At 37.8% G+C, this 72,089-nt stretch overlaps 2 protein-coding genes and 1 long non-coding RNA gene across 7 annotated transcripts; 2 read left to right on the top strand and 1 right to left on the bottom strand.

The window, feature by feature from the left end:
* The first annotated feature begins 12,621 nt into the window (after positions 1-12,621).
* Positions 12,622-15,302, top strand: LOC307167339 (uncharacterized protein). Its single transcript, XM_079886363.1, has 6 exons — positions 12,622-12,709; positions 13,099-13,416; positions 13,513-13,866; positions 14,417-14,476; positions 14,622-14,702; positions 14,814-15,302. The coding sequence occupies exons 1-6, from the start codon at positions 12,649-12,651 to the stop codon at positions 14,870-14,872; spliced, it is 933 nt and encodes a 310-aa protein (XP_079742489.1). The 5' UTR covers positions 12,622-12,648; the 3' UTR covers positions 14,873-15,302.
* An 8,973-nt stretch (positions 15,303-24,275) lies between these two features.
* On the top strand, positions 24,276-43,962 carry LOC307156460 (uncharacterized protein). 5 transcript variants are annotated; one of them, XM_079867811.1, is made up of 9 exons: positions 24,276-24,561; positions 24,948-25,130; positions 26,948-27,087; positions 34,081-34,255; positions 34,645-34,959; positions 35,057-35,401; positions 35,865-35,984; positions 42,131-42,210; positions 43,459-43,962. In XM_079867811.1, the coding sequence occupies exons 4-8, from the start codon at positions 34,195-34,197 to the stop codon at positions 42,175-42,177; spliced, it is 888 nt and encodes a 295-aa protein (XP_079723937.1). In that variant the 5' UTR covers positions 24,276-24,561; positions 24,948-25,130; positions 26,948-27,087; positions 34,081-34,194; the 3' UTR covers positions 42,178-42,210; positions 43,459-43,962. The 5 variants fall into 5 exon arrangements, with proteins under 5 accessions (XP_079723937.1, XP_079723939.1, XP_079723940.1 ...); XM_079867812.1 differs by having other exon boundaries at positions 24,297-24,561; positions 26,903-27,087; XM_079867813.1 differs by lacking the exon at positions 26,948-27,087 and having other exon boundaries at positions 24,287-24,561.
* On the bottom strand, positions 24,986-28,454 carry LOC307156677. Its single transcript, XR_013820772.1, has 3 exons — positions 28,078-28,454; positions 26,296-26,447; positions 24,986-25,082 (listed from the first exon to the last, which is right to left on the bottom strand). It is a non-coding gene; the product is annotated as an uncharacterized lncRNA (long non-coding RNA).
* Positions 43,963-72,089: the final 28,127 nt, after the last annotated feature.

Genomic DNA, 72,089 nt, shown 5'->3' with positions numbered 1-72,089 from the left:
AAACCCTTATCTCAATATTGGTGTGCTTATGAACAGACTAAAATGACCACAACGTCTTGTAAGTGAAATAGAAACTAAGTACTTTTAAATAAAATAGTGACATTCGAATAGCAATTGAAAATAAAATAAAAGTCAAATCCACAGACACATACACTGTCAAGAGTTCAGGTGAGAAAACAGACAAAACTTTCAGAGATTAATTTTGACTCTGGCTTCATACATACTGTCATTGTGAAATAGTTCTGATCTAAGCCATTCAATTCCTAAAAGTGACTTCCAACATGGGCCATAATGGGCTAAAATAGACTGTTTTTTTTGTGAAACACAGTACAGGCTAGAAAAGGAGGACAGTTTTACTCTTTTAGATCATTCTCATTAAATCATCTATTTTCTTAAGCTGCTAATTACCTGTCAGCTTGCAGTAATTATGAGACTGCAGTCAGTTTTGCAGAAACAAAGGAGATAATGATCAGGGATGGGAACTGTAAAAACAATTATTTTGGGTTCCATTAACGATTATTTTAGTTCAGTTTAATTTTAAGAAAGGAATATTTGGCAAAATTCCTTTGCCAGATGATGAGAATGTTTATAATAAATAGATTTCTCTTTACAGCGAGGTGTCAGTGGGCTGTGCTCTAAGTGTGACATTACATGATTTCCTGAGTGTTTTCATAGCTGTGATCTCACTGTTGAGGTCTGGAAACATGTTACTGCTGAGTGTGAGAACTCACAGTTTGACCACAATAGAGCCGTGATCATCTCTGAACCCAGTTGATGAATTTAAAGACTGCCCTTCTGCTGGTTCTGGCATCGGTCCAGAGAGTTGGCGATCTGTCTTATCTGCTCTTTCAGTGGACGCATCGTGCCTCGAGTTTGGGCCTAATCTCCAGTCATCCTACCACCTGCCCTCTAGACCCCGTCCCCTCACACCTTCTACAAGCCGTCTCTCCCACACTTCTACCAGCACTCACACACATCATCAACTCATCCCTCCATACTGGCATTTCCCCTACAGCATTCAAGCAGGTCCCGTCCGATCCGGCAGAGAGCATGTTGTTGGCCCGGTCTATCTCTGAGGAGAGTTGAGACGATATTTTAAGTAAGCCTGTCTCCTCCCTCTCTCCAGCAGTTGGACATGATGACCCTTGCCATGGCCAGTGGAAAAGAGGAATCTCCTCCAGATAGATTAGAGGAGTGATTCCTTGCCAGGCATGTGTGGCAGTGGGCCCGGCTGGAGGCGATTCCTGTTGCACACCAAGGCGATGTTGCAAGCCGACTAAATGAAGGACCTCATCAAGGCGAGGGAGTGTCTCCAGATGCAGTCCTGGAGCTCCGGCGCTCCACAGACCTCCTGAAGTCCTGAGCCACCGGCCGCTCTCTTCCTGCAATAGTTGCCATTGAGTGGCATCTGTGGGTAAACCTTTTGGGGCTCAAGGAGGAATAAAAGTCTTCCGGGCTTTCAATAACACCATTGAGACAGTAGTCCAGAAGTTCAGGGAGGCGAAAGTTAAATCAGTGGTGCTTGAGAAATACATCCCAGATCTATCTTCCAGAACATCTGTAGTGTTGATAAAGGAGGCTGGATCTGATCTTTGTTCCTCAGAGTGAACAGCACATTATAATCCATGTGTAGAAACACTCCCTGAGACAGATTCATCTCTTCTTTAGAGACGCTCATGTAGTGTGTGCATATACTTTCTGTTTGACCAAACTGGAACTGATGCTAATAATTACTTTTAAAATACTTTTTCATAATTCAGGAGTCATGGATAGTGGATAACTTTTACGTAACAAAACAATTTTATCACTAATAATGTAATGATTTTATTTCTAGAATTTAACGGCATGCAGGAAACTGCTAAAATAAGAAAGAGAAACTAACAGTAATGCTCTCGTGTGCAAAAGAATATCCTTGTGTTCAGAGTAGATGTGTGTTGAGCCAGTGCGGTTCACAATATGCACTTCTCAGACATGTTTCACACACATGTAAAGACACTTAACTGTGGTATAGTGTCAATAAATATCAACTCTAGCATGATTTACACACTCAGATTGTCAGGAGTGTGACAGCGCCAACATGTGTATTACATGGTTCATGATACTTTAACATATACACATGTAGCGCCCTCTCCCTTAGATTTAAGCGGGAGGGGTCCTGGGTTAGTTTATTATTAGATCTCTCTAAGTAGCCTCTGAATATTATTAACTTTATTTCAATAAACCCTTATCTCAATATTGGTGTGCTTATGAACAGACTAAAATTACCACAAAGTCTTGTAAGTGAAATAGAAACTTTAAGTACTTTTAAATAAAATAGTGACATTTGAATAGCAGTTGAAAATAAAATAAAAGTCAAGACCACAGACACATACACTGTCAAGAGTTCAGGAGAGAAAACAGACAAAACTTTCAGAGATTAATTTTGACTCTGGCTTCATACATACTGTCATTGTGAAGTAGTTCTGATCTAAGCCATTCAATTCCTAAAAGTGACTTCCGACATGGGCCATAATGGGCTAAAATAGACTGTTGTTTGTGAAACACAGTGCAGGCTAGAAAAGGAGGACAGTTTTACTCTTTTAGATCATTCTCATTAAATCCTCTATTCTCTTAAGCTGCTAATTACCTGTCAGCTTGCAGTAATTATGAGACTGCAGTCAGTTTTGCAGAAACAAAGGAGATAATGATCAGGGATGGGAACTGTAAAAACAATTATTTTGGGTTCCATTAATGATTATTTTAGTTCAGTTTAATTTTAAGAAAGGAATATTTGTCAAAATTCCTTTGCCAGATGATGAGAATTTTTATAATAAATAGATTTCTCTCTACAGCGAGGTGTCTGTGGGCTGTGCTCTAAGTGTGACATTACATGATTTCCTGAGTGTTTTCATAGCTGTGATCTCACTGTTGAGGTCTGGAAACATGTTACTGCTGAGTGAGAGAACTCACAGTTTGACCACAATAGAGCCGTGATCATCTCTGAACCCAGTTGATGAATTTAAAGACGGCCCTTCTGCTGGTTCTGATATTGGTCCAGAGAGTTGGCGATCTGTCTTATCTGCTCTTTCAGTGGACGCATCGTGCCTCGAGTTTGGGTCTAATCTCCAGTCATCCTACCACCTGCCCTCTAGACCCCATCCCCTCACACCTTCTACAAGCCGTCTCTCCCACACTTCTACCAGCACTCACACACATCATCAACTCATCCCTCCATACTGGCATTTCCCCTACAGCATTCAAGCAGGCTCGGGTAAAACCCACATTAAACACATCACTCAGAGAGTTACAGACCTGTCTCTCTCCTACTATTCATAGCGAAAACACTTGAATGAGTTGCTTTCAACCAAGTATCATCTTTCCTGTCTCAGAATAACCAGCTGGATGTCAACCAATCCGGCTTCAAAAAAGGGCATTCAACTGAGACGGCATTACTGTCGGTCACAGAAGCCCTGCAGATTGCCAAAGCTGCTTCCAAATCATCAGTTCTCATTCTCCTGGATCTGTCAGCTGCCTTCGACACTGTGAATCATCAGATCCTTCTGTCCACCCTCTCATCCCTGAGTATCACAGGTACTCCTCTCGACTGGTTTGAGTCCTATCTCACAGGAAGATCCTTCAGGGTCGCATGGAGAGGCGAGGTATCCAGAGCACATCAACTGACCACAGGGGTTCCCCAGGGTTCAGTGCTTGGACCCCTCCTCTTCTCCATCTACACCACATCACTGGGACACATCATACAGGCTCACGGTTTCTCTTACTATTGCTATGCTGATGACACACAACTCTTTCTCACATTTTAACCAGATGATAAACCACAAAATTACTGTCTAGAACATTCTCGTTCACGGTTCCTTGCTGGTGGAATGATCTCCCCACCCTCATCCAGAATGCAGAATCCCTGACAACATTCAAAAGACAGCTGAAAACTCATCTCATCCGTGAGCAAAATAATTATTTTATTTATCCCTCCCTTGTCTGACTTATGCTACTCTAAGCAGTGCCTGAACTTTGTATTTTAAGCACTTCTTGCCTTGTTTTTGCCTCTTCATGATGACTCGCTTGCTTTATTCCTCATTTGTAAGTCGCTTTGGAGAAAGGCATTGTCACGGAATGCACACAAAAAGAGTAAGATCCATGTGCAGTTTAATGGGGTAATCCGTAATCATAAACCAGCCAGGCAAAGGGTCAAAATCCATACAAAGACAGTCCAAAAACAAGAAACAAAACAGGACTGGAACTCAGAAGTGCAGGAACAGCTGTGTGCAATGATCAGTGATGAGTTCAGGATTATGGGAAATGCAGTTCATGATGTGGTGGTGACGGTATGGGGAAGAGACCTCTAGTGGACACTCAGGGAACACCAACCAGACACTGTGACAGGCATCTGCTAAATGACTAAATGTAAATGACTGGCTCGCCATGTCCAAACCACAGACAGAACATCCACGGCAGGGACAGATCAGGATTCAATAGGGCAAAGCAAGAAAAACAAAACAAAAAAACAGCCTTGCAGAAACAAGGCCAAAAATAATCATTATTCAGCTGTTCAATAAACTGTTTAAATTAAATAAATTGTTAGTTTCATCACGTTTGATTTGGCCTTAATCCAGATAGTTTCATTCTTCTTTCATGTATTTTCATGTATCTGTGTATATTCAAACGCACATAACTATAGAACCCGTTCTAAATGCGCATGTGAACGCCATCAGCGTTTCTCACAGGTTCGCGTTTGAAGTCTGTGTAGAGGGAATGGTGTCGTCTTAGCGGCCCCTAATTTAATAACAAATTATCGTTGTGACGGAAGCAAATCAATCAAAACTAGCTTTAGATGGAAAATAACTTAACTCTGCTATAAAGCCAAAACAATCTCTGTTACCTTAAATTATACGCTTATCTCTGTAAAGCTGCTTTGAAACAATCTACATTGTTAAAAGCGCTATATAAATGAAGATGACTTGACTTGACTTGACATGTATATTTCTAACATTTCCCGTTCGTCTCAATCTCTCTTTCCGTCGGCTTCTATTACCCTTAAAGGAGAACTCCGGTCAATTTTAACATTGAGCTAATTTTTTTGTAAATTTGGATTGCTGTCAGTACAGAGAACAACGACAAAAATCGGTGTTGCCTACACCGTGTTATCCTCTTTTTAAAATTTGCACCCTGTTGACTTAAATGGGGCATGTTTTAAACCTGCTTTTAGCCTCTTAACATCCTTGATGTGTCTTTACAAGTGCCCAGCCATGTGAGTGATTCCTTCAGAGTGAACACGAGTGAATCTGACTGCAGTAGATGTGAAAGATATTAATAAAAGTGATGTTAATTCAGCCAGCGCTCATACCTGTATTTATTTCCTGTTTTCGGTCGAAGTCCACAGTAGTCGATTGTCGAGTTCACGCGCGTGATCATAGGTAACTAAACCTATGCGCGTGAACTCGACAATCGATTACTGATTACAAATTTTAAAAAGAGGATAACACGGTGTAGGCAACACCGATTTTTGTCGTTGTTCTCTGTACTGACAGCACTCCAAATTTACAAAAAAATGAGCTCAATGTTAAAATTGACCGGAGTTCTCCTTTAAAGCGTGACTTCTGAGGATATTTTTCTCTAAAATAATCTATTTTCAACATTACGTAGCATTGCCACCTAAAAGAATGACAGGTGACAGGTGAGCTGGAGTTGAGCCAAGCTTCCGCTCTGCCAAATATCTCCCAGGGGAGAGGTTCCCCTTATATAGTCACTCGTCTTACTATTGAGTCAGAGGAGGAAAAGAGCTCTTTTGATGAGGCACAGAATGTTTTATGTTATTGCAACAGAACACATCAGTTTCAATACAACACTTAAACATTCTCGAGGTTCTCCGCTGGCCGCCGAGGGAACTCTGAGCGAGAACACACTCTCTTTGAAGTGAAACTAACAGTAATGCTAAGAATAGCCTGTAAGGGTGGATCTCCTGCAGGGGTTCAGTCTGCAAGACTGCCGAATGACTAAAGAAACGCTGTCAGCAAGATGGTAGAAAACTGCACATTTCTTGTCTATTCCACCCACTGCCACTTATACCAACGACGGAAATAAGCGCAGTTACAATAGCTTAATATGTGGGAGAGCGTTGCTGTAGAGAGGGATGATATTGTATTGCAATATGAAGCACTTCAAAGTCAATACCAAATCAAAACTAGTTAGCACATTATTTGTAATCGAAAAGGTTTAATGACAAAATATGGTTATGGTTACACTTAAAATAGTTACAAAATAGATGTATGAGATGATTATAATTTATACCACTAATTGTACCCAGCATATATGAAATATGTTACCAGAGAGAGAGAGAGAGAGAGAGAGAGAGAGAGAGAGAGAGAGTGTGTAGAGAGTAAGAGGAAAGAGGAGGTAAAGAGAGAGAGAGAGTAGAGAGAGAGAAAGAGGTGAATATAGTAAGAGGAAAGAGGAGGTAAAGAGAGAGTGTAGAGAGAGAGAGAGAGAGAGAGAGAGAAGAGAGAGTGTGTAGAGAGAGAGAGAGTGAGTGTAGAGAGAGTCTGTAGAGAGAGAGAGAGAGAGAGAGAGTGTGTGTATAGACAGAGTGTGTGTAGAGAGTAAGAGGAGGTAAAGAGAGAGAGAGTGTGTAGAGAGAGAGAGAGAGAGACAGACAGAGAGAAAGTCAAGTCAAGTCATCTTCATTTATATAGCGCTTTTAACAATGTAGATTGCTTCAAAGCAGCTTCACAGAGATAAGCGTATAATTTAAGGTAACAGAGATTGTTTTGGCTTTATAGCAGAGTTAAGTTATTTCCATCTAAAGTTAGTTTTGATTGATTTGCTTCCGTCGCAACGATCATTTGTTATTAAATTAGGGGCCGCTAAGACGACACCATTCCCTCTACACAGACTTTAAACGCGAACCTGTGAGAAACGCTGATGGCGTTCACATGAGCATTTAGAATGGGTTCTATAGTTATGTGCGTTTGAATATACGCAGGTTTGGAATTCCCTACAAGCCAAGCCTAAACAAAGTACTTGTCTTTCCTTATAAATTTTGATAAAGAATTTTATTTTATTTTGTTGCTTTGGGGTAGGAACGCGAAACGAATTTTCCCGACAACGCCTTATCTGTATAGTGGTAGAGGGATCCTCCATAGGGAGAGACTAGTTGGCACTTCAGCACTGCGTTGTCATCGGTCCAGGCGAAGGTCCTTCATCAGATCTGGATACGGCCTGGATCCGGCAGGCTGCAGGAAAACCTTGGGATAAACACAGACACTAAAATTAGCGTAGATGCCATTCTTCTCATGATGTAACGAGTACATCAGGATTTTTGGGAAGTGTTCCCGGTTCCGGCTGACCTACTATATGCAGCCTAACATTGAATTATAGAAGTCTATAATGTATTATGTGAATGCTAGGTCAAAGAGATGTGTTTTTAGTCTAGCTTTGAACTGACAGAGTGTGTCTGCTTCCCGGACAATGGTAGGAAGGCTGTTCCAAAGTTTTGGTGGATCTACCGCCAGCAGTCGATTTTGATATTCTAGGTATTATCAACTGGCCGGAATTTTGAGATCGCAATAGACGTGAAGGATTATATAATGTGTTAAGAGCTCGCTCAAGTACTGCGGAGCTAAACCATTTAGTGCTTTGTAAGTGATCAGCAATATTTTAAAATTGATGCGATGTTTTATAGGGAGCCAGTGCAGTTTTGACAGAACTGGGCTAATATGGTCATACTTCCTGGTTCTGGTAAGAACTCAAGCTGCTGCGTTTTGAACCAGCTGTAGTTTGTTTATTAAGCGTGCAGGGCAACCACCCAGTAGAGCATTACAATAATCTAGCCTTGAGGTCATGAACGCATTAACTAATTGTTCCGCATTTGTCAATGAGAGCATATGGCGTAATTTAGATATATTTTTAAGATGGAAAAATGCGGTTTTACAGATACTAGACACGTGACTTTCAAATGAAAGATTGGTATCAAAGAGCACACCCAGGTTCCTAACCGACGACGAAGAAAGAGAGAGAGAGTGTGTGTAGAGAGAGAGAGAGAGTGTAGAGAGAGAGAGAGAGAGAGTGTGTGTATAGACAGAGTGTGTGTAGAGAGTAAGAGGAGGTAAAGAGAGAGAGAGTGTGTAGAGAGAGAGAGAGAGACAGACAGAGAGAGAGAGAGAGAGAGACCCATGAAAGGGACCCAGAGAAGAAGAGAGACAGAGCAACAGTTGCAATCTTGTTTTATCCTGTCCTGACCATGTGACTTTAACCCAAATGAGAGACGTTCAAACTGGCCAATCAGATAATTACATCTTCCCCCACCGCACTAAAGGTGTGACAGTTCATCGACCCCGAAGTACACACATCTCTGCCTACAGGCCTTGATCTCTATCAGCCGCTCTGTGCCTTTAGGAACTACAAATGCTCCTTGTGGGAGAAAGAGGGGTGGAAAACAGTAAAGCAAATGTCTTTGTTCGTTTCAAATATCTTGGATTATTTTCAATCCTACACTGAATATCTGATTCACTCACTCCGCAGAAGTAGCAGTGCTTCGCCTTCTGAGAATATAGTTCCCAGTGTGTGTACGGTTAGAAGAGGCTGTGTCTCATGTGACCTTGTTATTTGAACACGCTGTGACTATACAAATCACAAGATGGAAATAGGAAAATGTTGGCGTTATTTTGTCACTTATTGGGAGCAGTCGGGACATTTATTATTTATTTATTTTTACAGATCGGGCTCGGGTCGGACTCGGGCTCGTTTAGCTTCTCTCCTTTCATCATGCTCATAATATACGTGCAGAGCGCAGGCTACTGTATGAAATATTGTTATATTGATAATATTATAAATATGAAACACAATATGCGATTACGCGAGTGCAATGCATCAGGTGACAGTTGAGCATGCAGAGCATCAGGGAGAAGTTAGAGCGTGGGGAGTTACTAAAAGTTCCCAATGCTTCAGGAAAAGCTGCATTTTGAAAGAGTTTTGATCTGATTACCACAACAAACAATGAGCCTTACGCCTTCAACAGTGGATGCTGTTCTTCTTCTTCACAACACTCGCGAATAAACAGCCAATGATGACCAACGTACATGTAGCGACTCAGTTCAACAGAGTGTTTTATTTATTATATTTTTATTATTATTTAACGTTAGCCAGTTGGCGAAGAGTTCTTTGAAACGTTGTTCTTCAGTAAAGATACTTAACATCAAAGAAAGGTCGGCCGTAAATCTTTATTTACTGCTGGATCACATTTGGCTGTATAATATTCTCCACTGCATGCTTATGCTTCTCTGTAATGGACAGTCTGTATTAATATTTGTGGGCATAATTGTCGGTGGTGGTAGTTATGTTTGAGGCCTATAGTAACATTTTACCTCTTAGTAGCGTGTGTGTGTGTGCGTGTGTGTGTGTGCGTGTGTGCGCGTGTGTGTGTGTGTATGTGCGTGTAGCAGAAAGACCTTACAGTGATATTGATGTTGGTCTCGGGTCGGGTCGGGTTAGGGCTTGAGAAAACTGCATGAGTTGGATTGAGTTTGTGTGTGTGTGTGTGTGTGTGTGTGTGAGTGTTTGCCGCATTGAGAATGTTGTACAGGATCACCCCTTCATTTGTGTGTATGTATGATATGCATTGTTTTGGATCTATTGATTTTTTATTTTTATTTTTTTGACAAATAAATAAATAAAAATGCTCTGAATTACAGTTTTCCCATTCATTCCTATGGGTGCCCATTTCTGTCCAAAAATTAAGGAGTTTTTTTTCACCACTTAACATTGTAGAATCAAGTCAATTTTTCTTGTGTGTGTTCAGGTGGCAAACTTAGGAAAAGTAGCCAAGTCTTGTACCGCTCAGATTAAGGAAAGTATTTTTTTTTTTAAATAAATACAAATTATTTTGCCCACATTTGTGCCCAATACGGTTTTAATTGGACATTGGACATTTCAGTGAAACTTGAGGTGTGTGAAAACCCCGTACACGTCCACACACTTGAGATGCACAGAGATGATCAGATACAGGACATTTCTGATTACACACACTAGATGTGTTCAGAGACTATGAATGGAAATAATCGCATTGATCTAGTAAACTAGTTATCATGATTTAGTAACATTAATCAATGGAATATAAAAAAAAAAATAACATTATAAAATAAAAGTAAAAATTTAAAAAAATTCCAAATGTTACAAATGCATGAATGTTATATTTATATATATGTTATAATTATATGTTATTTTCATAAGTGTTTAAAACACATATAATAAATAAATGTTGCTTGCCCACTAGAGGGAGACACAACATAAGGATGGAAACTATGAATGGCATTAATCACATTGATCTAGTTCATTTTTATAACTTATGGTGTACTGACAGAATTGTTTTATACAATTAGTGTACATAGAATCTGTGAAATGCTTATGGATTATTAAATGTTATAACATATACACATATGTTATATTTCTAATATTTATACCATATATGGTGCACTTATTATAAATGTTGTAAACACTGATTTATTTTTTCACACGGGTAAAGGATTCACACAGGTAAAGTAATCAACAGGTTTATTTGCAGAAGTATGTGATCGCAGCGATGGAAGCAGGAGAGTAACTGATGAATACAGTGTTCAGGATAGATGTCTGTTCTGAAATGGAGATCGAGGCAATGACTGTAGACGGATGAAGGAAGCAGATGACTGAAGACAAGTTGTTCAGGTAGGTATCGTGCAGGTAAGGAGTCAGGTAAGTGCATGCAGGTGAGGGCCAGAGAGGATGATGGGAAATGTAGTGAGGAGGTGGTGACTAGCTGGTGACCGTGACAAAGTGCACCATAAGTGAGTAAAAACCCTCACCATTTATCCGGGCTTGGGACCGGCACTGACATCGCACTGCTTTGTGTAATGTCAGAGGCTGGGTTAAAAAATAGTGTTTTTTATTTTATTTTATTTTTTATGAACACGAGCCCATCATATTATCACTATATAAAAGTTTGGTAGTAAATTAAATATAAATAAATAAAAATGTAACTTTAAAAATAAATATTTTTGTAAAAATGAAACAAATCATCAATGAATACACATACTACCACTAAAACATTTAAAAAAAATACAAAACTACAAAATATGGGCTAACTTTACATCTAAAAGAGTGAAGTGAACTTTTGAACAAAAAAAATAGACTGGGGCGTTCTCGTCCAGCCACTCGAGATCTAATTCTAGTTCTTAATGCAGCAGTTAATGGCTGTTAAAAGGTACAATTTACATTTTAGTATGTTCTTGCCTTGAAAATAACTGAAAGGTTTTCTTACCGAAACCTTTGGGAGGACCACAATCTGTAATAGCAAGACCTGTCCAGGGGTGCGTTTCCCGAAAGCATCGTTGGCCAACTATGGTCGCAAGTTCCGTCGTTACCAATAGAGTTCAATGGACATTGCGATGAACTTGCGACCATAGTTGGCCAACGATGCTTTCGGGAAACGCACCCCAGGCCGGCTCAGCCACACAGTGCTGCACATGAGGGTCGGTTTCGACCTTCTGCTTGGTGGACGGCCTCCACATCTTGACTACCTCCTCTGCTTTGGGGCAATTGGTCGTCCACCCCTCCTGACCAATCAGCCTTGCCACTTTTGCGGCTGAAGGCCTCCGCAGACTGAAGTAACCTGAGAGACAGAATGACAAGACTTTACTCATGCAAGTCATTTGTCACAGTGAATCAATGTTGAATTAATGGGTGCCAATGCTGTATTGATAGATTTGGAGACTTACCGAGAAGATAGTCTTTCCTTTGAGCATATTGTGAAAGCCGCCTCTTATCATAGAACGCTCTGTCTCCAGAACAGCCAGATTCACTCTTAGATGGAGGCACACATTTTTAATTTCTTGTGATTTGAATCCGATTTTGACTGAATATCGATTAATTTCGATAAATATTAGGTACAAATACATGTTAATTTTTCTCAAGGAAAAAAATATATCTCACCTAATGCTGTAAATATAATGCCCTGTCAGCTTTTATTATTATTAAAGGTTAAAAATAACAACTCAAATTAAATATAATAGGGTTTTTATTATAATGTTATAATATTTTAATGATATATGTAAAAAATATGTTAAAAAAATAATACAAATAAATATGTAATATAGTGCTCATACTTAGCAAAATACTCCTCTAGCTAATTTGTCTAGCCAACTAGCGTGCTATGGTCATTAATGCTCCTGAGGTAAATGTACGTCACGTGTAGGTTATAGTGTTCTCCAGCTGTTATTGAGCTCTTCCACGGGTGAAAAACACTGACTGATCGATATTATGTATGAGGGATATACATTTCGGTAAGTTGTACTGTATCTTTCAACACACCTATTGTTCATTCGTGTTTATTTGCTATTAACTAGTAGTGAAGAGTAAGAGATGATCGGTTCAGGAGATACAGAGATCTGTCACGTCACATTTACAAGCGCCAAAACCGTATTTATTGTTGAATTTCGTGATAAAATGGACAGAATCTGAGAGCTGAGAGTGTGTTTCATATCAATAGTAACCTTGTCTGTCGGTGTCAGTCCTCTTTGCTTCATGATTTTGAGAGGAAGTTAATAACCACAGGAGGAGCTGATGATGTTTAAAGGAGGAGCTGTAACTATATATAATGAAGAGGAGGACTGACAGAAACAGAAAATGGCTGATAAGTGTGATCTGTGTCTGCTGGGACTGATCATTCTCTCTTCACTTCTCACTGGTAAAGAAATCTGTATTTTCTCTAAAGACATTTAGTGGAATTAGTCTGGAAAGAGTTCATTTGAACATGCTCAGTTTATTCTTGCACACATTCACGTTGTGATCTCAGAGTTGTGTATTGATACACACAGATCATACTGTATTATTCCTGATACTGGACATAGTGTCACTCAAACATCTGATGATGAAGAATTATCTTCATATTAAGAGTGTGTCAGTGATTTGAACAGCTCTCTGATAAAGACTAATAGTTTATTCTGGAGAGTGTGTTGTTTGCTTTAAGTCAGGAAAAATACTATGATTTAAAACTTCTGCTTTTTATGCTGGTGTGTTTTATGTTTCATTTATTAATATATATCATAATGATCACTGAGATATACTGTGTTTCAGGAACCAGTGGAGATGATGATGTGTACATCAGTTCTGGTGAAAATGTCCGTCTGTCCTGTAATAAAACTCTTTCTGACTGCAAATCAACTACATGGATCTACTATAAGAGATTCAGACAATCAGGGATAGTTGAACTGATTACTGGAGGAATAAAGAATAAAAACACAGAGAGACATGAGAGACTGAGTCTGGAGTCTGACTGCTCTCTGAACATCAAGAACGTCAAAAAAGAAGATTCTGGATTATACAGATGCAGACAATATGTGAATGGCAGACAACAAGGACCTGATGCTGATGTTTTGCTGCATGTTCTTCATGGTAAGTTTATGATTATGTGGTCAATTAAAAAGGGCAGATTCTCCCTTTAAACTCAGATGATGATTGAAGAGTCTGTGATTTGTGTCTTGTGTTCAGTTTCAGTGTCTCCATCATCTTCATCATCATCTTCATCTTCATCTTCATCCTCACAGACTGAGATCAGTCCAGGCCGCTCTGTGACTCTCTCCTGTCAGTTGTATACTCTATTCTCCTGTGATTATTTGGTCAGTTCTTCGGGAGTTGAGCTGTTGTGGGTGAATCAGGCTGGTGTTAATCTGAAGACAGACTCCAGATATCAGATATTATCATCATCATCAGCAGCTCAATATCCCTGTTTCATCAGTCTGACTACAACACTCCTGAATGAAGATGACAACAGAGAGTGGAGATGTCAGATTACTCTGGGAAATCAACTCTTGACCTCAGTCAGATACACTGTCAAGTATTCAGGTGAGAAAACTCTTTTCTGACAGATTTGTGAAAACTTCCACAGATTGGCTCTACTCTTTCTGATGGCTTCATACGTTTTGGAGTTGTAAAATATTAGTGGTCAAAGTCATAAACTGCATAACAATCCTTATAATTCCCAATATTGGCCTCCTACATGGGTCATACATGATATATTGCATAAATCAGACGAGTGTATTAAAGCCTAGTATGACCCATGTAGGAGGTCGGCTTTAGGAATTATAAGGCTTATGTCCTTCATTCAAGCTGAAGGTTTATTTGCAGAAGCTCAACTGTGTTTCACTCTCATATAAACCAGGAATAAATTATACAGTATCACAGTAATACAGTTATACAGTAATACAGTACAGTCTCTTCTCAACTACTGCCATTCTCCTCCTGACAGCTTGAGAGTGAAGTAAGAATATAATAGATGACAGACTCGTGCACATATTCATCATTTCTGTGATGTGAAGCTCCAGTATTATGTGATGATGATGTTGTGTATATGTGGCATTATGTGTTGAACTGAACTAACAGACGTGATCCACAGATCCAGCTGATCCAGCATCAGAAACTAAAGTCTGTGTGAATGCTCTATCATTATACAGAGGTACGACACGTTCATTTATACTGACAGCTTTATAACATTAAACTATCAGTCAGTCTGTAAATGCTTCATCAATAACTGTTGATAGTTGAATACCCTTGACTTCAGTCATGTACAGTTTCTCTTCTTCCTCTCATGTTTCCTGCAGTGATTGTGAGTATTGTTGGGATCGCAGTGTTTGCTGCTCCTACTGTGATTCTTCTTCAGATCATCTGTGCAAGAAGAGCTGGTGAGTTTTGAGCCGCACACAATCTGATGATTCACACTCATCTGATCTGGAACAATCTGCAATCATGATAAAAACACATACGAGAGGTCAGTCAATGCTTTTATTTTGCAGGAGGACTCGAAGCACCCAGAGGAAATAGAGATGCCGACAATATTAGAATAAAATACTGATGAGTTTAGAGCCAATCTGCAGCAATATTTACAATAGCAGAAACTTACAGAGGATTGTTCATTGTTTTATTTTCTTCTTCTCAGAAAACAGAGAAAAAACTCTGAGCACTTATAGTGACATAATCAAGTTTAGATTAAAATGTAAAATTTAAAAAGCCAGATTTATTTTCATTTATATGGATTTTATGGATATATTTGCCTACAGTGTTGAAAGTCATTCTCTTGCGCTTCATATGTAAACTGCTTTAAATATAATATTAATACAGTAATGGACAGACTCAGACTGTATAATCTCTCTCTGTTCTGTGTGATGGAGCTGATTTGAGGATTCTTGGATCTTGTCTGTTCATTCCTGTTTTTAGCATCTTTTTTCATTTTGAATGATTTGTATAATTTTCTTAATAAACCTCTGCAGTTGTGTTTAATAAGTCTCCTTTCCTGAGATGTTTGTTAGGAATATGTTAATTCCCCTTCATGAGCTGGTAATGTATCTGTAAGTCCACTGAAGCGAGTTGTAGTTGAGAAGCCGCTTCAATAACCGAGAGCTAGATATTGGGTCTTAAACACCTCACGACACCCTGAAGGACCCACTGAGAGGTCAGACTTGAAGCACTGTTCCTGAGATGCTCTTCTTGGTGGTTAACTGTAAGCAGCAGACAGATCCAGCAAGAGGAGAACTGAGGATTCGGAGGCTCCTCTTGCCAGTCTCAGAGCTTCAATAACCGAGAGCAGGGCCGTCTCAGTTTAGTGGCGCTTCTGAAGCCAGACTGGTTGTTGTCCAGGAGGATGTTCTGTGTGAGAAATGGAGATAGTTGGTCGAAAACGACTCGTTCAAGTGTTTTAGCAAAGTGGTCCAGAAGTTCAGGGAGGCGGAAGTTAAATCAGTGGTGCTTGAGAAATACATCCCAGATCTTCCAGAGCATTTGTAGTGTTGATAAAGGAGTCTGGATCTGATATATTTCTCAAGGCTGGAGAGAGTAAAGCAGAACGTTATAATCCATGTGTAGAAACTCCCTGAAGACAGTTAATATCTGCTTTACAGACGCTCATGTGCAAATACAGGTTTATTTTACCAAGCTGATGCTAATAATTACTTTACAATACTTTTAAAATCTGTTTTATAATTCAGGAGTCATGGATAGTGGAAACCTTTTCAGTAACAAACCAATTTTATCAGTAATAATTGCAAGATTTTACTTCTAGATTTTAATGGCATGCTGGAAACTGCTAAAATAAAGAAGTGAAACTAACAGTAATGCTAAGAATAGCCTGTAAGGGTGGATTTCCTGCAGGGGTTCAGTCTGCAAGACTGCCGAATGACTAAAGAAACGTTGTCAGCAAGATGGTAGAAAACTGCACATTTCTTGTCTATTCCACCCACTGCCACTTATACCAATGACGGAAATAAGCGCAGTTACAATAGCTTAATATTTGTGGGAGAGATTGCTGAAGAGAGTGATGAATATCACATACTTTCAATCTAATAAAAAAGTCTTACATCAACACTTCTGTAATGAACACAGCACATTATCACAGCACCACTCAATTTAAAAAATATTCAATGCACTCATTAGTTTACTTTATCTGCCATTCCTTCCCAGTTCTTCTGCATGAAAGCTTCATTGCCTAAGAAAACACCAAGATACTTTAACTCATCTTTTTTCCATAATAAGCCTCCTGGTAGAATGGGATTTCCTCCTTCCCATTTTCCAATCAATAAAGCATCACTTTTTCCCCAATTTACTATTGCTGATGAAATATCCTTAAAATCATTAACAATTTGTTGTAACGTTTCAACATCATCACTATCATTTATAAAAACAATAACGTCATCAGCATATGCAGATAAATGGAAAGCATTATTACACTGTGGCAATGTTAAACCCTTTAACTTGTTTCGTAACATGGACAACAGTGGTTCTATAGCCAGCACATATACTGTATGTCAAACCCTCTCTGTACATTAAAGGGGGCACACAAACTACCATTCATTTTAATCACACTCTCAATTTCATAATACATTGTTTTGATCATATCAATAAAACGTGAATTAAATTCAGGCTGGTAAAGTATGCCACAAATAAAGGTGTTCAACCTGATCAAATGCCTTCTCTTGGTCTAGAGAAATAAGGCCAGTATTTATACCAAACAGCTTTGAAACTGATTAAAGTTATATTATCAAAAATCGATCTATTTGGTACACAATATGTTTGATCGTAGTGAATCACCTTCCCTATTATTTTACTCAATCTTGTAGCTAATGTTTTAGACAGGATTTTACACTCTGAGCACAGCAGAGAAACAGGCCTCCAGTTTTTTTATGTTTTGAAGATCTCCTTTTTTGGGCAATAAAGTGATAACTGCTGTGGTAGATTTTTCCCTAAACCTTACTATCTGGGGCGTCTCCAAATCGACACCCAATTGATCTTATTACCTGAGGCGTCTCCAAATCGACACCAAAACCTTTATCTGGGGCGTCTACTAATCGACACCCAATACCTTTATACTCAAGCTCTTGCGTCTTCAGTCGACAACTGGCCGAGTTTTACTCTAACTAACTTGCTTCCCTAAACTAGCTTCCTTCCTAAACTAGCTTCCTGCGCGGGAATAAATCGACAAATAGACCTGCAAATGTCCTTTAAACGTACAGTATGGAATTTTTCGCCGCTAGGGGTCGCTAACCTCTTACAATAACAAAGGCGTAGTTTGATGACGCAACATTTGCTAAGAATTATGGATCTTGTCGTCAACGTCAAGCCAACCGATCTAATAATGTTTATGGATGAGTAAATACATCGATGTTTTTATCATGAGTGTGATATGAAGCAGTTCGGGATTGCTAAGAGACCGCTATCAGCTCCACACGCGACGCGAGTCCCGCGGATATAACAGTTAAAAGGAATATGGACATTTCATTCTACCGAACTACACGCAGAATTACAACTCACAGGTCAGTTTATTAGACAAATTAAACTTGTGAGGTAACGCAGCGCTGTTTCACTTGGTCTAACATTACACTATCACACTAAACTGCATTTGAGTGTGTTTAAATTTATGTGTTAGTTTGTCTGTATGAGACTAGCAGTGAGCTAGATCAACATTAGAATAACATACAGATCATATTATAACATTTTATCATTGTTGAACTATATAACATTGATTAGTTTTATATAAATGTGCTCACCTGTTTAATAAAGTACATGTAGAAGCGGTCGAAGTCTCGGACGTGGAGCTCTCTTTTATATACTGTCTATGGGAGCTCTAGGCATCTCGAAAACACCGTGCTGATATTGATTCTCGTTTTAGTTCTTCTTTTTTATCCAAAGTCTGCTTGCCATGGTCCATAATGTTTGAACGAAACCACAACAGCGTGCAGATAGACATTGCGAACTACACAGTTGTCTGCGTCTGTCGCTTTGGTTACTATCACAGGGCTCTGGTTCATAGCTCTGGTTGCTATGGTAGTATGAGTGGAAACCAGGGACAACGCGGATATGACGCCATTGACTGCGACAAAACGGAAATAAAGAAACGGGACGGTTATCGAATTAAATTACAAATTTCTCCTGGTTTGATAGTTGTTGGAAACAGTCGGGATAATGTAAGTACACAACTAAAAAAAATATGTAACATAGATATAGTGATTTTTGCTATTTTTTAAGCAAAAAAGTTACATATTGTGCCTTTAAATGCTTTAATCACGGCCAGGAGATCTTCCCGAGCAGTTCTCAGGGAATCTCTCCCAAGAAGCAAAGGCCGGAGGATCTCAGACAAATTCCATTGAGAATCCCACCAGAAAACACGGATACAACAGTTTTTATAGAATCTACTAACATGTCACCTTCAATATGATTGGTTCAATTGGTTCAAAAGCCCCAACCTTTTTCCTCTGTCACTGTCACAAGCAAACTCTGACTACTGACTACAAACTCTGACTACTGACTACAAACTCTGACTACTTATCACAAGGTTTGAGAACTAGTAATCTGTTTAGTTTCATTTCCCTAATTATTATTTATACACACACACACACACACACACACACACACACACTCAAAGTCACAAGTTTTCCCCAAATACTTTAGACACATTTAAAAGCATATGAATGTCATTCCTGCAAGAAAAACAAATGTTAGTTGATTAATTAAAATCCATCACACTGTCCTTCTGCAACTAAGGGGAAGAAACCCATTAATAAGGCTGTCATCAAACACTTCTAAGATATCTTCTCTTAAAACGGGCCAGAAAGTTTTATAGAATTCAATGGGTAACCCATCAATCCCGGGAGATTTCCCATTCTCCATGCCCATCATTGCTGTATAAAGTTCTTGTTCTGTCAGAGGTTTCTGCAAACTTTCATTGCTCTCTTCATCAAGTTTTGGCAGACCTTCAAAAAAACTACTAATAGTCATCTTTTCATTTATAAGATCAGCTGTATATAATGTTGTATACAACTGTACAGAAACTTCTCTTATCTCAGAAGATTTAGTTAATTCCTGTCCTGTATCAGAGACCAAGGAATGAATTATTCTGCTTTGACTATTTTTAGCGCAATTTTCCACCGGACAAAATTGCGATTGTTAACTCATGATTTCTGTTCTGTCTGTGCGCACCAATCTTGCACTTCTATCTACTCCTCAACCAGACCACCTAGAGACTTCGGGTTTTCGGCATTATGTTAAGGAAGGTCTAATCTCGGGAACGCACAAAAAAAAAATCCAGGAAAAGATTTACTATCTCTTAGTGTTGTGATCCCATGACGTGAGAAAATTGCGCTAAAACACTCACTGAGTTTTTATTACTTGTTTTCTCCACACTGAAGAAAAATTTGGAAGGTGCATCCATTTGTGTGATATTCTGGAAACGTGAGCGAACTAGTGCTCCCTGTGCCTTAATGTCCAACAGGTTTGCCAATAAAGTTTTCTTCGATGTCAGAGCTTCAATGTGTTCTTTTTTGCCTGTAGATGCAGACAAACTGTACAAATCAACTATCTCAGTCTCTAAAGTATTCAATGATCGAGTTTTTTCTTTTGTAACATTAAGAGTGTATTGCTGGCAGAAGTTTTTGATTTGTATTTTCCCGCAATCCCACCACTGTTGTAGAGAGCTACTGTATATAAATACTTTTGTTGTGTAAAAACATCCCAGAAAAAAAAAGTAAAAGAATCTTTAAAATGTTTGTCATCAAGCAAAGATGTATATGCCAATAGGCACTGCTTGACTTCACACAACTAACTAATACAGAACAAAGAACCGCACTGTGATCTGAAAATCCTACAGGATTAATTTGACAAGATTTAAAAATATTGAACTGGTGCTTAAAGCTGTAAAACCGATCAAGACGTGCCAAAGACAATGAATTATCTTTACAATGAACCCATGTGTATTGCCTTAATTTTTATGCATTTTTCTCCATATATCACAGAGATCAAAAGTTTGAACGAGTTGCTTAATAACTCTTTGAGATGCAACATTAAAGGATTTCGGTCTACTTTATCATTCTCGGTACAGTTAAAATCTCCCCCTAAAACTAAGAAATCATCTGTATTTAGGCTTTTCAGAGTACTGTTGACTAGATTTAAGAACAAAACTCTTTCCACTCCACTATTAGGAGCATAGATATTTAAAAAAAAAAAATTTTTTTTTTTTTTTTTAAATTTAACAATAACTTTTAAAAAACGACCTTTTTCAATTTCAACAGATTCATAGGATACTGGAGTCATTTTTTTAGAAAATAAAATTGCAACACTTCCACTTACAGAGGATTTTGTGACTAAGAAAAAGTTGACCTTCCCACTCTCTTTTCCAGTCCACCTCATTTCTTTGATCACTATGTGTTTCTTGTAAGTACATGACATCAACAGACTTCTGATTTATATATTTATATATTCATACAACATCATCCTTTTACGAACATCTCTAGCTCCACTTAAATTGAGAGTTCCAATTTTTAGCTGACTCATAGTTTTATTTAGGTTCAACAAGAAACTTAGATGGGAAAAGACAGAGATTATGCATATGGTAAAAAAAAAAAAAAAAAAAAAAAACAAGCTTAGGGATTTAAACCATGGCATTCTTATCATCTCTAGGATTTTGTTTTTTTTACTTGTTTACAAATTTCCATAAACGGTACACTTCGAGATCTGCGAAAGCCCCTTCTTTTAACAAATATCTGGTGTCCTTCACAAATTGTCCACTATTAGGAAAATAATCCTCAATTTGCACGCCTTTTAACCCTTTCATTTCCTGAAGAAAAACACTAATGTCTCCAGCTTTGTACAAAACATTTAGGCCTACTGCTTCATTTTGAGAACAAGCAGAAAACTCTGAACACACAGAAACGCAAGAATCATCATCGTCAGAAGCTGATTTCATCTTCAGCAGCGTCTTTTATTTTGATTTGTTTACTGACTTTATCGTTTCGACTCTTTCTTCTTTTAATTGGTGTTTTGAAGGTTCAACTTCCATGTCCAATCCACAGTCATTCAATCTCAGATCTTCCTTTACAAGTTCTCTGTCTTGTTCTACAAGCACAGAAGATAATGTACTCCGTACTTCGGATGAGACGTTAAACCGAGGTCCTGACTCTCTGTGGTCATTAAAAATCACGACGCCCGCGCCTCCGCGCTGTTCACTCCCTCGAGCGGCTCGATCGGTGTCTTCGCGGGATTCACCGCTGCACTAGTTTCGGACGCGCTAGATTCATCAACAGCGCTCCCCGCTTTACCTGCATCAATCTGCTCTGTGTTCGTGCTCATTTTATCAAGGCAATTACGACTAAGATGTCCGATTTTCGAACAACCAAAACATTTCATCGTTGTATCAGATGATGTGAAGACAGCATAATCAAAGCCTTCTATTTTAAATTTAAAAACCAGGTCAAGTTCATCCTCGCCATTCTTCAGAATCATAAACGCCTGTCTCCTAAAAGACACGAGATGTTTCACTAAAGGTGATTTACATCCAAGCAGAATTTTTATTGATGTTGGTCTCGGGTCGGGTCGGTTTCGGGCTGATAAATTGCAGACGTTGTCGGGCTGGGGCCGAGTTAGGGCTTGAACACCACGGGCCAGGGATGGGTTAGGGCTTGAGAAAACTGCACGAGTTTGAATTGAGTTTGTCTGTGTGTGTGTGTGTGTGTGTGTGTGTGTGTGAGTGTGAGTGTTGAGAATGTTGTACAGAATCACCCCTTCATTTGTGTGTATGTATGATATGCATTGATTGTGTAGGATCTATTGATTTTTTTTTTTTTTTTTTTTTTTTTTGACAAAAAAATAAAAATGATCTGAATTACAGTTTTTCCCATTCATTCCTATGGGTGCCCATTTCTGTCCACAGAGGCAAGATTAAGGAGTTTTTTTTTTTTTCACCCACTTAACATTGTAGAATCGAGTCAATTTTTCTTGTGTGTGTTCAGGTGGCAAACTTTGGAAAAGTAGCCAAGTCTTGTACCGTTCAGATTACGGAAAGTATTTTTTAAAAATAAATAATTATTATTTTGCGCACATTTGTCCCCAATACGGTTTTAATTGGACATTGGACATCTCAGTGAAACTTAAGGTGTGTCAAACCCCTGTATACGTCCATACACTTGAGATGCACAGAGATGATCATATACAGGACATTTCTGATTACACACACTAGATGTGTTCAGAGATTTCCAGTATACCAGCAATTGCTGATGTTGTAATGTTTAAATCCTGGTAAGCATGAGGCCAAGAAAGTTCTCAATTCTTATAGATTTATTAAAATCCTAAAGCAATCCAACAGTGCCAGATGTTACATAATGGTCAGCATGTACAACACACTTCAACTCTTACTCTACACCTTTTATAGGTGACAACATGTGGACTACAGCGCCATCTCCTGACTAATACACCAACACTACATTCCCCCATTACTTAAAGGATTAGTTCACATCAAAATGAAAGTTTCCTGATAATTTACTCACCCCAATGCCATCCAAGATGTTCATGTCTTTCTTTCTTCAGTGGATTTTTTTGAGGAAAACATTTCAGGATTTTTCTCCACACAATGGACTTCATCGGTCACCAAATTGTTGAAGTCCAAATCAATGCAGTTTCATAGGGCTCTGAAGTGCTTCAAAGGGCTCTGCACGATCCCAGCTGAGGAATAGGGTCTTATCTAGCGAAACGATCACTCATTTTCTAAAATAAATAAAACTGTATATACTTTTTAACCACAATTGTTGGTCTTGTGCTGGTGTGCGATGCGCCAGGCATTACGTAATCACGCTGGAAAGGTCACGCTGGACGTAGGCGGAAGTACCGCCCCATTGTTTACAAGCATGGAGAACACTTAGCGGGCGTTACCCTCGGTTTGGGACGGGACTGGAGTATTTTGCACCATACTCCCAAATTCCATGGCTTGGTGGAACAGGAAAAAACACTGGAGCAAGATGGGCTAACGCCGCCGATGTACCGAGTCACTCTTAGCCACCCGTGCTGCATACTTGGCCAGTGTTGCTATATTCATAGACGCGCACATTCCAGTCTTACGCACACACACTGCACACATTGCCGCATATTTAACAAGTGCCATTTTGTTTTTATTTTATTTTATTTCTTATGCTTTTAAAGTTGAATTGTGTTTCGGTAACACTTTATAATAACTGCACGCTATTAATCATTAGTTAAACATTAGTAAACAGTTAATTCATCATTTATAAAGCACTGATAGACATTAATAAGCAGTTTAAAATAGCTATAAATGCTTTATTTTTGTTTAATAAGCATATCTATAATGTGTTTAATAATTGTATTTTCTTACTTTTTAATGATCAATTTATCATTTCTAAATGAAGTATTGCATTATTTACAAACTGGTTATTTAGGAGTTGTTGTCAGTGGTTCATAAGATCACTTAGAAAGTGTAAGTAAACGATTAATAAACTATTTAAATGTACATTCATACATCTTAAATATTTCTATGTTCTGTATCACTGTGTTGTGTTTGTTTCCTTTTTCTGTTTAGAAGATAACTGTAAAATCTCCTTTGTAAAAGCTTTACAAGGCATAACTAGTCCTCACTTTAGATGAGCTCACAAAAACAGTTAACTGACCACAACTAAATGCTTTATAACTACCAGAATCAACCATTAATTATTGATACACTAAGCAACTATTACAATATGTCTGAATAATAAGATGTATGAATGTACATTTAAATAGTTGATTTATGTAACCCAGGTCATTAACTCGGGTCACTAATATTAATAATTAGTATAAATTTATTTATATCGCTATAAAACTATTAGTAAGAAAAGAACATGAAGTAATTTTTATTTTATATTATTATAAAAAGAAAAGATTCCTGAACTGATTCCTGATTGGTGGGGTGAAAGGTTAGCCCCGCCCCCTGTTGGAGAGTTCCAGAAGATCGCGCACAAGCAGAAATGTAGAGAGATTGCGAACGACACGAGAGTGAGAGCAGATGCGATTGAGTGATTTGAGGGAGAACAAACTGTTTAATAATGCAGCAATAGATTATTAACAAGTTGAGAAGTAGATTTATGAGGTATTAATTCTTTAAAAAGCTCACGCTTTGAGAAGAGTGCGATGTGAATCTGAACGCGACGAGAAGAAAAGACACTGACGTGATAGGATCTGAACTAAATCTTTTTCTCTGAGAAAATACTTTTTTTTGTCTCTGGTTTATATTTCTCCTTGGTGAGTACCAATTTCTTCATAAGAGATGTATTTAGGTAATGTGGATACTGTTTTTGGACTCTTAATGTGAAAAATACATTTGAAAAAGTGATGAGTGATATAAAAAATGTTTGAAAATGCTTTAAGTGTTTTCTAATATAATCTGTGAGTGCATATAGTTATGTTTAAATGACTGAAAGATTATATATTTTTTCTGTTGTGAAGTGTGTGCCATGCGCTGCTAGCTTTGCTAGCTCTGTACACAGACTCTAGTGTGTTAATCAAGCACATGGTGACTAGCGTGTATGTGTTGCCTATATCCAAATAATTGAAAGAGACATTTTGGTCATTAGAAACTGTTTATTTGAACGAGTTACTGATGATTGTTTTGGCTTTGTTTTTGCAAGGCCGGGTTTTGTTCTTGTGTTTTATTTTTCTCTTTTGTGAGTGTCTGAAAAATTGCTGCTGTGATCCTGAATCCTGTCCTGGCTGTGGACTCTTATCCCTGGTTTGGACTGGCGAGCCATCCCATCGTTTCGTACCTGGAAACAGAGGAAAAGGAGTTGTGAGAAAAGGAGTTTTCTGATTGGGTAGGACAGAACTGCATGTTTTTCAAGTTTTCCAGGATTTCCCTGAAGACAAAATTAATTCTCTTCATGGACTGAACTGCGTTAATTTTTGAACAACTTTCCTACTCAGTAATTTTTGGGAATTTGAAAACAAGACATTGAACTTGAAATTGAGAAACTTGAGGTTGAATTTCAGAAATTGATATTGGCAATGTTTTACGCCCGTTTCACACATCCTCCGTGTGCAGTGTGTGTGTGGTGCAGGAGCAGTGCGCTGTAGTGCTTTCACATATGCTGCGTTTGCAGTGACTGATCCACGGCTGTACCACAAACACAGACTCACTATTTTTATTTCAAATCCAGAAGTTATCTGCAACTTTTATTAAATAAAAAGTTTTTGTCAGCATTGAGATTCTCTTTGTACACATGTACACTCTTTAATGGACGTATGCACATTTAAACACAATTTAAACAACGTAGGCCTATTATTCCATGCATTAATTACATCTATTAAGTTGCTCAAGCAAGTGGTCAAATATTTAACCATGTACTTATATTAAAATCACAAACATTTTAAATTAAAACTTTTAATTGACAAAAACAGCCGACTCTCATGCTTTTTCTTTTGCATTTAAATTTTAATACTATTTAATAGGCTACAATGTCACAAAGAACTTGTTTTTCCACCTCCACGAATGAGACGAGTGTTGTTCATAATGTCGCCTTGTTGAGGTAAAGGTAGTTTTACCCCGGTCTTAAAGTAAGAAGATGAAAAATAGTAGTATTTAATTAAATACATTTATGGTGAATTTACTACATTTTCGGGTCAATCTGTGTTCATTTTGACCACGAAACATGCGCCGTCACTTTCATTTAGCGCGTGCAGCACAGCAGAAATAGACTCGGTGTGGAAATGATCTCTGCACTGCTGTATCCGCACCGCTCCTGGAACGGATCGCCGGACCGCATCTGCGTGCAGTGTCTATACAGGTACGGGAAAAAATAAGCACCGCCTACACACTGCACACGGCGTATGTGTGAAAGGGGTGTTACTCTGTGTTTATCATTTATTCGAAATACTGTGTTACTGTTATCTGTTTGTTTTTATTTAGTTTTTCTTTCATTCTTTCAATTTTAAAAGATACAATTCATGCAAAATAACAAACAAATAGAAAAACACACTTACCTTTTCATTAATTAGCTGCATTCCAGTGGTCTGAGTGGTTAATTGTTTTTATTCTTTTCTTACGATCGTCTTTGCTAATTTTTGCTTCAGTGAGTCGATCCAAATCTTCTGCTTCTGGTCCATAGTTTTGCTAAATAAATGTTGCTTGCCCACTAGAGGGAGACACAGGATAAGGATGGAAACTATGAATGGAAATAATCGCATTGATCTAGTAAACTAATTATCATGATTTAGTAACATTAATCAATGGAAAATAAAAATTTTTAATATTATAAAATAAAAGTAAAAATTTCTAAAAATTCCAAATGTTATAAATGCATGAATGTTATATTTATATATATTTTATAATGATATGTTATTTTAATAAGTGTTTAAAACACATATAATAAATAAATGTTGCTTGCCCACTAGAGGGAGACACAACATAAGGATGGAAACTATGAGTGGCATTAATCACATTGATCTAGTTCATTTTTATAACTTATGGTGTACTGACAGAATGGTTTTATACAATTAGTGTACATACATGTTATATTTATAAGTATTTATACTATATATGGTGCACTTATTATAAATGTTGTAAACCCTGATGTATTTTTTCACACAGGTAAAGGATTCACACAGGTAAAGTAATCAACAGGTTTATTTGCAGAAGTATGTGATCGCAGCGATGGAAGCAGGAGAGTAACTGATGAATACAGTGTTCAGGATAGATGTCTGTTCTGAAATGGAGATCGAGGCAATGACTGAAGACGGATGAAGGAAGCAGATGACTGAAGACAAGTTGTTCAGGTAGGTATCGTGCAGGTAAGGAGTCAGGTAAGTGCATGCAGGTGAGGGCCAGAGAGGATGATGGGAAATGTAGTGAGGAGGTGGTGACTAGCTGGTGACCGTGACAAAGTGCACCATAAGTGAGTAAAAACCCTCACCATTTATCCAGGCTTGGGACTGGCAGGGGCGCCAGAAATTTTGGGCCCCATGACAAAAAAATCAAATTGCGCCCCCGCAGCTGTTGTCACCACATCTCTAGGACCTAACTGTCCCATCAAAAGCTTTACATAACTCTAATTAAAGGCTTTACATAACTCTAATCAAAGGCTTGCAACTGTCTTGCTTCTTGTAGTTCAATACTAGTACTAGCACAATATTTACTGCTGGTGATTAGTAAATGCAAGTCTGCATACAGTATGTAGTTCACTATTTGATGCAAGATTAAAAGCCAGCATAAAAATGTCCTTAAGGCAATCCTTTACAGTCTCAATGTATTTTTATTCTAGAATTAATGACAGATTTTTAAAAAAACCCCGAAAAAAACTAAATATATATTAACTTTTTCATCAAAATAAATTTACATCATCATCTCAAAACAATGAAAACAGCAGATTTTTAATTATTTAATTATTACAGATTGAGATTATTATTCCCTGGAATGATGGGAATAATAAAGTCTGTATCTACAGATGTAACGCCATTTAACGGACAAAATTCAGTCTAAATAAACGCATCAAACTGGATTATTTTAATATTGTCTGTAACTTACATGCAGGTTGAGGTAAGCTACTCATTGTTTCTAACTGCATCCAGTACAGACAGGAGGTTGTTTTTTATTTTTATTTATGTCATAATGGTCATTATGTGAGAAAATCATTTGTGTTTGATTTCTGTCATTAATAAATATTTCATTTTCTTTTTAGTTATGGTAAAAAGAGCAAGAGAGACAGTCAGAGAACCCCACACAGACTCCCTGTAATGATGCTAAGTCATTAACACAGTGTTGCTCACCTTCTTCACTGGGACAGGGAGGGGTAATTATGGGGAGACTGGGGTGCTGCTGACTCATCTGTTGTTAAGTCTGCTAAAAGGGGCAGGGACAATGATTGAATATGAATATCTTGCTAAACGTTTCCCTGCACTGATTAAATGTTGATGAAATGTAGGCTAACACTAGCCTGCAGCTAGCTAGCTTATTTCACTATGGACAACAGGGTAATACCACTCACAGACTAAAGGCTACCCACCTTTCTTGGTGAAAAACTGGGTGACAGACTGACACCCTTTCTTTAGTCTTTCCTCTCTCTTTTTTCTCTTTCCTTTTTTGAAAACCAGATTTTCTTTTACTATGCAACATTGTGGTCTCTGTGTTTCTGGCGCATCGACTGACTGTCTGCAACTAAACACCGTCACTGATGAGTGTGCTAAGGCAGGACCAAACCATTTCATGCAGATACAGGGGGGTGGTCGATCAATATGGATGTTTACTTTTTGGTCAATGGGGATATTTAACTTAAATTGCCAAAATAAGTAAAATCAAAGACATCATTCATTTGAAATATACTGATAATGGTTTATATAGTGTATAATATAATAAAAAAAAACTATTTAGTTTTTACCCATTTGTTGGGGCCCGTCAGTCAGTTGGAATTGTCCTAACTTTTCCCCCCTATACGGCGCCCATGGCTTCCTCTGCCAAACTACACTAGTTTTAGCAATAGTTCTGTGATTATACAACATGCTTGTTGTATCAGATTTAGCTGCCGCTAGGGGTGTAAGCTTCCCCCAATAGATCCCATACAATTGTTAAATTGGCTACAACAACACGCTTGTTGCAGTGTGTCCTTGCTTGCTCCAGCTTGGGGTGATGCTTCCCCCATAAGATTGGATCTACAGTGCTCAACATATGACGCTAACATCAGGATGTAACCATTTTTCAACATCAGTCGTGGAGGGGGAGTGTGTAAAAAATAAATATTTTTCTTGGTTTCTACAGATGTAAACTACAACCAACTATAACAAGGTTATGACGTCATTGACAGGTGACAGTGTACGCAGTGCACGTCAACAAATAACTTGTCTAGTGATTGGAATTTATTAAAATCTACATATTTGTGACTAAATATATCCAAGCATCAGCATCACGCTTGTTACATTAAACCATCCAGCTGTATTAATGACATGAGTTACTAATTCTGTGTGAACCGGAAGTTTCCACCAGGATTACTTCAGGATTGTGTACTTCAGTACTTATTTCCAATGAAAAAGATAATTGAAAAGAAAATCTCCATCTCTCATCTCTAGCTCACAGGCGTCACTCAAAGAAACTGGAACTGGACTGCAGATATACAACAAGCAAGCAGCTGATTCATTTTGATATCTCAATTTTCACTTAATTTCAGGTGGTATGTCATTCATTGCAATATGCATATTTAGTGCTAAGCATTTTGGGTATTGACAACATGCTTGTTGGGTTTGGGGGGATATTGGCATATGGTTTTGTTTAGGGGGGTTATTGCTGCTCTCCCTGCTCTTATCCATGCTAGGCTGCATGGATGTGCAGGGAGTTCTCGCCCCGAACGGAACCATACCGCCAATCCAAACTGTATGCTAATTGTTAATTGTATTTGACGGAACTGATCCTGACAGAACATCTATTTTCTCAAGCAGCTAATTACCTGTCAGCTTGCAGTAATTATAAGACTACAATCAGTTTTACAGAAAAGAAAGCGTAAGCTTAAGTTCTACCAAAAAGACTGCCACATCATTAATTTATAATCCATCCATCCATCCATCTTCTTTCACTTATCCGGGGCCGGGTCGCGGGGCAGCACTCTAAGCTCTTCCAGTGGGACACCGAGGCATTCCCAAGCCAGCCGGGAGACATAGTCCCTCCAGCGTGTTCTAGGTCTTCCCCGGGGTCTCCTCCCAGTGGGACTCACCCGGAACACCTTCCCAGGAAGGCGTTTAGGAGGCATCCGGAAAAGATGCCCGAGCCACCTCAGCTGGCCCCTCTCGATGTGGAGGAGCAGCGGCTCTACTCTGAGCTCCTCACGAGTGACCGAGCTCCTCACCCTATCTCTAAGGGATCGCCCAGCCACCCTGCGGAGAAAGCTCATTTCGGCCATCCCATATCCGGGATCTTGTCCTTACGGTCATGTCCCACAGCTCATGACCATAGGTTAGAGTAGGAACGTAGATTGACCGGTAAATCGAGCACGACAGACCGGTACATTGACCGCATTAGTGCAGAAGCTGCACCGATCCGTCTGTCAATTTCCCGTTCCATCCTTCCCTCACTCGTGAACAAGACCCCAAGATACTTGAACTCCTCCACTTGAGGCAGGAACTCTCCACCAACCTGAAGTGGGCAAACCACCCTTTTCTGACTGAGAACCATGGCCTCGGATTTGGAGGCGCTGATTCTCATCCCAGATGCTTCGCACTCGGCTGCAAACCGTCCCAGCGCATGCTGAAGGCCCTGGTCTGATGGGACCAGCATGATAACATCATCCGCAAAGAGCAGAGATGAAATCGTGTGGTCCCCAAACCTGACATCCTCCGGCCCCTGGCTGCGCCTAGAAATTCTGTCCAAAAAAATTATGAACAGAACCGGCCACTTTCCATTTATAATCTTGCTCAGCCAATCACAGGTTGACATCAAATATAAAAAGACCAATCTTTTTTGCTGTCTAGTGAAGTTCCCCTCCATCCTCCCCACCACCACCAGGATGGCTCCCGTCCACTCGTCCGGGGGTAGGCTCCGACCCTGCCTCTATTATCAGGCAGGACCTACCAGTTAACTTCAAGACCTGGACGAGGGGACGGGGCCTACGCCAAAGAACTTTGAGACGGGGCTTTTCGAGGGTTTATTTATTTTGTCTGTAAATCATTTAACCCCCTGGGGTCGGCGGTATTGCCGGCGATACCAGCTCGCTTTTTTTTTTATCAGTTCAAAAGAGATTAATTTTGCTCTGTTAAATTTGATATTACAAACAAGTTTCATACATCAATCGATTCTGTTAAGTGTGTATTATTTTTGTGTATACTCACAATAAAAACAAAGTGTTGTGCTTTTTGCCAAATAAAGAAAAATAAACGTGATGCAAGTTCTGCCTTCTCTCTGTCAGTGTAGTCCGTTCTGAAACGCGTCCGAAAATGAACTGTAACTCAGCGAATACTCAGTCAAACAGGCATACAAGTATTTTATATAAAAAACAAATATTCTCAGTTCATGTAATCTGTAAGAAAAGAGCGAGATGTCAGTCGTTCTCATCTCATCTAATTATTTTTAATGTGACCCCGCCCAAGTAGAGCGTGCGCTATTCAAACGCAAATGACTGAGGCAACCCATGCAAACTGTGAACAGCCCATTTCAGCTCGAGAAAACACATTGTACTTGTTTACACCATCTCGAAGCGCTGTGAGGAATAATACTATCGTAATAATAATAATGGAAAATGTACCTCAGAAGTGCTGGTATTTCGAGGAGCAATGGATGCCGCTGAGCTGAGGAATACTGTAGTAAGTTTTTTCCTTCTCAAGCGAATTGCGTTTCTATGTGTGAATGAATGAACGGCAGAGATGCGCGCTGTTTACCACAGCTCGCAAAAAGACAGTTTAAATTTAAATCGCGTTTCTGTGTGTGAATGAATGATGATGTTTTAGCAAACTGTATTGCTATACTGAGATGAGTAAAAATCGACTGGAATATGTTGAAATAAAATGTAGGCTATTTGTATAAGCAACGTATTAAACTGCAAATTAACATTTATATGCCCTAATATTTCATAAAAACAACGTTACAGTCAGGCGAAATATGAAAGACAACATTTTGTTGACTAGATTTGGGTACAGTTTTTACTGTAGAATATACTGCCACATCAAATAAGCTTTTGTTTAGCAATTTCTGCTCATATGTTATATATATGTACATGTACATGTACATGTATATATATATATATATATATATATATATATATATATATATATAAATATAAAATACTATTTTTGTCAAAAATAAAGTCATCAACTAAGATGTTAGCTGTTCCAGTGTCCATTTTTTTACAAAGAAAGAGTACACTTGAAATGTTGTTGAAATTGTAATTATTGTTGTAATTGTAACCTTTTTAATAAAATAGCAAAACATATTTACAAGATAGATGTAAGCAAAATCTTAAATGGTTAATATAAGTCTTCTTCTAAATATATCTTTTGTCCTTACATTCATTCTTGTGGCTCAGTCAGTGTCACACCTGAATGAATGGCTCATTATGCAGAGTCATTACGCATAATGGGTGGGACATTGTATTCTCAGGTGTAAACCACTCCTCATTCACGCCCCCCTCGCATATTGGCTTTCCAAGCAAAACCTGTCTTACACAATTTAAATCAATGTATTGTTTTATGTGAACGATAAAGCAAGACTATTTTCACATAATTTTGAAGCCAGAACTCGAAGCGACAACATCCATTAGTCAAAAGTCTTGTGGACACATATTTAGTATGAGTTTTGTGGTCTTATTTCAGCAACTTTCATTTTTATTTATTTTTTCAATAACCACGCATAAACATTATTTTCTTAAAAATACAAACATCTACATACATGTTGCTCACATATTATGGTAGCCTTGTTTGTGCTATATAAATTTACACCTTTGCCATTATCATGTTTATAAATAACTGAAAAAAGCACAAATGTCAGGGCACGTCAAAACATCCCAAGGGCCCCAAAAACACCTTAGACCCCAGAGGGTTAACAAAATTAAATTAATTTATACGAGAATCCTCCCGAGTCTTTTTGGTGGAAACAAAGGAGATCATGATTAATTAATTATTAACGATAATTTTAGTTTAATTTTAAGGAAGGAATATTTGGCAAAATTCCATTGCCAGATGATGAGAATTTCTCTTTACAGCGAGGTGTCTGTGGGCTGTGCTCTAAGTGTGACATTACATGATTTCTGTAGTGTTTTCATAGCTGTGATCTCACTGTTGAGGTCTGGAAACATGTTACTACTGAGTGTGAGAACTCACAGTTTGACCACAATAGAGCCGTGATCATCTCTGAACCCAGTTGATGACTTTAAAGACTGCCCTTCTGCTGGTTCTGGCATCGGTCCAGAGAGTTGACGATCTGTCTTATCTGGTCTTTCAGTGGACGCATCGTGCCTCGAGTTTGGGCCTAATCTCCAGTCATCCTTAGATCAAGACGAGGCTATTTGCTGAAGGTGCTTTCCACACCCTTTAGAGAACAGGTCATCTCATTGTAAAGTGGACAAATTTAATTTTAACCCAAGTTTAATCCGTGTTATCTTGGGCTTGCAGTGCCCTATATGCTGAAAGGGTCCCAAAGCAGAGACCAGTGCCCTATAGGGGTGAGGGCCCACTCCACCAGGGGAATGGCCTCCTCTTCAGCCACAGCTTTAGATGAAATAGCTGGTGTTCGTCACTAATGCTCAGTCATCACTTGATTAATCACTTAATTATATAATTAACTTTAACACTGCTTCAGTGGAGTTTAATAATGCTAATAAGCTGTTATTACTGTAATAAGCACATATAAGCTTCTCTATTAATCACTTTCACCCTCTTTTATCCAGTCTAAAGAACTCCATCATTCCCCTCTGTTCAACAAAAGCACTGCCCACTTACAAGATTATGAAACAACAAAACTTCCAAGAACTAAATTATTTATTTATTTATACATGTGTGTATATGTTAATGTATCACAACCCATCTAACAAATATTGAGGATTTGTTCTGCATGATATTAGCATTGACCAGCAGGTGTCGCTGTGTGCATTCGAGACCTGGAGAAATCAACCACTTTTACACACATCAGGCTGGAAAGCTTCATGAAGCTTCATCTCACCATCACTACCTTCAGGTTCACTCAGCTCAACAGTTATACGCTATATTAGCAATAATGATTATTTTGGGAGACATGGATGAGCTTTGATTGGTGGTTCCCATCATGCACTGCAACATTAGGCTTTATGTTTATTTCACCAGTGATGGTTGGTCGGTCAGATGAGAGGAAGTTAATAACCACAGGAGGAGCTGATGATGTTTAAAGGAGGAGCTGTAACTATATATAATGAAGAGGAAGACTGACAGAAACAGAAAATGGCTGATAAGTGTGATCTGTGTCTGCTGGGACTGATCATTCTCTCTTCACTTCTCACAGGTAAAGAAATCTGTATTTTCTCTAAAGACATTTAGTGGAATTAGTCTGGAAAGAGTTCATTTGAACATGCTCAGTTTATTCTTGCACACATTCACGTTGTGATCTCAGAGTTGTGTATTGATACACACAGATCATACTGTATTATTCCTGATACTGGACATAGTGTCACTCAAACATCTGATGATGAAGAATTATCTTCATATTAAGAGTGTGTCAGTGATTTGAACAGCTCTCTGATAAAGACTAATAGTTTATTCTGGAGAGTGTGTTGTTTGCTTTAAGTAAGGAAAAATACTATGATTTAAAATTTCTGTTTTTTATGCTGGTGTGTTTTATGGTTCATTTATTAATATATATCATAATGATCACTGAGATATACTGTGTTTCAGGAACCAGTGGAGATGATGTGTTCATCAGTTCTGGTGAAAATGTGCGTCTGCCCTGTAATAAAGCTCTTTCTGACTGCAAATCTAAAACTACATGGATCTACTATAACAGATTCAGACATTCAGAAGTTAAACTGATTACTGGAGGGATAAAGAATAAAGACTCAGAGAGACATGAGAGACTGAGTCTGGAGTCTGACTGCTCTCTGAACATCAAGAACGTCACAGAAGAAGATTCTGGATTATACACCTGCAGACAATATGTGAATTATAGACCACAAGGACCTGATGCTTATGCTTCTCTGCATGTTCTTCATGGTAAGTTTATGATTATGTGATCAATTTAAAAAGGGCAGATTCTTCCTTTAAACTCAGATGATGATTGAAGAGTCTGTGATTTGTGTATTCTGTTCAGTTTCAGTGTCTCCATCTTCATCATCATCATCTTCATCCTCTCAGACTGAGATCAGTCCAGGCCGCTCTGTGACTCTCTCCTGTCAGTTGTATTCAGATACTGGATTCTCCTGTGATTATTGGGTCAGTTCTGAGGGATATGAGCTGTTGTGGGTGAATCAGGCTGGTGTTGATCTGAAGACAGACTCCAGATATCAGATATTATCATCATCAGATCCAGATCTCTGTATCATCCTCACTCTGACTACAACACTCCTGAATGAAGATGACAACAGAGAGTGCAGATGTCAGCTTACTCTGGGAAATCAACTCTTGACCTCAGTCAGATACACTGTCAAGTATTCAGGTGAGAAAATACTCTTTTCTGACAGATTTGTGAAAACTTCCACAGATTGGCTCTACTCTTTCTGATGGCTTCGTACGTTTTGGAGTTGTAAAATATTAGTGGTCAAAGTCATAAACTGCATAACAATCCTTATAATACCCAATATTGGCCTCCTACATGGGTCATACATGATATATTGCATAAATCAGACGAGTGTATTAAAGCCTAGTATGATCCATGTAGGAGGTCGGCTTTAGGAATTATAAGGCTTATGTCCTTCATTCAAGCTGAAGGTTTATTTGCAGAAGCTCAACTGTGTTTCACTCTTATATAAACCAGGAATAAATTATACAGTAACACAGTAATACAGTTATACAGTAATACAGTACAGTCTCTTCTCAACTACTGCCACTGTAAACTGTGATGATGGAACACAAACTGCATGTCATGATCGATATGAACATATGATGTTAATGTCCTACAGATGATGCGTCTGAACATTCATCTTCTGCAGATCCAGTCGCTTCACCAACACTGATTCCAGTCAGAAGCTCAAACTCTGAGAAGACATCAAGCCGAACTACAGCAACAGCTCCTACACAAGGTTCATGATCACATGATCACTGTATAAATAGATTTATTTTTGGTCAATGGCGATAGTCATTCTCCTCCTGACAGCTTTAGAGTGAAGTAAGAAGATAATAGATGACAGACTCGTGCACATATTCATCATTTCTGTGATGTGAAGCTCACGTTTTATGTGATGATGATGTTGTGTATATGTGGCATTATGTGTTGAACTGAACTAACATACGTGATCTACAGATCCAGCTGATACAGCATCAGAAACTGAAGTCAGTGTGACTGCTGGATCATTATACAGATGTACGACACGTTCATTTATACTGACAGCTTTATAACATTAAACTATCAGTCAGCAGGGACGGATTGGGGCTAAAAAACAGCCCTGGACTTTCTCCCAAATAGGCCCATCATCCGGCCATTCGCCTCTAGCCGTACGCGACAGACACTAGTCAGGATGTTCTGATACTATGCCACAATACTGTAGCCTATCAGACAAGGTATTCACAGTAAGTAACATCTCAAACCCAATGATGATAATTGGGGTTGTGTTTATTAAAGCGACGCTATGCAGTTTTGGTGCTTTTTGCTCGCAGGTTTCTCTATAGAGCTCCCCCTACAGCTTCAGAATAGATATTTGACAACACTGTCGTCAAAACTCAAAAATGATACACAGAAGGCTAGCATATAAATGTTTAGATAGTGTATGTATGCAGTGCCGTAAAGCAGTTCGTTACATCGTGAGACCTGATATCACGCGATACTTCCTGACGCTGAGGCCCGCCGGCCCAAAGTTGCAAGGGTGGTTTTTCGGCTCACAGGTGCTCGGGGGGTGCGAGACGACCACCATTCAACCCGAAAAAAGTAATATAACTATTCCAATGACTACGAAGCTGTTCAGTTGAGGTAAATTAAGCTAAACCCTCTGGGGTCTGGGGTGTTTTTGGGGTCCTTGAGATGTTCTGACATGCCCTGACATTTGTGCTTTTTTCAGTTGCTTATAAACATATTAATGGCAAAGGTGTAAATTCACTCTATATAGCACAAATAGGACTACCATAATATGTGAGCCACATGTACAGTGCTATGCATAAGTTTAGACAACCATGCTAAAGTTGACTAAAAAGAGGAATAAAAAATCATATTTTGCAAATTGAACTTAATGCCTTAATTTAAAAAATTAGGAAAAATCCAACCTTTAAGGACACCAATTTTCTTTGTGAATGAATAATGTATCGTAAATAAATAAATGTTCTTCCTTAAAAAACAGGGTGCATAAGTTTGGGCACCACTATGTTAAATTCCCATAGAGGCAGGCAGATTTTTATTTTTAAGTATTTTTAAAAAAACATTTTTTAGGATACTATGCATCCTGATAAAGTTCCCTTGGCCTTTGGAATTAAAATAGCCCCACATCATCACATAGCATTCACCATACCTAGAGATTGGCATGGTTTTATTTCAGTTAGCCTAAAAGCTAGTTTGATTTGCATTGAGAGCAAATCAAATCAAGACTAATGGATGTCGTCGTAGAGTTTTTTCTTCAAAATGATGTGAAAATCATCCTGCCTATTCATTCACATAAAACGATACATTGATTTAAGTTTTGTGAAACACTTTTAGTTTGGAAAGCCAATATGCGGATGGGGCGTAAACGATCATGCATATTTAGTAGTTCACACCTGATGAGACAATGTCCCTGCATACTTAATGAGCCATTCATTCAGGTGTGTCACCTATAGCTAACTTAAAGCTACACTGTGTGATTTTTACCCCCATCTAGCGGTGAAATTATATATGACTACCCAGTGAATATTTGTTTCTGTTCCTCTCAATTCCGAGGGCGTTTTAACTCCTACGGTGGCCGTATTCTTCCAAGATTAACATGGCTTCCAGTTATCGACTTCGTCCATGACAATAATAAACAATACGTCTAAAATGAATAAAACTACAGGACAGATGTCAGGAGGTAAACGTCACCCTTGGAATCGGCTATCCCAGCATAATCAGATTAGGCTAACGTTACAATGTGTACACAGTAAAAGCAATTAAAAATAACTAAAATTTACAGTGTCCTTTTTTATATATAGCTTAAAAAATTGCGCCTTTAAAACTATTCATCACCTGTGATCCGTCGCAGCACAGATTTATGTTACAAGGTAAATAAAACTTTTTCACCATTGACGCGAGGATGAAGTTATACTAGAGGTCGTTCTGGCGTTATGCACAACCATGCTATGGTTAGACAAGCAACTATAAAACTTCGAATTTACACAAATGAATTACAACAGGCTGAATTACCTGTCGAGAAGAAAGCAGGCAACCTCGGCGTCCGTTTTAAAATCTTTTCTCCTCATGAGCTCTTTCCATCTGGGAAAAGTTACTCCAATATTGACTATGGTCTTGCTGATTTGTCTGTCGCGTTGACGTTTTTTTTTATTCTCTCTTTCAAATGTGAGTACGCACACACACACACACACACACACACACACACACTATCTTTCAAATCTGCCGGCACTCGCGAGCTCGCGAGTAATCTCCCCCTCGCATTCGTCACGGTGTCACTGAGTGAAAAACGCAAAAGGCGAAGCTTGAATTTACAGGTATGTCCCTCTTTGGCTAATGTAGTTTCAAGATGGAGGGGCAACATGGCGACCGACATTCGAACCCCTCACCCGTATGTACTTTCAATGGCAGATTATAAACTTAAGAGAATACTTTATTACTTGAAATAAGTAAATATACATTAATGAGCACATATATTTTTGAAAGAACTAAGTGTTTTTTGCTAAGAATCAACTAAAAAAGTTACACAGTGTAGCTTTAAATATACAAGCTTCATAAAAATGATTATTCTGGAAGAAAATTTCAGATGGCATATATATATATATATATATATATATATATATATATATATATATATATATATATATATATATACACACACTACCAAATTGGTTCACAGTTGGAAGCATCCCAATTTTTTTTATTTTTCCACAAATTGTGCTTGCAAATTGTATAATATCCAAGGTAAACATGTCTAGTAATTGTGCAGTTAATTCTCATACTGTATTTTCAGGAATATTTATCCTCTCCCCAAATTTGTCACCAATAAAACACAATACAAATTATTTAAAGAAAAAATTTTTTTTTACCTTTTAATATTTTGTTTACATCTACCTTGTAAATATATATTTTTTATTAAAAAGGTTACAATTACAACAACAATTCAAGTGTAATCTTTCTTTGTAAAAACTAAAGTATACAAAACGTATTATTTGATGACTTTGTTTTTGACAAAACATACTATATTTAACATATGAGCAAAATTGGCAAACAAAAGTTTATTTGATGTGGCAGTCTATTGTACAGTAAAAACTTTATAATCTATTCAGAACTAGTCAACGTCTTTCAAAACTAAAGTATACATTTTATCATACGTATTTCAAAGTAAAGGATTTATTAGTTAGTTGATGACTTTATTTTTGACAAAACACATACAGTATATATTCCTCATTTCAGTATAGCAGTAGAGTTTGCTAAAAGCTGTTCATTCAATACAGCAGTATTTGAATATCGATAATATTTTGTAAAATTGCATTTATATTTGCATTTATGTCAAAACCTAGACACTTTTAAACATCAAAATGACATTTATTAATATGTATTCGTGTCAAAATGACATAAACAGATTTTCCTATTCAATTTTGCATGGAAACGCTTCCAAGTGTCACGTTTTGGTTTTGTTTATGTCTTGTTTCCATGTCTGTCATGTGATTCCCTGTTTGTCATGTGATCCTGCCATGTCTTGTCATTGGTTAATTGTCTGATCATTGTTCACAGGTGTCCCTTGTCTTGTCATTAGTCTGTGTATTTAAGCCCTCATGTTTGCTATGTGTCTTTGTCAAGTATTGTTTCCTGTAGTCTGCTGTTGTGCAAAGTTCATGTTCATGCTTTGGTTTTTGTTTTCATGCCACGCCATATTTTTGTTTCATGTTTTGTTTTAGTTATAATAAACTGCACTTGGGTTCTCATCTTTCAACTTGCCTCCAGTGGATCCTTATTACACCAAGGCGCTTGCGTGTCGCGTGAAATATATATATATATAGAACATATGAGCAGAAATTGCTAAACAAAAGCTTATTTGATGTGGCAGTATATTCTACAGTAAAAACTGTACCCAAATCTAGTCAACAAAATGTTGTCTTTCATATTTCGCCTGACTGTAACGTTGTTTTTATGAAATATTAGGCCATATAAATGTTAATTTGCAGTTTAAGACGTTGCTTATACAAATAGCCTACATTTTATTTCAACATATTTCAGTCGATTTTTACTCATCTCAGTATAGCAATACAGTTTGCTAAAACATCAGCATTCATCCACACACGCGATTTAAATTTAAACTGTCTTTTTGCGAGCTGTGGTAAACAGCGCGCATCTCTGCGGCTGCTGTTCATTCACAGAAACGCGATTCACTTGAGAAGGAAAAAAAAATTACTACTGTATTCCTCAGCTCAGTCGGATCCTTGCTCCTCGAAATACCCGCACTTCTGAGGGACATTTTCCATTATTATTATTCCTCACAGCGCTGCGAGACGGTGTAAACAAGTAATGATCTGAATAAACTTTTGTTTTCCCGAGCTGATATGGGGGCGTTCACAGGTTTGCGTGGATTGCCTCAGACATTTGCGTTTGAATAGCGCGCGCTCTCCATGGGCGGAGTCACATTACATTTGAATGAGCTGTAATGAGCTTGACTGGAATCGCTCTCTTTTAATACAGATTTCACAAGATGAGAATATTTGTTTTTTATATAAATTACTTCATTTAAAAGAAGAGAATTCAAGCTTCATGCCTGTGTAAAAAAGTATGTCTGTTAAGAAAAAAAGCGAGCTGGTATCGCCGGCGATACCGCCGACCCCAGGGGGTTAATGAAGCCTCAGCCTTCAAATAAAAACAAGAAATGTACAATGTCATTACATCTGCATTGAAAATGAAATACAAATAATGAAATGTCACTGGCTACAGAAACCCCAAATTACACAAACTTGTAATTATAAAATATATAGTTACTATAGACTATAACTTTCTATTCAAATATAATGTGAGCTAATTTAAAAGTGCAGTAGGTAAGCCTTATAAAACTAACTTTGTCATATTTGCTGAAACTACCCCGTGTTCAAGTAGAACTACATGAAGCAGGTAATAAAAAAAGAAAATCTGTCTCTTCAGCTAAAAGTAGCCCCCTTCCCTGTTTGTTAGTACGCTTAGAGTGGTAGCAATGCATGCCTGGTGTTTTCCCGTTTAATTAAAAACCATAGTCTTCATTCTAGCAGAAAAAGTGAGCTCACTAACCTCTCATATACAACGAAGTGAAATCGCGGTCAACCCGCGATAAATTTCTAATGCATTTAATGTTTCATATTACCCTAACAGAAATGATTAAACTCGTTGACAGCACTAAATGGCACGATAATTTTCATAATCATGATGCACACCCATGTTGATAGCTGACAATGCAATTCGCTAAGATAGGGATAAAGCCAGCCTATAATAATGTGTCCTGCTACTGGCACTTACCAGGACCTCTTGCTGATGTGAAGTTAACTCTGCTGTCTGTCCCTCATCATGACCAGGCTGTGGATGCTCAGGCTCAGCTTCCTCTTGCTGGTCCTCTACACTCTGGCTGTGAAGCAGTGATGCTGGCAGTTGCACTGCAACCAAAAAGCTCTGTGAGCTTTTTACATTTTGCTGCATCAGTATCGAGAGACTTGGCCCTCTTTTCTTTTAATTTTTCCCATCCACCTTTCTCCTTATGTTTTCTGCTAGCCATTCTGCCGGCGATTTGACACGATTTTGATGCGACTGTGCGGCCGGGGACCCATCACAAACTGGCTAGTAGGCCTACTCTTCTTCCTCAGTTTTTTTTTTTTTTTTTACACGTAGCATATAAGTGATCATATTAGTGCCCCTGCTGTTGGCTGTTCATATTGCTTTATTAGACTTTTTGTGCCGACGGCCCTTCTGGACTTTTCCCGAACGCACAGATTGTCAGTCCGTCCCTGTCAGTCAGTCTGTAAATGCTTCATCAATAACTGTTGATAGTTGAATACCCTTGACTTCAGTCATGTACAGTTTCTCTTCTTCCTCTCATGTTTCCTGCAGTGATTGTGATTATTGTTGAGATCGCAGTTTTGCTGCTCCTACTGTGATTCTTCTTCAGATCATCTGTGCAAGAAGAGCTGGTGAGTTTTGAGCCGCACACAATCTGATGATTCACACTCATCTGGGGTCTCATTTATAAAACTGTGCGTAGGATCCTTACTAAAAGTGTACGTGCGCCCGAAAGCCAAAAATGGCGTACGCAAAAAAATATTCGGATTTATAAAACTGTTCGTACGCCAGAACCTGCGCAGAATTCACTTTATAAATCCCAGTCAGCGGAAGATTGTGCGCACATGCGTCTCCTCCCCGAAATAACCATATATGGAGCTTACAACGCCTAGTTTTACTATGCAGATCCTCATCTGCATATCATTTGCATATGATTATTCATCCACGTGATAACGTTTAACGGTACAAGACACATTAGGCTACATTAATAAAAATCAAGTAGTTGCCTATCCTTGCCTTGTTTTTGAATACATAAATCAAATAGTGTAAAATACATTTCAGAGAAAGTTTTTCTCAATCTTTTCCACTGGCCGAATTTTATTTTTAATTGATTTATATTTTTAATGGAAACAGATAGGCCTTGGGTATTATTTGCACGAAACTATTTTCTCAGACAATCTGGTATTATCATGATAAGCAATTATCTCGGTGGTTAAAACATTAAAACACAGCATGCCAGAGGAAAAGTGTTCAAAAACACCGCACCCACAACAAATATTTCTATTGACTGAATTTGAATATAAAAATGTTGTAACTTCTCAGTAATGATTTCATGTTTAAGTGCTTAACTCCAATAATTTGAATGGCATACTTAATCTAAATGTTTATATCAGAAGTAAAACATAGTTTAAATCATTATTTTATTTATTTAAACTGTTATTTGCGTCAGTTTCACTAAACGGCCCAACGCGCTCGCTGGCTCGGACATTTAAGAAGGGATGGATATTTGCTTCAAGTGACAGGCTTGGTAAGTAAAATTATATTTGTATTATCTTTCGGTATATGTTTCATTTTCTTTAGATTTTCTGTCTAAAAGTGACCAAAAATACACTTAACTCCAGCTCACCATTGGTGTCGCCAATTCCCTTTGTCTCCAGAATGTGCGTACGCACGGCTCAAAGTTTGCTTAAAGGTGCGCACATTCTCCCGTCAGGTTTGTTTTTTATAGATCACAACCTTTGCGTGAGAACTGGCGTACGTACGTTTCCAGCCCCGTTTTGTGCGTACGCACTCTTTATAAATGAGACCCCAGATCTGGAACAATCTGCAATCATGATAAAAACACATACGAGAGGTCAGTCAATGCTTTTATTTTGCAGGGAGGAAGGACTCGAAGCACCCAGAGGAAATAGAGATGCCGACAATATTAGAATAAAATACTGATGAGTTTAGAGCCAATCTGCAGCAATATTTACAATAGCAAAAACTTACAGAGGATTGTTCATTGTTTTATTTTCTTCTTCTCAGAAAACAGAGAAAAAACTCTGAGCACTTATAGTGACATAATCATGTTTAGATTAAAATGTTTTTTTGTTTTTTTTTTACATATAAAAAGCCAGATTTATTTTCATTTATATGGATGTTATGGATATATTTGCCTACAGTGTTGAAAGTCATTGTCTTGCGCTTCATATGTAAACTGCTTTAAATATAATATTAATACAGTAATGGACAGACTCAGACTGTATAATCTCTCTCTGTTCTGTGTGATGGAGCTGATTTGAGGATTCTTGGATCTTGTCTGTTCATTCCTGTTTTTAGCATCTTTTTTCATTTTAAATGATTGCTATAATTTTCTTAATAAAACCTCTGCAGTTGTGTTTAATAAGTCTCCTTTCCCGAGATGTCTGTTCCCCTTCATGAGCTGGTAATGTATCTGTAAGTCCACTGAAGCGAGTTGTAGTTGAGAAGCCGCTTCAATAACCGAGAGCTAGATATTGGGTCTTAAACACCTCACGACACCCTGAAGGACCCACTGAGAGGTCAGACTTGAAGCACTGTTCCTGAGATGCTCTTCTTGGTGGTTAACTGTAAGCAGCAGACAGATCCAGCAAGAGGAGAACTGAGGATTCGGAGGCTCCTCTTGCCAGTCTCAGAGCTTCAATAACCGAGAGCAGGGCCGTCTCAGTTTAGTGGCGCTTCTGAAGCCAGACTGGTTGTTGTCCAGGAGGATGTTCTGTGTGAGAAATGTAGATAGTTGGTCGAAAACGACTCGTTCAAGTGTTTTAGCAAAGTGGTCCAGAAGTTCAGGGAGGTGGAAGTTAAATCAGTGGTTCTTGAGAAATACATCCCAGATCTTCCAGAGCATTTGTAGTGTTGATAAAGGAGTCTGGATCTGATATATTTCTCAAGGCTGGAGAGAGTAAAGCAGAACGTTATAATCCATGTGTAGAAACTCCCTGAAGACAGTTAATATCTGCTTTACAGACGCTCATGTGCAAATGCAGGTTTATTTTACCAAGCTGATGCTAATAATTACTTTACAATACTTTTAAAAACTGTTTTATAATTCAGGAGTCATGGATAGTGGAAACCTTTTCAGTAACAAACCAATTTTATCACTAATAATTTCAAGAGTTTACTTCTAGAGTTTAATGGCATGCTGGAAACTGCTAAAATAAAGAAGTGCAACTAGCAGTAATGCTAAGAATAGCCTGTAAGGGTGGATTTCCTGCAGGGGTTCAGTCTGCAAGACTGCCGAATGACTAAAGAAACGTTGTCAGCAAGATGGTAGAAAACTGCACATTTCTTGTCTATTCCACCCACTGCCACTTATTATCAGGGTTGAGGGTGAGGGAAGAAGCGAGGACTCAAGTGCAGAGTTGATGGGCTTTATTTTAATAATAAAAAATAAAACAGGAACGAACAAACAAAAACTACCCCGAAGGGGAAAACAAGACAGACTTTACTTGACTTGGCAACAGGATCTAGGCAGGACACAAGAGGTACATTCGACAACGAAACAGCACAGGACTGTAAACACAGGGAGAATAAATAGGGAGAACAAACAAAGGAGGTAACGAGGGAGGACAGGTGGGGCAAATAAATCAATAATCAGGTAACAAGGTGGGAGGGGTTAGACAATCGACAGGAGAGCACATGGCACAAGGAAACACGTCAAGCCATGTGCTCACACAAAACACAAGCACCTGGCCAGTAAAACTAATCACAAGCCATGTGCTTACAGAGAACGAGACATGAACACGCAGCCAATGAGGACACTCATAAGCAACGTGTTCACACAGAACATGACAACATGAAAGCACACAGCTGGTGTAAAACACAAGCTGTCTGCTAGACAACACAAGATAGAGAGCACAAGGATGAGCGTGAGCTCATCCCGTGTGCTCACAACAGAAGACAAACACGTTCGAATCATGTCCGAATCCCGACATAGAACCGAAACCAAACTAGACCGATGTGCCAGGATCCAAAGACCACGCCCCGCACATGTAACAAGGCACGTAGACAAGTGAGTGCACGGCTCGAGCACGCTCGAAACCATGCACTCAGACAAAGACAAGACCAAAAACGGGAGTGTCAGAGCTCTGTCACAAAATCAGGAATTTAACTAGACAGGAGTGACAGAACCCTGACACTTATACCAACGACGGAAATAAGCGCAGTTACAATAGCTTAATATGTGGGAGAGCGTTGCTGTAGAGAGTGATGATATTGTATTGCAATATGAAGCACTTCAAAGTCAATACCAAATCAAAACTAGTTAGCACATTATTTGTAATTGAAAAGGTTTAATGACAAAATATGGTTATGGTTACACTTAAAATAGATACAAAATAGATGATGATAACTTATACCATTAATCTTACCCAGCATATATGTAAAATGTTACCAGAAAGAGAGAGAGAGAGAGTAGAGAGACCCAAGAAAGGGACCAAGCGCAAAAGAGAGCAAGAGCACAAAAAGAGACAGAGCAACAGTTACAATCTTCTTTTATCCTTTCCTGGCCATGTAACTTTGTAATCCCACACTCGATCGGCCCAAAAATAGGCATCCGACCAGTGGGGAAACTACGTGTTACTGACTAAAACTTTAAATCAAATACATTTTCTCATATGTATTCTCTCGTTATTTCATCTGACTTTTTCAAGTGAAAAAGTTTTAATGATATCCGTGCATCATTAAATGTGAGCGAATGTTTGACTATTCTTTTTAACTCTTTAATGAAAACAATGTAAGAGTCCGTTGAGTCAAATCAAATGTAACAATTTATTATGTCAGGTAAATGTGTCATGCCAATTTCATAATCAGTTCAAAGATTATCAATACAAAACATCAAATGCTCTGGAATAAAGAGAAGAGATGCGAACCCGACATTAGGAAATACATGATGCTGAGAGTCGGGCTGATCTGAGGTACAGAATCGCGCTGATCCTCTAGTTGCATTCCATTATATAGACAGAACCTCTTTCACATGGAAACATCTGCTAACAATGGTAATTTACAATCAGAGGTTACACCTTTTAGGGTGTGAGACCATTTGTCTAGAGACCACCTTCCTTTGTGTGCCAGTTATCTCTAAACTCTTAAAAACCTTATTACCTTTTGTTTTACTTACTGTATTTTCCGGACTATAAGTCACACTTTTTTTCATAGTTTGGCTGGTCCTGCGACTTATAGTCAGGTGCGACTTATATATCAAAATGAATTCATACTGACTGACATGAACAGTAGTGAACGTGCCTGAGAGAAATTCACATTTCATGCGGATTACATAAGCAGAGAACAGTCTGTTTTCTTTCGTTTTGAATTGAATTGTTCTGTTTGAAAGCAGACATTTCAAACTTTCTATAGATATATGTCTCAGGTCTGTGAGGCAAGTAGGCTCCCTTATACGCTGAGTTTTGGTTCATTTATGAGACGAGCTCCAGTTCATTGTCTACTATATTTACTTCTTATTCACGAGTTCACACGTACATGAAATCAGATGTAGTATTTTAAGCGTATTTGGCATGCTGTCCGGGGCAGGGCTCCGAGCTCGGAATTTGGCCCGAAAATACTCCCCCTTTTTACTGGGATAGAAACCAGCCGAGAGTGAGGTGATGGGGTGGTGGAGGGATGCTGTGAAACTTGACATGAGACAGAGGTGAGGAAAGGCTTTATTTATACCGGCTTCCTCTTGTGCTGATTGGTTGATTACCTCCCGAACTTTGTTACATAAAACTTCTTTTTATTAAATCCAGGCAATTGGTTGATGAAACATTGATTAAAATTAAGATACAATTAATACAAAACGAAATTAACTTTAAAGACAGGCTTTGTGCTTTCTGTTTGAGGTCTCTGTGAAAGTTTTAAAGGAGAACTCCGGTCAATTTTAACATTGAGCTAATTTTTTTGTACATTTGGAGTGCTGTCAATACAGAGAACAACGAAATCAGACAGCCGCTCGACATCATCGTATCGCGGGACACGTCGCATTCTGGAAAACATCAGGCCTGCAACGTCTCAATGACAGAGACGATTTTGAAAACAATAGCTGCCAAACTCGATCTCCTAGCTGAGATTGTACATGCTCACTCCCAGGAATTGGAGAACTGTAAAACGCGGCTAGATGAGGCCAAGCGAAAAATCGTTGTGGCAGAGGAATTAGCGGATAGCATGCAGGCCCGCGTTTCAACTCTGGAAAACCAAATCTTGTCGCTTACCGAGCACGCTGATGATCTGGAGAAATGAGGACGGCGCAAAAATATACGTATTGTTGGCTTTCCAGAAGGGGCAGAGGGCTCTAATGCGGTTCCTTCAAAAATGGATTCCGGAGTTTCTTCAGCTGCAGACCGAGGGAGGCTATGTCAAGATGGAAAGGGCTCATCGCACCCTAGCACCCAGGCCAGGAGTCAAGGAGAGACCACGACCGCTGGTGGTGCATATGCATCATTTCGAGACAGACAGAGGATTATTGATGCAAGTAGAAAGTTGTCCACGCATGACAACCTGCGGTTTGAGGACAATAAAATCTCCTCCTTTCAAGATTTCTCCTCTTTGGTGATCCGAAAGCGTAAGGAATTTGACTCGGTCAAACGCCGCTTGCAGGAGATCGGAGCCCGCTATGCAATGTTATATCCAGCTAAGCTGCGAGTAACGATGGGGAATACCACCAAGATCTTCGCCATGCCGGCAGCGGCAGAGCTGCCAACTCTCACGCATTCACCGTGAGACACACGCAACTGACACTTTTCACACGCTCTCACGCCACACATCCATTTTCTCACGCACAGAAAAATCGCGAAGCAAAGAGGACACGGAGACCGACAGACTAGACAGAGCAGGTTACTTATGATATATAAAAAATCTCAGCTCTCAGATTCTGTCAATTATATTACGAAATTCAAACAATAAATACCGTTTTGGCGCTTGTAAATGTTACATGACAGATCCCTAGCGCACGTGAACCGATCATCTTTACTAGCTAATAGTAAAAAAACACGAATGAACACTGAAAGATACAGTACAACTTACCGAAATGTATATTCCTCATACATAATATCGATCAATCAGTGTTTTTCATCAGCGTGAAGAGGTCAATAACATTATTATATTACATATTTATTATATTTTTACTTATATCATTAAATAAAGTTGTTATTATAATAATAAAAAAAACGCATTATATTTAATTTGAGTAATTTTTAACCTTAAATAATAGCCTACTACCAGCTGATAGGGCTCTCTGTATGATTACAGCATTAGGTGAGTTGTTTTTTTCTTGAGAAAAAATAACGCCTATCTTGTGTAGCCTACCTAATATTTATCCAAATGAGTCAATATTAAATCAAATCAGAAGAATTGAATTGAATTGAAATAATAAAAAAGCGTAGCTTACCAGAAATTGTACCATGTAAACATTGTAAAATGTTGTCACTAAACCTAATAAAATTCAGTTTAGGTACTAATATGTTAGTGACAATCACAATACACTTATTGTGATGCATTTTTTTTTTTTTTTTTGCAAAAATTTAAAGATTTTTATTCCGTGCTGTTCGGAAAGTGTTGTTTTTTGGGGGGGTAAAGAGTTCCCTTTATGAGTAGGGAAAGCGCCTCTTCCTTTCTTATTTTTTATTTTTTTTATTCAATTGTTCTATTCAATGTTCTATTGCCCGGAAATGTTTGTACTTCTTCCTTTTGTACAATGCAAAACAAAAAAATTTTAGTGCAGGAGACCTATTTATTTTATTTATTATTATCATTTTATTTTTTATGCTTTTTCATTACATTAAAATAAATGTATAGATGGTTATTAATAATTTAAGAATTTCTACATGGAATGTAAGGGGTTTACATAGTAAAATTAAAATTCGGAAGGTTTCTGACTGTCTAAGTAAGGAGCGTGTTGTTCTGGCCCTGTTGCAGGAGACACATTTGAATGACAAGGAACATGCCAGTCTCAGACATAGATGGATTGGTCAAATTTATTTTTCTTCCTTTACAACGAGTAGTAGGGGGGTAGCGATCGTTGCTAATAGAAATCTACCCCTTAAGATTATAAATAGTACTAAGGATAAACGAGGCTGTTACGTTATTGTTAGAGGGCTACTGTATGGAGAGGAGATAACTTTTTTAAATATATACTGCCCACCAAACTTTTCTCCTGAGCTGATCACAAAGGCTTTTTCAGATGTGCTAGATACTGCTTCTGGTACTGTAATTGTAGGGGGAGATTTTAATTGTTTGTTGAATCCTTTACTGGATAGACTACCTCCAAAAAATTGCCCTCCATCCAAGCAATCAAAACATTATCTGCTTTATGCGAGTAATTAGGTTTTTCTGATGTTTGGCGTAACAGATTTTTTGACCCTTTGCAAACAGATTTTACCTTCAACTCTCCTCCCCATAAATGTTATTCACGGATTGACTATTTTTTTGTCCCAAGTGTAATTCTGCAATATATCTCCCGTTGTTTCATAAGCAATACTGTGGTTTCCGAGCATGCCATGGTTATATTAGTTATATCTTATTCCAGTACTAAAAAACGGAAGCAAGTAGAGAAACAGGAACTTTGAACATACTTTGAACCATTATCCCTTGCCACATTGACAGATATTGTGGGTCAGATGAAACCCTCAAACTGTCCTGGTGATAGGATTCCTTCTTGGCTTTTAAAAAAAACATTTGATATTATTGGGCCTAGTATTCTTTCTGTTACACAAACACAAGTTTGTCTACCGGTACGGTGCCACTTTCATTGAAACATGCTGTTGTCCAGCCTCTTCTCAAAAAGCCAAATTTAGGACAAGAGGTTTTGTCTAATTTTCGTCCAATTTCTAAGTTGCCGTTTTTAGCAAAAGTCTTGGAAAAATCTGTTTTTAACCAAATGCAGAGTTTTTTGGACCAAAATGTGGCACTTGAAATGTTTCAATCTGGCTTTAAAACCAAGCATAATACAGAATCTGCCCTCCTAAGAGTCTTAAATTATATTTTTTTATTTAGGGATTCTGGCCATTCTGTTGTTTTGTTATTATTAGATCTTACTTCAGCCTTTGATACTATAGACCAGTGGTTCTCAAACTTTTTCGGTAATTCCCCACTTTGGACAAGGGGGAATTTCCAAGCCCCACCTTCCTCAACATACAACATAAATTCAAATTTATTGAATTAACAAGTAGTATCAGTATAGTAACAAGTTATATCTAAATACAAACGAACTATCTACATCAAATAACAGCAAGTTCAAAAATACACAGTGCAGCTGTGTCATAATTTGCATGAAATTCAAAAATAGAGAAAATAAAAGTGCAGCTGTGTCAAAATTTGTATCAAGTTCAAAAAGAGAAAAGCAATAAAAGTGCCACTTTGCAATCTGTTAAAAAAGAAAAGAAGATAAATCCATTTGGCAAGACAGGTCTATTTATCCCTGCATTAGTGGCTGCAATGAGCCTGTTTTGCATTGCACAATTTATTTATTGCCCACACTAGCCTGCTACCCATCGGCGCAAAACATAGATATAGCTACACATATATCTATGGGCGTGAAAGTTTGTTCCGCTAATATTAATATGCTTTTATAGTCACACAAACACACACACACACACGCGCGCGCAGTCACTCTCTAGTGCACGATTCCGGGAGATTGGATCTCATTTGCGGGCGTCAAGGAGCCGCTATCAATATGTGGGAGACTCCTGGAACTTCCGGGACAGTTGGGATGTCTGGATAAAGATATAAAGGCATAAGAAGGAAAATTTCCTCCCGTTTGGCGCGCCCCACCTGTCACGTCTCTATTCCCCACCAGTGGGGCGCGCCCCACGCTTTGAGAACCACTGCTATAGACCATGGGGTCTTAATCTCACGCCTTGAGAATGTGGTAGGCATCCATGGTATTGCATTAAAATGGTTTAGGTCATTTCTGACAAACAGAAGGTTTTCAGTTAATCTAGGACATACCTTTTCGTCATCTACTTCATTGGACTGTGGTGTTCCGCAGGGATCCATTCTTGCGCCAATGCTTGATAGACGCTACAACTACAACTTCCGCATTTGTCCAGGACTCCACGCAGTACGAGCGGAAACCGAGGGTAACACGGATATGACGCCATTGACTGGCGACTCCCAGCTCCCCCTGCTCTAACGCCCTGTTTCCTTGGTTAAAATCGCAATTTTCTCACAATTTAAAAATAGTTGGAAACATTTGGGATATTGTAAGTAATCAACTTAATAAAATATATAACACTGGCCTTGAGATTTTGGGATATTTTAATGCAAAAATCTTGCATATTGTACCTTTAAGTATAATTGTTATTAAACAATGTCTGTTCAAAAAGTTTAGATTGTTGAAAAACTGTACTTAGTCGTCTTGAATCTCATTTGTATGAAAAGATTCAATCAGCTTTTTTTTGTCCATGCGGGGATTACATTTAATGTAATTTAATTACATGTACTGTAACTGCATATTCGATCATGTACACCTAGACATGTGCCGGTATTCGGTAATGCGACAAATCGCGGTAATGAATATGCACGATATTGTTATCGCGAGCACTTCAAAATATCGTGAAAAATAATAGATCAGAATTCATATTTATAGAACGCGCATTATCTTATTTTCCATCAACCGCTTAAACAAACACTGCGTATGCTGCGCGAAACACGTGCGCACTCTGATGTAAACAATCCCCACATGAAGCACTGTGTGCGGTGCAGTGCGCACTCTAGTCTAATGTAAACAATCCTCACATGGAGAAGAAGCATGGCGGAAGGAGGAACGCTGCCGACGATTCATCCTCCTTCTAAAAGCAGGGCTGTCAACTCTACGCATTCAGCGTGAGACTCACGCAATTTACACTTTTCACACGCTCTCGCGCCACACATCCATTTTCTCATGTGGAGAAAAATCACGGAGCAAGAGGACACTGACACAGACAGACTAGAACAGAGCAGGTTACTTTCTCAGGTTCTGTACATTTTATTACGAAATTAAGACAATAAATACCGTTTTGGCGCTTGTAAATGTGACGTGACAGATCGCTGTAGCGCCTCAGTTAAAGTAAACCGATCATCTGTTTCTTTTTATTTAAAGATACAACTTACCGAAATATGCCTCATACATTATATCGATCAATCAGCGTTTTTCAGCCATGGAAAGAGGTCTGGTCAATAAAACTGCAGGTGAACAGTTATGTCACAGAACGTTACATTTACCTCAGGAAAGCCATTAAATGACCAGCACGTTAGTTGACTAGAAAAAATAGCTATAGAGAGGAGTATTTTGCTAAATATGTGCACTCCTATTACATTTGTATTATATTTTTACTTGTGTCATAATTGTTATTATAATGAAAACCAAATTATATAATATTATATATAAATGTTAATTTTTAACCTTTAATAATACCAGCTGACAGGGCTCTCTATCTGTATGTTTACAGCATTATGTGAGATACATTTTTTCTTGAGAAAAATTAACGTATTAACCTAATATTTATCCAAAGAGTCAATATTGAATGAAGATTGAAATGAAATCCCAATAATTGAATTGAAATCGTGAAAATTGTGTAAAATTCTGTTTAGTTGTCAAGTTGTTGTCAAGTTGTTGAAAATTTGATACCGGCACATCCCTATGTACACCTAAACATGACCATCACAGAAAGAGGCATTTTTACATTTTCAAAAATAAATAAATAAATAAATAAATAATTTAATCTCACACACACACACACACACAGTCAGTTCTATAAAATTAACTAATATCTATTTTTAAATGAAATTATTATAAATAAAATATATAAACAATGAATAATTGTTACTAAATGTTACTAAAATGTATTTTAAAAAATGACAACATAGTTTTAGCTATATATATATAGTTTTATATATAAACACCTTACATTTTCAGAGAGGTGAAGTAGTGGTTTATGCTAAATGATAAAAAACAATCCAAAAAGCAAATTATATATTTATTTATTTATAATATATTTATATATGTTTATTTATTTATAATTAATTTATTAATAATTACATTTATTTATTTATTATATATTTATATATTTATTTATTTATTATAAATAAATACAGTGATAAACCACAGTGCGAAATGAATGTTCCAGACCCTCACAGAGACGAGAGGAGTTACAGACCAGACAAGCCTCGGGGGACAATGTCACAGTAAAGCTAGTCTGCGCTCCAGAGCACACTACATCCAGAGTTTTATACTAAATTCATTTAAAAGCATAACCTTAAAAGTTTAAATTTGATATTTTAAAATTAAAAGACTGTTTAAATCAAATCTTTAAAGTTTTATTAAAATTGTATCTTCTATTTATCTTCTTAGAATGTAGCAAATTAGCTGTATGAAATATTAATAATCAATAATAACTGGTTATAATTGATTATGAATATTTGGATCAGTTAATATAATTAACTTAATGTCGTAAATTAATATTACAATCAATTAACCTGTTTGTCCCGTGAACACTCAGGACTAATTGTTAATTGACTCTAAGAAATGTACATTTCCGGGGCATGGGAAATGTCTTTCTTAATTTACAGTACTACTAAGGGCAGTAGCAAAAATCTAAATGATTAGTGACTCCAGTTATGAGCTTGAGACACGGACAACTTTACGTGTGACATGAACAAGATTTTATTAACTAGTCTAAACACTTAAACTACTGTAACATACACACACATACATGCATACAGTTTACCAAGGGAAAGAGAGCTGAAGCAGAATACAGGAAAGCAAGAAGTTATAGCATTGTTTGAAATTCAGCAGATCAACAGCCTTGAGCAAACCATCAGTTTAGTTCTAACACGCCCTTCTTTAAAAGGGGTAAGGATACTTAATGTATCAAATAATGAGACTAAGGGGCTGTTTACACCTGGCCACTTCTTGTGTTTTCTCAGATCGGATAGCTATCCGATCGTGAAAAGACCAGGTGTAAATGCCTTCCGAAACGTATTCGAGACGGATTTGAATCCGATCGCTCAAACCACTTCAGGAGGAGGTCTGGGCCGCATTCCAGACGAAACTGGACAAGTGTAAATGCATCTGGTTGTTGAAACCACATATGTAAATTGTACTCCTCCCAAAAATGCTAAAAAAAAATAAACGTGTGAGAGCGTGTTATGGGCTATTATGTAATGTTTGATACTTAGTTTGATACTAAGTTTGATACTTGCATGTCTCGCCCATTTGAATTAAACTGTCCTGATGCAATCTGTTGAGGCTCCAGTTGATCTTTGCTGATGTGGTCTTGATGAGAGAGAACCAGTGGGAGTCAGAGGATCTTTGGTGAATGGAAAGACAAGGCCGCAGCCTGGCACAAGCTTGGTGGTCCTTAGAGGCTTCTAGTTCAGCATCATCTTCACGTCAGCATTCCAGTACAAGAAGTAAGAGAGAGCTTATCTTGTGATCAGTGACTTTAAAGCGTGAAGATGTCACACCCTCTGGAGGTGCAAGAGCCAATGAGAAGATTTCCCTTTGGAGGGAAATTTTACGACCCATTGTTCTAGCAGGGCATTTGAATATGTAATTTGATTGGGTGTTTAAGAAAAGAATCTTCAAGGTTCTTATAATACTAATGTGTCACGAAGTTAGCAAAATGTAATGTAAATTAACAAAATGGGGATGAAGATTGGAGTTTATAGAGACCAAACATGTCACACATATGATTTTGGTTGACCATAGAATGCAAAGTCTGAAATATTAACCCAAAAGAGTTTACAAGAATACAAAAGCCAAACCACATAAAAGGAAAATCATGAGATGGGAAAATTAGATACATGTTTATACATTTCTCAAGTGGTTATATATAGAATATATAGGATTAACAGGGTTTATTTCTCCTCCTCTGCAAGAATTTAAGTAAGAGTCGCAGCTCTCTGGAAATTCCTTTGGGTCGTAAAACTCTTATCACTCTCAGTGTGTCCTGTTTTAGCTTCATTTGGGATGTTAGTTTTTGGGGGAAGTTTCACAGACCTTTGTTGGGAGAGTGAGTTTGCTGGATTATTCATTAAATAAATTAATAATTTGTGTGTGTCTGATTGGTCCAGACGCTACAAGACTTCTGTATGATATAAATAATTTTGCTTAAATTTAACCTTGTATAAACAGGTCAATGTATAAACAAACCGCACCCGACCGACGTTTTCAACTAACCCGCCCGCAACTCGGACCGCAAAAAACGAAAAAGAAAATATTGTACCCGACCCGCTTCCTGACCCGCATTTTTTTTAAAGTAGCTATAATGCTCATCGTAGCGTCTTAATATAACTTAATATTCTAATTTTGTCAAGAATTATAAAAAATCGTCAATATAAGCTCATAATTTGTACTAAAATAGTCTAAATGTTTAGTTTTAAAAACAGTTTTAAAAAGATGGCTATGTCTATTTTGATGTTTCTGCGCAAGTTCAGCAGACAGTGAGGTTCGGGTTTGTTCCGATCAGAGCTCGTGAGCGGAGAGGGCATTTCTGAATATTCCGCTCCGCTCATGGTCGCTCGCCCAACCCAGATGGCCTGCTGGTTCGAAAATATGTGGAATAAGGGCTGCCTCCGACTATTTTTTTTCTAGTCGACTAGTTGTTCATTTAAGCCATTCGTGGACAAATCGCCCCTTTATATTAAATTAATTACTTAAATAGGCTAGCCTACAGGACATTACAAGCGTAATGACCGCACGCATAAAGCTTGCCACAAAGAACCGGTTAAAGTAATGATTATGAATGTGTCTAAATTAGCAAGGAGACATTTAATTGTTTAGTAATAAACTGGTGTTTTCTGTGTCGCTGCAAAGATGAAGTTGACAATGCGGAGATTGCGGACTCGCCATGAACGCCAGAGAGAAATGCACATTTCATATGGATTAGCCTACATAATCAGAGAGTATAGCCTATTTATTTTGGTTTGAATATTTTCGTTTAAAAGTAGACATTTCAAGCTTTCTGTAATATATAGCCTATATTTATCAAATCTGTGAGGCACAAGCTGAGTTTCGGCGCCCTCCAGTTCACATGCAGTGATCGCGTACCGGCGCCTTATTTTGTCTGCTATATATTTGCTTCTTATTTAATAAATACGGGCAATTGATTGATAAAACATTGATCAAAATTAAGATACAATTTATACAAAACGAAAATCTTTTAAAAAGAGTTTTCTATAAAACAAAACTTAATGAAGTCGTCAAAATCATGTTTTACCAAAAACAGCGCCGTTGCTAGGAGGGCGTCAGCGCCTCTGCCTCTCAGCGCCTCTGCCTCACGAGTGGATGATAGCCCTGAAGACGCCTAGCAATGATATACCTTTACTGGTAGTATACCTTTAGTTAAGTTATCGCAGCGCGCTAAGAGACAATGTTATCGGAAAATGCAGCCCAGGTATATGCATAATGGAGATTCCAAAGCTCTCTTCTTTGGTCAGAACCATGGAGAGCGATCGAGGATTTACTTTTACAATGCAACACAATATTTAAAGAGCATCAAGTTATTAAAATCTATATTATGTATACGCACAGATAATATAACAGTAGGCTATATTAGTCAATATTTTTTTATTAGGTTAAGCAGTGATTGGATAACGTTTTTTTATTTTTATTTTATTTAACGTTTTTAATTAAAGGCCCACCCACAATTGGTCTGGCTTATCCAAAACTGGAATCCTGGCGCCGTGCCTGGTTGGTCGTGCCAGTTTTGTGGTTATCAAATGTGTAAATAGCATCGCAAGAAGTAGCCTACACATGACAAAGCCAGCACTTTGGTCATCATCTTTCATTATTTCGGCAAATGTCTCCCACACTTTGCTCTTTCTATTTGTGTATTTGCGGAGCTTCCACTCCCCAGTCTTCACCTATTTTCTCTTGCCGCCTCCATCTCTACCTGCAGACTGAGCTCGTGCGTCATCTTCGCGCCAGTTATTCAGCCAATAAAGTGTAAATTAAATTTAAAACGTATTCATAGAAAATTGTGTCTAGAACTATATAAATGACAAAGGTTTAATTGGCATCTTTATTTCAAACGACCCGACCGACCGCGACCCGAATATCATAAAAAATATTTTTGGATGACTCGTAACCGCGGGTAACCGCGGGTGACCGCAGGCACCCGCTCATTTCGGATCAACCCGCGCATCACTGTTAGGTATTAATTTTACTAAACAGAGTCTATTCAAAAACTTCAGATAAAAAAAAAAAAGAAGAAAAAGAAAAAACTATGCTTAGATCTTATTTATACAAAAATATTTCAAATAGTATTTTTGTCCATACAACATGTAACATGTTGTCAAAGTTTGGCACAATGTTTTGTTGTTGTTGTTGTTGTTGTTGTTTTGTTTTGTTTTTAAGAAATCCGAGGACTCCACATTGCTCTTTTTTAGACTAAGTTGTATATTTTAGAAAATCACCACACATTTTCAGAGACGCGATGTGCCTCTGTGGTCCATGATGTGACACAAGTAATGTGTGTCTTGAGTGAATAATTCATTTTACTCGTCTTAATTCAAACCATGATCTTACCTTTTCTACGGCAGCTATGATCTATTGCACGTATAAGATGTATAAGATAATTTTTACTTTTCTTGTATCTCCCGAACTACCCTTAATCAGTGTGGAAATACACAGGGTGAAACCCTTTACTGAGAATATACTATCGATTATCTACTCAAAATACATGTAGAAGTTTAAAATGTTAGCATTTGTTGATGCGACAGGCTGTCTGTCTGGTGGCCGCATGAATAGACTTTGGGGAGAGCTGATGATACTATAGCAGGAAGCATGACCTCTGACCTCCTCGATTTTAGAGGCTTTTTTGTTAAAGACCCTACAAGTTAGTCCATAAAGGTACGCTGTGTAGGAATTTCTCCCATCTAGTGCTGAAATTGTATTTAGCATTAAAACAAATAGTGCTCTCTGGCGCCTCACTACGGCAGCCGTAATGTGCCAAGAAGCTATGACAACATGTCTTCCAATAGCACTTCATCGAGTAACTATACATGTTCTACTGTTATGCTGCCTATATAATGATTTACACAACCAAGCAATGGAAAAAAAATCTTGTAATTTAGACCGTAACTTTGACTTACCTGTCGAGACGAAAACGGGAAACTTCAGCATTCCTTTCAAAGTCTTTCTCATTCATTAGCTCTTTCCAACTCACGTTTCCTTTTAAATAAAATTTTTGCTTTTTGGCTGCGAAGATTCCTTCTCCTGTGGCTTTCAGATGTGCCGGGGCAGTGACAAGCGCTCATTGATCTCCTTGTCCACTTCAGCTGGTTTCAGTCAGCTGGCTCTGAACGAACACGCGTTGATGAAACGTGTTGAGGTAGGCTAGTGCTTTTTGTCTCTCTCTGCTATTATAGTTTCTCAAGATGGCGGAACGACATGGAAGCCTCATGGACTTACCCGTCCCATGTAAATAAAGATAAGAAATTCTTTGCTTACGAGGATAAGTCAGATCATTGACAGAGGTCATTTTACACCAATGAGGACATATTTATTAATAAAGACAATGATTTTAGCTAACAAAATACATTTAAAAAAAAACTACTGTACCTTTAATTTCAGATGTTTAAATTACAAAATACAATTTTTCAACCAAGTGAATCTACACATGAGAGGTCTTCAGAAGTCATACCTTCAGGGGTCAACGGTTTAGGTCAGCTGGCGAAAACACTATATGTGTAAGGTAGTTTTCCAGATCTTCCCCCAAAATGAAATACTGTATTACACTTTTCAAAGGATAATCTAGCTTTAAAGTTAGAATAAAAAGTTAAAAACCAAACATATCTTCATACCTGTTGTGTTCTGACACAATGCCATTAACTGGTTCTTTTTGTTTTATAAATTTACTTTGCTTTTTTCTACAAATATCAGCCTGATAAATATGGACTTAATACACGATTAAACAAGATAATCATGCTACCAAATACGTCTGACACAATGCTTTTAAGAAAAAGCAGTGTTTTAAAATACAACTAAACCATGATAACAGATGATTTTTTTGACAGTCCTACATAAATGCATGTTGATTACAAAGTTTCAGATGTAATCTTTGTGTTGGCTGATCCAGGCATAGCTTTACTAGAAGAAAATATTATGGAAGTCATTTTCAAACTGTAATTAAACCATATTTTATTTATTAATATTATGGTTTCATGTTGATTTAAAGTTTTTGTTTGTTTGTTATTAACTAATACCTTTATTTTTTAATACCTCTGACCCCAAATAAACAGAGAATGGAATGTTCACAATCTACAATATACAGTTAGATATTCTCCTACTTAGTATGTGTGTAAATAGTTGTGCTTAAATCTTTGGGTGTATTTTTACACGCCAATATATTTTGTCACACAAAAAAAAAAACAGACTTCCTAGAATGTCGGTAGCTGGTAGAAATTTCTGTTGCCTGCACCACCTAATCTACAGCAAAATAAAACATTTACAAGAGTTGCGAATGTGCGTTTTGTATGTTGAAATGTATGTTATTAAATTAAAAATGCCATGAAACAAAGACAAGAACACATCTTTCTATAAGTGACCCTCAAAATCTGTGCATACAACAAAACACATGTATCTGTGTACGATGATTTATCAGAAAATTAACGGCAAAGAGCCGATCGGCGTAATCCTCAGAAAAGTTCTGGATGTGTTGCGTGTATGTAGTGACGAGTTCGGAGTCACCGAAATACTCTGTATGTGTACATTTGTACAGATCTCTGTGTGTCAAAGGTGTCAAAAAATGCAAAAACTGACATTGATGAAATAGTTGAAAGTCTGGTCAGCTTTACCCTAGAGCAAACCATGATAGCCTGCCACGATTTCCTATTCTGGTTAGACCATATGTAAACATCGTTATTGTTTTACTTTATGTATGTAATGCCGGTCTATCATTTTCTTCACTACCTCAATGTATGAATGTATACTCAAAAGTATAATGTTGAAATTATTAAGGTCAAAAGGTCAAACCCATCAATCATAATTAAATAAAAAGCCATCAATCATTTTGACACAAGCTGAATCTTAATACTACTAATAAAACAATCAAGGCGCGCTTTCATGGTCTCCGTGAACTGGAGCGCGTCTCAAAAATAAACAGAAACACAGCATTGGCTATAGGCTACTAGAAATATATCTAAAACCATCAAATATATAATAAAATATATAAAATCTAAAATATATATATATAAACCCTATACACGTCCATACACTTGAGATGCACAGAGATGATCGGATACAGTACATTTCTGATTACACACACTAGATGTGTTCAGAGATTTCCAGTATACCAGCAATTGCTGATGTTGTAATGTTTAAATCCTGGTTTTTTGGAACAAAAATACTCCTTCAAACGTACAACTTAACTTTTGAAACTTTGTCCATGTTTAGCATGGGAATCCAACTCTTTAACAGTGTAAAAACTCAGTATGCATGAAACAGCAATTCACCCCCCCTTTAAAGGATTAGTTCACATCAGAATGAAAATGTCCTGATAATTTTGTTCATGTCTTTCTTTCTTCAGTGGAAAAGAAATTAAGTTTTTTGAGGAAAACATTTCAGGATTTTTCGAAACGATCTGTCATTTTCTAAAGAAAATAAAAATGTATATACTTTTTAACCACAATTGTTCATCTTGTGCTGGTCTGCAACGCGCCAGGCATTACGTAATCACGTTGGAAAGGTCACGCTGGACGTAGGCGGAAGTACCGCCCCATTGTTTACAAGCGTGGAGAACACTTAGCGGGCGTTACCCTCGGTTTGGGACGGGACTGGAGTATTTTGCAACGTACTCCCAAATTCCATGGCTTGGTGGAACAGGAAAAAACACAGGAGCAAGATGGGCTAACGCCGCCGATGTACCCGAGTCACTCTTAGCCACCCGTCCTGCCAACTTGGCCAGTGTTGCTATATTCAAATGCACAGTCCAGTCTTACACACACACACTGCACACACTGCCGCATATTTAACAAGTGCGGATTTCTTTCTTGTTTCTTTTTCTTTCTTTTTCTTTCTTACGCTTTTAAAGTTGAATTGTGTTTTGGTAACACTTTATAATAACTGCACGCTATTAATCATTAGTTAAGCATTAGTAAACAGTTAATTCATCATTTATAAAGCATGGATAGCCATTAATAAGCAGTTTATGAATACAGCTATAAATGCTTTACTTTTGATTTATAAGCATATCTATAATGTGTTTAATAATTGTATTTTCCTACTTTTTAATGATCAATTTATAATTTCTAAATGAAGTATTACATTATTTACAAACTGGTTATTTAGGAGTTGTTGTTAGTGGTTCATAAGATCACTTAGAAAGTGTAAGAAAACGATTAATAAACTATTTAAATGTACATTCATACATCTTAAATATTTCTATGTTCTGTATCACTGTGTTGTGTTTGTTTCCTTTTTCTGTTTAGAAGATAACTGTAAAATCTCCTTTGTAAAAGCTTTACAAGGCATAACTAGTCCTCACTTTAGATGTGCTCACAAAAAAAGTTAACTGACCACAACTAAATGCTTTATAACTACCTGAATTAACCATTAATTATTGACACACTAAGTAACTATTACAATATGTCTGAATAATAAGATGTATGAATGTACATTTAAATAGTTGATTTGTGTAACCCAGGTCATAAACTCGGGTCACTAATATTAATAATTAGTATTATTTTATTTATATCGCTATAAAACTAATAGTAAGAAAAGAACATGAAGTAATTTTTATTTTATTTTATTATAAAAAGAAAAGGTTCCTGAACTGACTCCTGATTGGTGAGGTGAAAGGTTAGCCCCGCCCCCTGTTGGAGAGTTCCAGAAGATCGCACACAAGCAGTAATGTAGAGAGATTGCGAACGACACGAGAGTGAGAGCAGATGCGATTGAGTGATTTGAGGGAGAACAAACTGTTTAATAATCCAGCAATAGATTATTAACAAGTTGAGAAGTAGATTTATGAGGTATTAATTCTTTAAAAAGCCCACGCTTTGAGAAGAGTGCGATGTGAATCTGAACGCGACGAGAAGAAAAGACACTGACGTGAGAGGATCTGAACTAAATCTTTTTCTTTGAGAAAATACTTTTTTTGTCTCTGATTTATATTTCTCCTTGGTGAGTACCAATTTCTTCATAAGAGATGTATTTAGGTAATGTGGATACTGTTTTTGGGCTCTTAATGTTAAAAATACATTTGAAAAAGTGATGAGTGATATACATTTTTTTTTTTTGGGAAAATGCTTTAAGTGTTTTCTAATACAATCTGTGAGTACATATAGTTATGTTTAAATGTTTGAAAGATTATATTTTTTCTGTTGTGAAGTGTGTGCCATGCTCTGCTAGCTTTGCTAGCTCTTTACACAGACTCTAGTGTGTTAATCAAGCACATGGTGACTAGCATGTGGGTCATTCCAGAATTGCAGGTACATTTCAAGTATAGAAAGAAAACAAAAAATGATTTTCTTTTTCTGTTAAACCTTTTTATTTTCATAGAAGGCACTTTAAATTCAACATTTTAAATATTTGCTGATCTTAAACTTGTAAGATTTAAAATATTAATGCTGAACATCAATTTACTAAATGAACATCAATGTAAAAATCTGTCAACTCTGTTACAGACAAAATGGGTTGATTTATATGGGTTGATAACAGAGTTGAAGACAACAGAGTTGACATTTTCCACCATTTTGTGCTTTATCTCAAAATGCTAACCTCAAACCAGATACCACATGGCATGTCTAAAATCATCATTTTATGGGTTTTCACCATATTATCGTTTTTTAAAAAGTGTATGAGAGATTCACTGCAATATCACAATAATAGATTTTACAAATAATGAATCTACTATTGGTGTATACTAAACATTTTGTACAAATTAATGAGAGAAGAATAATGAAATACTTCACGCTTTCCAGAGTTTCCCACCAGAGGAAGTGACATCCCTTGGTGCAAGTCACATGCTTTTTCTACAAATGCTTTGGAGGTTTTTTTTGTTGTTGTTGTTTTATAACAGAGGTAACAGAGTTGACCAGAATGTAGGGACAGACACAAAATCTATTTATTTATTAATTAAATTACAAATCATACAGAAAATATATATTCTATGCAATTGTTTATATAACTTAAAAGAGTAAACAAAAAAAATATTTGAAAATTAGTCTAAATTATTTCATGATAATTCAAGTTGAATGAATGTATAAATCAGGAGGCGGAGACAGTCAATAATAGGTGCAGTGGGAGTCATTTAGTAAATATTTCCCCATTAAATTGTATTCCTAAATATACATAGGCCTAAAGCATTATTTTTAGTGATAGTGTAATATAATTTGTGTTATTATTCAAAATTGATTCAAAAAAGTTTTTTATTATTTAAATAAAAGAAGGTTTATCTGGGAGACTCGAAATGTATCTCCAATTCTAGAATGACTAGCATGTATGTGTTGCCTATATCCAAATAACTGAAACAGACATTTTGGTCATTAGAAACTGTTTATTTGAATGAGTAACTGATGATTGTTTTGGCTTTGTTTTTGCAAGGCCGGGTTTTTTCCTATGTTTTATTTTTCTCTTTTGTGAGTGTGAAAAATTGCTGCTGTGATCCTGAATCCTGTCCTGGCTGTGGACTCTTATTCCGGGTTTGGACTGGCGAGCCATCCCATCGTTTCGTACCTGGAATCAGAGGAAAAGGAGTTGTGAGAAAAGGAGTTTTCTGATTGGGTAGGACAGAACTGCATACATTGCGTTTTTCAAGTTTTCCAGGATTTCCCTGAAGACAAAATTAAGTCTTAAGACTGGAGCAACATCTGGGCTGAGCTGTATGTGGGGCAGTCCTGGTACACATCCTAAACCAGTAAACACATCTTGGTATTCACTCAGAATGTCAGTCTGGTCTTTGTTCTCTGCTTTGTACACTCTTTTAATCAGTCCGAGTTTTGAGCATGCTTCTCTTCCTAGGATTGCTGGTGAATCCTCTTCTACAATGTGGAGTTCTAGGTCAAACTCGTTGTCTTTGTGACCACATTTAAACCTTACTTTGCCCTTTGTCTCCATCGTGTGGCCAGAACATGTAACTAACGTGCAGTTTGACTTCTTCAGAGGTGTTTTCTTGTTAGAGGTTTTCTCCAAGTCTTTAAAGGACAACACGTTCCTCTCTGCTCCTGTGTCTAGCTTAAAGGTAAGTATGCAGTTGTTTATTCTGAATCCTTGAGTCCATTTCTTGTTTTCACTTTCCATGGTAGAGACTGTATTCATTTGTATCAGCCATTTGCTAGCTGTTTTCTCACTTCGTTCAATGTCGATGGTACGTATAAACAATTCAGCATCTTCTTGTTGTTCAATCTCATGGACTTTTTTCTACAATCTTCTAGGTTTGCCTTTTTGTTGTGGTGTTTTGCACATGTGGCTAAAATGGTTCCTCCGCGAGCGCTTATTACATATTTTGCCATAAGCCGGAGACTTCCTTGGCTCATGTTCGTCACCACACCTCGTGCACTCTTCCTTCTCTTTCCCTGTGTGCTTGACATTCGCCTGTCTGACAGTGGACTTTGTTTTGGTGATTTTGTTCACAGCCTCTTCTGCTTTTTCATGCAGCACTTTCATAATATGGCTTTGTGTTATTTCATTGGCACGACAGATATCCACTGCCTGTGCTAGGTTCAAACCCGTTTCCCTGAGAAGCCTAGCTCTCACGGTGTCATTGTTAACACCACAGACAATGCGACCTTTACTCAAGTCATCAGTTAATCGTCCACATTCACAGTCTTTCGCCTTATTCTTCAACAATGGTGACAGAGGCTCATGGGTAATGTAGAGGCTTATGGGTAATGCAGAAGCTCATGGGTAATGGAGAGGCTCATGGGTAATGTAGAGGCTCATGGGTAATGCAGAGGCTCATGGGTAATGTAGAGGTTCATGGGTAATGCAGAGCCTTCTGTTATCCAAATCTGCTAAAAACTAGAACATGTTGGTGTAAGAAAAAAAACAACAGACACAGTAGCCCAGGGTTAGAATGACTTTTACTTAAAAAATATTTAATTTCCAGACTCAAAACTCTTGAGTCTGACTTTGGGAAGATGATAAATCCAATGTTTGTGCTAAAAGTTTAAAAGTGTTCTTTAGAAAGTTCTGGACTACTGTTGTCTTCAACATCTTCCTCCAGCATGAAGAAGGAAGGTTGTGTGTGTGTGTGTGTGGACACTGTTTCTGCACAGTGTTTGTTCACAGTTTCCGCTGCAGAATGAGCCGCTTACACTGCATGAAAAGACTCAAATCCGGCAAAATACGGGCATGGTGAACTCCTGTGTAATTTGATGTTTGCCGGATGTATGTGGGAAAAAGCGGATCAGAGTAACATGGAACAGTATATTTCCAGATAAACCCGGAAACCTCACATATGCGGACATATACAGGAATCCGTGAAATTTCACGGACATATACAGCTGAAACACTGCTGGGTGTGAGAGGACTGGAAACTGTTAGGTGTGAAGACCTTTCATATGTTAATGACTGACACTAACACAGTGCTGGCTGTTCTCAGAGGGAGGGGTGGCCAGGGAGGACTTCAGGGTTGAATTATCTCTGGACTACTAGGTTAGGCTACAGCAAACAAGCTTTTTGTACAGAAAAATAAATAAATTCTTAAGGCCCTGAAACACAAAACCGACGTCAAAGAACTAGCAATGACTAAAGCCGACTCTAGGGTTGACTCACGTCGCCTGTGTCAGGGCCTTAAAACCACTGCATGAAAAAAAGTCTCTTAATCAAATATTTTTTTTATAAAAACAGGACAAAATAAACACCCAGTCTGAACATATACGTTCACAAAAACATCTGAATATTTAATGAAATAAACAGGAATTTAATTAGTGCTGGGAAAAAATTAATCGCATCCAAAATAAAAGTTTGTGTTTGCATAATATATGTGTGTGTGCTGTGTCTAATTATTTTGTATGTATAAATACACACATATGCATGTATTTATTTAAGAAATATTTGCATGTATATACTGTATATACATTTATACATAATTTATATTATAGATAAATATAAATAATTTATATATAAATAAATACAAAATCTTAAATATATACATGCATATGTGTGTATTTATATATACAAAATAATTATACACAGTACACGCACATATATTATGCAAACACAAAACTTTTATTTTGGATGCGATTAATCGCGATTAATTTTTTCCCAGCAATAAATTTAATGGAACAAAAAAAGAAAAATGAACCAAACATTTCAGAATATTACAAATTGCAGACAACAACATTTGTCACCTTTTTCACAATTGGCTTTTAGCTTGCTTAGTTGGGGACATGTAATTTAATATTCAACAATATTATTGATCTGCCTGCGTTGACACTATTATATGAGATCTGAACTGAGCTGGACAATGATATCACGGTTTTCTCCAAAGTGGCTATATATACACACATTTAAATGTATTTATTTATTTATACAACAAAATTAATCACCACTGAACTGACTTAAGCTGGACTGTGAAGATATTTTCTTCTGGAAACAAACTTTCTTGAATTATTTTCCTGTTATCTCTGTAAAGCTACTTTGAAACAATCTGTATTGTAAAAAGTAATGTATAAATAAAGGTGACTTGATATTTATTAAAAAGGTAGAAGGAACCTGAGCTTTTCTACTCCACTGAATTGAAGACCGAGGTCACTACAGTTAAAATCTCTTGCTGAGTTAATCCACCTTTAAACTATTAATGTCTATGAACAAATATGTATTTTTATGTTTGTGTGCCTCAGCATTTCTGAGTGAACACCGCTGGTTTACTCACTATTTTAAAGTGTACGGTCGATCACGTGATATGACGTCATGACGTGCAGCTGACGTTACCTGAAAAATCTATCCAAGATGGCTACCCTCTCGAGCGACGTGGTATCAAGAATGAAACAACTTGTAAGTAAACCAAAACACTTCAAAACTACTTTGCTTGTTGTAATATTGTAAGAATATCATATTACACGTGATATTTGACTGTTAGACGAGGCTATTTTTAAGTTGCAAGCGCGGTGCCGCGGGCGCGATTGCCGTCAGTCCGCCTGCTAGTTACAGAATATCCTGTGTAACGTTAGCTACTGTTAATGTCGTGGCAGGGCAATAATGTTAACGTTAGTCAATAACTCTTTTCAGCAAGAGATAGCCCTTCTGTTTTTGAGTGTGTTGCTGCTGTTTGTGTTAAGCGCCCTGCTCTGGCAAGTTCAATGTGATGTTATCTACATGCACCCAAATGAGCTAGTGGCTAACGTTAGCAGTTATGTTAACTTTTACTCAAACAAAGTTAAGGTTATGGACATAATAGTTACCGAATGAACTATGCAAGTTTTTATTATACCTTTACAAACGTCTTTTCATTATAGGTTTAAGTGGAAGGAGTGTAGTGAGCATCCCCGAAAATCAAGGTGACTAAAATGTTAATTTAGGCTGTAACTATTTTTCACCACTTCTTTTATTTGGAGCCTAATTCATTAGCATCAATCAAACGTCTCTTAAAAATTAAATATCTTGTTGTCTGTTTTTGTGTGCATGTGCAGACCTACATTGTCACCAGAGAGCAACTTTATTGGTAAGTTACATTCAGTTGAAATTTTGTATCATTAAAGGCACAATATGTAACTTTTTTGCTTTAAAATTAGCAAAAATCAATTTTATGTTATATATTTTTTTTAGTTGTGTACTTACATTATCCCGACTGTTTCCAACAACTTTCAAACCAGGAGAAATTTTAATTTAATTTTTAGACACGGCACGTTTCTTTATTTCCGGTTTGTTGCAGTCAATGGCGTCATATCCGCGTTGTCCCTGGTTTCCGCCTATGATTTCCGCTCGTACTGCCATGGTAACCAGAGCTATGAGCAGAGCCCTCTGATTAACCAAAGCGACAGACGCAGACAACTGTGGAGTTCGCAATGTCTATCTGCACGCTGTTGTTGTTTCGTTCAAACATTACGGACCATGGCAAGCAGACTTTGGATAAAAAAGGAGAACTAAAACGAGAATCAATATCAGCGCAGTGTTTTCGAGATGCCGAGAGCTCCCATAGACAGTATATAAACGAGAGCTCCACGTCCGAGACTTCGACTGCTCCTACATGTACTTTATTAAACAGGTGAGCACATTTACATAAAACTAATCAATGTTATATAGTTCAACAGTGATAAAATGTTAGAATATGATCTGTATGTTATTCTAATGTTGATCTAGCTTACTGCTAGTCTCATACAAACAAACTAACACATAAATTTCAACACATTTAAATGCAGTTTTGTGTGCTAGTGTAATGTGACCAATGAAACAGCGCTGCGTTACCTCACAAGTTTAATTTGTCTAATAAACTGACCTGTGAGTTGTAATTCTGCTCTTGCGTGTAGTTCGGTAGAATGAAATGACCATATTCCTTTATATCCGCGGGGCTCGCATCGCATTTGGAGCTGATAGCTGTCTCTTAGCAATCCCGAACTGCTGCATATCACAGTCATGATAAAAGCATCGATGTATTTACTCATCCATAAATATTATTAGATCGGTCGGCTTGACGTTGACGACAACATCCATAATTCTTAGCATGTGTTGCGTCATCAAACTACGCCTTTGTTATTGTAAAGAGGTTAGCGACCCCTAGTGGAGAAAAATTCCATACTGTACGTTTAATTGTAAAGAGGTTGATTGCATAATTTGACTGGTTTCATATTGATTGTTTTATCTGTGCAGGTGAAGGACTTCTTGGGGAAATGGCCGGCTCTTCGGATTGAATCACAGGTAAAACAGACTCACTTCTCTTTTCTGCCACTCTTCACACATATTTCACTGCCAAATGTTTAATATGTATCACATTCAAATGGAACAGCAAATGCCACTATTCACTGTGGGTAAGAACTATCACTTTGCATGTGACCATGTTGCTCAACAATGTATTTTAACGGAACATGTTGCATCACAAATGTGTTTTCTGTTGCAAATCGAGTATTAGTCTTTTTATATAATTATTTTTGTTTGTTTTTGTAGCTTTGTGCTGAGTTCCAACGCAACACAAACGTCAACATACGGAACCAGTTCTATGCTGTGCTTGACCAACATACACCTGCACTGGTGGCCTTGTATAGGCAGAAGGCGGCACGAACCGGTAAGATATCAGAGGCGCTGTGTGACATCTTAAAGATTTATGAACTGATATGTTTTGTCTCTTATGTTTACTGTGATGGCCAACTTATTCAAACTGAAAATTCAGTTTTGTGGTTCTTGCAGATTGTGAATCCACTTTATGGGGGGAGTGTATTTATTACTACATTACTATCACTACAAAAAACTAGACTACACCACTGGGTCAGAGTGAGGTTCAATCTTTAAAAGGAGCTCTAGAATGTTACGGGAAGGCATCTTCGGCTAAAGTTAACTGGGGTAAAAGTGAGGCTCTTTGGTGTGGTCTTGGTCTGAATAGTCCATCACTTCCTAGTGGATTACAGTGGGGGAGAACAGGTTTTAAATATCTTGGGGTGTTTTTAGGAGTAGATGAATATAAAAGAAAAAACTGGGAAGGCCTAGAGGAGAAAGTGTGTGCTCGGTTGTCTCACTGTTGCTGCCTCGGCTGTCCTACAGGGGGAGGGTCCTGGTCTGCAATAATCTGGTGGCTTCATCGTTATGGCACAGGATGATGATTCTAGAGCCTCCAGAAGATCTAGTAAGGGAAATCCAGAAAAACCTGGTGGACTTTTTCTGGTCGGCTGAGGGCACCAGTACTGTATCTGCCTATTCAGGAAGGAGGACAGGGGCTGGTCGACATCAGTTCCAGAATTCGAGCTTTCAGGCTCCAGGCGGCTCGGAGACTACTCTACGGGGAGCATGTGAGCTGGGCTGAGGTGGCCTGTGCTCTTCTGAGGAGAGCAGGTAACATGGGAACAAAAAATGTATTTGTGATGTTGACACTGATGGATGTCTTCAAATTTATGCATGAGTGAGTTTTGTAGTAGAGGAAATGTAAGAAAAAGATTTATTTTTTTTCTTCTATTTTTATGTCTTGAGTTTCTGTGTTTTTTTTTTTAAATCCATTGCTCTCATTCTAGTTGGTTTTAAAAGGTAACTTTTTTTACTAAAAATGTTAAATCTTTAATGTTTTTGTAAATAAAGTGATCTTAAAGTCTCTCTGTCTCTCTGTCTCTCTACACACTCTCTGTCTCTCTCTCTACTCTCTCTCTCTCTCTCTCTCTCTCTCTCTGTGTTTGCGCATGCGTGAGCGTCTGTTGAGCGAGTGAGCGGAGGGTGATTCGGAGCGTGGCTGAAGTTTCTTCTCAACTTTTACGGTCTGTTATGTTCTTTCTCTTCTGTTATATCTTGCTGAATTGGTATCGTGTGTGTTTGTAGGGGGTGAGTGGGATAGGGGAGGGTTAGCCAGTTTTTAAAACTGGCGGCCATGGAGAGTTCGGGAGGAGCGGGTTTTGCCCAGCTCACCCGGCGGCATGGAATTAAAGTGCCGGTTGGCATTGAGAGCTCAGTGGAGGAGGTTAGTATAGCGATCGGAAAAATTGTTGGATATAACAGTATACGGTCTGCATCTAGGATGAACGGTGCTGTTGTCCTGTTTTTGGATAAGATTGAAAAAGTGAATGAGGTTGTTGAGAAAGGAATAACGCTGAATGATAGCTTTGTGAAAGTTTTTCCTCTGGTTAATCCAGCGAAGAAAGTTATGCTTTCGAATGTGCCCCCTTTCATTAAGGACGAAACTTTAGAGAGGGAACTTTCAAGACATGGTCAGATTGTCTCAACCATAAGGAAGATTCCTTTAGGTTGCAAGTCTCCATTATTGAAACATGTTGTTTCTTTTAGGAGACAAGTATATATGGTGCTGAAGAGCGATATAGAGGATTTGAATATTGTTCTGAAGTTTAGGATTGACGGTTTTGACTACGTTATTTTTGCGACAACTGAAGGTTTGAAGTGCTTTGGATGTGGTAAGGAAGGCCACTTAATGCGTTCATGTACCGAGAAAGAAACGCAGAAAAATAGCACTGTGGGAGGAGATTCGGAGGAAAAGAATCAGGAGAGCAATGAAATAGAGCAGGTGCTTGTAGTTGGTGAAAAAGGAAAAAATGTGGAAGAGATAGAGGTGAATGGAAATGTAGAGGATAATATAAAGGAAACGCAGGGAAGTGATGAAGTAAATCTGATTGAGCTACAAGCTGATCTTTTTCGAGATGATGAGACAATTTTCAAAGTTCCAACAGTTAAGAGAAAAACAAATCAATGGGAAGTTGTGCCTAAATCTAAGAAAAAAATGCAGGACGATGTTGTAAATGATGATGGAGTTAGTGCTAGTGGGGAGCCCTGTAGTGTAGATGAGGTTTCAGAATCAGACAGTGAAAGAGAAACTGTTGATTCTCTCATTAATACAAATCTGGAAGACTTTAGTGGTTACAGTTTGGAGCGAATAAGACATTTTCTACAATCCACTAAGGGGAAGCGAAATGTTGAAGTCATTGA

This window comes from Squalius cephalus (genome assembly GCF_949319135.1).
Source record: "Squalius cephalus genome assembly, chromosome: 1".
Classification (NCBI taxonomy): Eukaryota; Metazoa; Chordata; class Actinopteri; order Cypriniformes; family Leuciscidae; genus Squalius; species Squalius cephalus.
The sequence above is the reverse complement of the archived record's forward strand: the minus strand, read 5'-3'. Positions and strand labels throughout refer to the sequence as shown.

Bases quoted from the DNA above. Each gene is read 5' to 3' on its own strand.
- LOC307167339 (XM_079886363.1), top strand. From the start codon at position 12,649: ATGGCTGATAAGTGTGATCTGTGTCTGCTGGGACTGATCATTCTCTCT. The intron at 12,710-13,098 runs GTAAAGAAATCT...ACTGTGTTTCAG, and splicing joins TCTCTCTTCACTTCTCACTG to GAACCAGTGGAGATGATGAT. The intron at 13,417-13,512 runs GTAAGTTTATGA...TCTTGTGTTCAG, and splicing joins TTTGCTGCATGTTCTTCATG to TTTCAGTGTCTCCATCATCT.
- LOC307156460 (XM_079867811.1), top strand. From the start codon at position 34,195: ATGGCTGATAAGTGTGATCTGTGTCTGCTGGGACTGATCATTCTCTCT. The intron at 34,256-34,644 runs GTAAAGAAATCT...ACTGTGTTTCAG, and splicing joins TCTCTCTTCACTTCTCACAG to GAACCAGTGGAGATGATGTG. The intron at 35,402-35,864 runs GTGAGAAAATAC...AATGTCCTACAG, and splicing joins ATACACTGTCAAGTATTCAG to ATGATGCGTCTGAACATTCA.